The 72,089-nt window shown below is 28.7% G+C and overlaps 10 protein-coding genes and 1 pseudogene across 13 annotated transcripts; 4 read left to right on the plus strand and 7 right to left on the minus strand.

Annotated features, from left to right (window-relative positions):
* The first annotated feature begins 1,066 nt into the window (after positions 1-1,066).
* On the plus strand, positions 1,067-3,194 carry LOC112686494 (rRNA-processing protein UTP23 homolog). The gene is made up of 5 exons (XM_025558771.1): positions 1,067-1,336; positions 1,440-1,536; positions 1,596-1,722; positions 2,382-2,531; positions 2,841-3,194. Exons 1-5 carry the CDS (start codon positions 1,217-1,219, stop codon positions 3,118-3,120), a joined length of 774 nt encoding a protein of 257 aa, XP_025414556.1. The 5' UTR covers positions 1,067-1,216; the 3' UTR covers positions 3,121-3,194.
* Positions 3,195-4,731: 1,537 nt separating this feature from the next.
* LOC112686495 (60S ribosomal protein L11) lies at positions 4,732-7,233 on the plus strand. The gene is made up of 6 exons (XM_025558772.1): positions 4,732-4,839; positions 5,242-5,367; positions 5,436-5,585; positions 5,657-5,804; positions 6,973-7,067; positions 7,129-7,233. The coding sequence occupies exons 1-6, from the start codon at positions 4,819-4,821 to the stop codon at positions 7,162-7,164; spliced, it is 576 nt and encodes a 191-aa protein (XP_025414557.1). The 5' UTR covers positions 4,732-4,818; the 3' UTR covers positions 7,165-7,233.
* A 5,737-nt stretch (positions 7,234-12,970) lies between these two features.
* Positions 12,971-21,707, plus strand: LOC112686490 (glyoxylate reductase/hydroxypyruvate reductase-like). Its single transcript, XM_025558766.1, has 9 exons — positions 12,971-13,141; positions 13,365-13,422; positions 18,625-18,735; positions 18,799-18,926; positions 20,536-20,725; positions 20,781-20,947; positions 21,003-21,167; positions 21,247-21,372; positions 21,448-21,707. The coding sequence occupies exons 3-9, from the start codon at positions 18,665-18,667 to the stop codon at positions 21,567-21,569; spliced, it is 969 nt and encodes a 322-aa protein (XP_025414551.1). The 5' UTR covers positions 12,971-13,141; positions 13,365-13,422; positions 18,625-18,664; the 3' UTR covers positions 21,570-21,707.
* On the minus strand, positions 14,034-14,315 carry LOC112686491 (ATP-dependent DNA helicase pif1-like). Its single transcript, XM_025558767.1, has one exon. The coding sequence runs from the start codon at positions 14,305-14,307 to the stop codon at positions 14,056-14,058; it is 252 nt and encodes an 83-aa protein (XP_025414552.1). The 5' UTR covers positions 14,308-14,315; the 3' UTR covers positions 14,034-14,055.
* LOC112686493 lies at positions 14,392-16,357 on the minus strand. The gene is made up of 2 exons (XM_025558770.1): positions 15,544-16,357; positions 14,392-15,491 (listed from the first exon to the last, which is right to left on the minus strand). Exons 1-2 carry the CDS (start codon positions 16,355-16,357, stop codon positions 14,392-14,394), a joined length of 1,914 nt encoding a protein of 637 aa, XP_025414555.1.
* Positions 21,708-26,685: 4,978 nt separating the features above from the next.
* Positions 26,686-37,035, plus strand: LOC112686497 (glyoxylate reductase/hydroxypyruvate reductase-like). 3 transcript variants are annotated; one of them, XM_025558775.1, is made up of 9 exons: positions 27,326-27,497; positions 31,585-31,635; positions 31,995-32,104; positions 32,611-32,753; positions 33,034-33,223; positions 33,978-34,144; positions 34,454-34,618; positions 36,550-36,675; positions 36,765-37,035. In XM_025558775.1, exons 2-9 carry the CDS (start codon positions 31,630-31,632, stop codon positions 36,884-36,886), a joined length of 1,029 nt encoding a protein of 342 aa, XP_025414560.1. In that variant the 5' UTR covers positions 27,326-27,497; positions 31,585-31,629; the 3' UTR covers positions 36,887-37,035. The 3 variants fall into 3 exon arrangements, with proteins under 3 accessions (XP_025414562.1, XP_025414560.1, XP_025414561.1); XM_025558777.1 differs by lacking the exons at positions 27,326-27,497; positions 31,585-31,635 and adding an exon at positions 26,686-26,782; XM_025558776.1 differs by lacking the exon at positions 31,585-31,635.
* A 2,423-nt stretch (positions 37,036-39,458) lies between these two features.
* On the minus strand, positions 39,459-43,393 carry LOC112686484. Its single transcript, XM_025558761.1, has 4 exons — positions 43,212-43,393; positions 42,268-42,346; positions 40,761-42,198; positions 39,459-40,709 (listed from the first exon to the last, which is right to left on the minus strand). The coding sequence occupies exons 3-4, from the start codon at positions 42,147-42,149 to the stop codon at positions 39,510-39,512; spliced, it is 2,589 nt and encodes an 862-aa protein (XP_025414546.1). The 5' UTR covers positions 42,150-42,198; positions 42,268-42,346; positions 43,212-43,393; the 3' UTR covers positions 39,459-39,509.
* Positions 43,394-61,254: 17,861 nt separating this feature from the next.
* On the minus strand, positions 61,255-62,797 carry LOC112686485 (annotated as a pseudogene).
* A 3,215-nt stretch (positions 62,798-66,012) lies between these two features.
* On the minus strand, positions 66,013-66,383 carry LOC112686502 (methylcrotonoyl-CoA carboxylase beta chain, mitochondrial-like). The gene is made up of 2 exons (XM_025558786.1): positions 66,276-66,383; positions 66,013-66,205 (listed from the first exon to the last, which is right to left on the minus strand). Exons 1-2 carry the CDS (start codon positions 66,297-66,299, stop codon positions 66,023-66,025), a joined length of 207 nt encoding a protein of 68 aa, XP_025414571.1. The 5' UTR covers positions 66,300-66,383; the 3' UTR covers positions 66,013-66,022.
* Positions 66,384-68,354: 1,971 nt separating this feature from the next.
* LOC112686496 lies at positions 68,355-69,722 on the minus strand. Of its 2 annotated transcripts, XM_025558773.1 has the most exons (6): positions 69,668-69,722; positions 69,364-69,593; positions 69,062-69,288; positions 68,864-68,980; positions 68,714-68,794; positions 68,355-68,569 (listed from the first exon to the last, which is right to left on the minus strand). In XM_025558773.1, exons 1-6 carry the CDS (start codon positions 69,706-69,708, stop codon positions 68,414-68,416), a joined length of 852 nt encoding a protein of 283 aa, XP_025414558.1. In that variant the 5' UTR covers positions 69,709-69,722; the 3' UTR covers positions 68,355-68,413. The 2 variants fall into 2 exon arrangements, with proteins under 2 accessions (XP_025414558.1, XP_025414559.1); XM_025558774.1 differs by lacking the exon at positions 68,714-68,794.
* A 241-nt stretch (positions 69,723-69,963) lies between these two features.
* On the minus strand, positions 69,964-70,329 carry LOC112686486 (suppressor protein SRP40-like). The gene has a single exon (XM_025558762.1). It carries the CDS (start codon positions 70,327-70,329, stop codon positions 69,964-69,966), a length of 366 nt encoding a protein of 121 aa, XP_025414547.1.
* Between the last annotated feature and the right edge of the window lie 1,760 nt (positions 70,330-72,089).

Below are 72,089 nucleotides of genomic sequence, written 5' to 3' on the forward strand. Positions count from 1 at the left end.
TAATTTATTATCAATAAGCTCATTGTTTTAATCATGAAGACTAGGTAATATATATAGATAAATATCTAGTTTTCATGGTTTTATTATTAATCAATTATCAATCAAGTACTTTAATAATAAAGGATAAATTTCATCATCTAAATACTTTCTTTCATTTGTTTTATTATATTTTATAACATGAATACATATTATGTACAGTATTGTCAGTACTTATACGTACCTACATGTAGTGATACAGTACCCTTTTTGTGAAATTACTTATATCAACAAAAACATGACAAGTAGTTAGACTAATTTTAAATATGTCCTTCAATTTTGAATATTAAAAACAAAATGAAACAGAGAACATAAACGCGAATAAATAATTTTGACATGTCTGTCAAGCATCATTTGATGATTCAAAAGCAAATAAAATATCTATCCATGAACGATATGAACATAACGACCATGATGAAAAAATTTAACTGAATAAGGATGTTTTAAATTTTAATATACAGTCTGATGATTTGGATGACATTAATTTGAGTTCAAAATAGCATATGCACAGAGATAATTTAATAAATTTAATAATCAATAAATATGTTGATATTCGTATTTTTCACGAAATTAGAAAAATAAATGATAACAATATTAAGGAAAAACGTACCCGAGCTAAATTAACAAAGCTTATTCATTTTAGTCATGAGTAAATAATGTGTATTAAATATTGTCATTATACCGACTTATGGATCCAAATTGTGATTTATATATTTATTTAAGATTCGACATAGGTAATATCATTTTAATTATAAATTATAAGTAAATATAAGTATGATTTTGTTATTCAATATTAATATTAAAAATTAACATTAAATATAAAATATGATGAATAACGAAAAGAACTGAATATAAAAAACACCTATTATAGTTATTAATTATTTAAATTAACAATTTGACATTTTGATAATTGATAAGACCCCTTGTAACCTCAAAATAAATATTTATTCCCGTGTGATAAGTTGTAATGGCCTATCCATTCTTCTATTATCTATGGTTTAGACGCTCCTGCTATTATTTCACTGTTATCATAAATAATTGATAACAGTTTCGCACATGTGCATCCGAATTTGTCCTCCGAATAGTATTATTTTGCTAAAGTTCATACTATAATAATAATATTATGCTCTTTTGACGATTCGAAATTCATTACCTATTCGCTTCAAAATAATTCGATAACATGCGGCTCAAGCGCCACCAAAAAGCTGAACGTAACATTAATTTTTACTGTATCAACTTTGGTTTCCGAAAACCTTTTCAAGTACTTGTCGATGGCACATTTTGCATGGCTTCGGCACAAGTAACTATACAATCTCATATAGATTTAGTTTTAACAATATTCCCTGTAATCTTGCCAATTGTTAGCTCTAATTATTATTATTTTTTTTTACAATTATCCACAGAACAGAGTGCAATTACGTGATAACATTCCAAAATACTTGGGTGGTGAAGTGAAGTTTCTAACTACACAGTGTGTTGTACTTGAAACCGAAGCCCTAGGTTAGATGCATATTATGTTAATTTTTTTCTTATTAATTCAAGTTTAATTCTATTTTTAGGCGCTGCAGTTAGACCAGCCATGCATATTGTAAAGAATTTTGGCATACATAAATGTGGACACGAAAAGAAACCTATATCCGGTGCAAACTGCTTGATTTCTATGACAAAAGATAATATGAAAACAAGGTGAAAAATAAATATTAAATTTGATTGATATAGTATGGAAACTATTTAAGATAAAACTTGTAACTAATATTAAATGAAAATCTTATTTAGTCTAATTGCAAATTATAAATTAAATATTGATAAATACAAAACTTTTTTAGAGTAGAATAATTTAATGACCCATTGTAATTTTTTCATGGATAATTTGTACTGTTTCCAAAACTTGTACCTATCTAATATACATAACATTTTTTTTTAAGTATAGAATACATCTAATTTTAACTGTCATTTAAGAGTATATTAAAAATATATATCACAACATTAGAATCATAATTTATATTTATATTTATAGTCATTTAAAAATCTTCATTTTTTTCATAATCTATGTTTTATTAAAATTATTTATCAAAAAAAATATTCAGTTAAAAGTATTAAATTTTCTAACTTTTGTAAAGAAATCAATTTATGTATATCAAGTTAGGTATAAACAGTACATTTTTATGGAATTATAATAAATTAAAAAAAAAAAAAATAACTAAAAATTACTTCTTCTCATTAATTTGATTCCTGTTTACTATGAAAAACAATAAGTCACATTAAATATACAAATTATACATAGTTTATCTAAATCTGTTTTATAAAGTTATCTTATAATTAACAAACAAATTTCATTTTTACAGATACATTATTGCTTCTCAAGATAAGTCTCTCCAAAATATCTTATACAATATCCCAGCTATTCCAGTTATGTATTTTAATGGTTTAAATGTCCTACTAAAAGCACCTTCTCCAACTTCCATAGAACTTGCTCACAAAAAAAGACAATCTAGGTAGGTATAATATAATATTATGACAATTTATATATATATATGTGGGATGGTAACACTGGGGTTGGTCAGGCCAATCCAAGGCGGTGTGATAACCTGTCTGGAGAGGGCAATGATATTGTGACGCCCAATGAGTTATTATGAAGAGTGTTATAGTTGTTATATATTTTATTTGTTTTTAAGTGTTTTGTAATTTGTTGTTGCGTTGTAATATATTGAGCCTAAGGTTAACATTCATCTAACGTTATTCCTACTGATCCCACATATAAATATTCCTAATGTTATAACTTTTATGTATTCGTTTATTTTTAGATTTAGTTTAACAGAATATGAAACAAATACATTGACCAATCTAAAGAGTTCAATAACAACAGGACTAGTTAGCAGTGATGAATTTAAAGATTATCCTGGGATATTTAAAAGAGCTAAAGGTCCAAATCCACTCTCATGTAAACCAAAAAAAAAAAAGAACAATGAAGACAATGTACCAAAAGTAGAAAATAAAATAAAACGTAAAAGGAAAAGAATTAAAATACCAAAACATGTCAAAGAAGAATTAAAAATAATAAAAAAGCCAACCACAAGTTCATGAAATATTTAGATTTGAAAAATATGTTGTATAATTCTTTCTATTAACTGTAAATATATTTCATTTTTTGAATTAAATTATTATGTTCTTTTATTTCCTAAATAGTAATATTTATTTAACACTAATATAATATAATTTAATTTTAATTTTTATTGGTTTGAATTAATAATATACTGTTTATTAAATATTGATTTATTTGTAATATTTTTTCTCTGTTTTATAATTGTAAATTGTTTCACATTTTAATCTAATTATATTAAGTTTTATTTATTGGTTACACAGATAAGGAAATTTTCACTGTATTAAAATAAGGTTTTACAATTTAATGATTTCCCACATGATGTGAATACTTAGTTTGATTATTAAAATAATTTAAGAAGTATAATTAATGTTTATAAATATAAAAAAATTGTAACATTAAAACTATAGATCTATCTGACACTTCCTACTAAATAAATAAGATTGTAAGTTTTTAGTTAATTTTTTTAATGTTATTGCAATATTGATTTATTTTTAAAAATATTTAATAAAATAATAATATAACATTTCAAACATATTCTAGGCTTTAAATCAATTTTCATTTTACCTGCTAGAATATGATATACTAAATTGACCTTAAAATATAGAGAGACAGTATTATAGTTACTTTTAGCTAGTATTAGTAGCTCAGTATGTAAAGGATTAGTTTTAAAACTATGTTATATTGTAGATACAGTAACTTCACATTGTTATACAATTTTTAATAACAAAATAAAGTTTCTATAATAAATTAGCAATACAGCATTAGTAAATAAATGTATTCATAATATAACATAAGTTCTATGAGTATTGTATTTAATGAACAAAATTAGAAAAATGTAGGTCCGAGATAACTTGGTTTTTTATGCATTTTAGTAATTCAATAGTTGTTTATTTTTAAATACTTAAGACGAGATTATAGTTTTACGCATAGGTTGACATCGGGGGTAGGGGGAGCTTAGTCCTCCTAAAATCGAGACTGTTGGAAATGTTATTCATTGTTTTTATAATTATCTGTTCGTTTTTTTAAATTCGTAAGATAAGAAATAATAAAAAACTATTTACACTAGCATTAAAAACACCAATTAGTTCAGCTACTTGCGAAAGAAGTTTCAGTGCAATGATAAAAATAAAATAAAAACTTGGCTAAGGACATCGTTGGTTCAAGATAAGTTCAGTGATCTTTAAATACTATATATTAAAAAAGATATATCGAAAAATATAAAAAACGATGATACTTTAAATATATGTTATTTAGTGTTTTTTTAATACAATTTAAACGTACCAATATTTTTAATAGTAATAAGTTTTACTTGTGCATGGGAAGGGGGAATGGGGACGATGCACCTGCGGATTATTTTACTTAGAATTTTTATAGCCGACCCAAAAATTCAACCAAATGTCCGACTATGATTTTACGGAAAGGAAAATTCAAAAACTCTATGTATATCCACACTCCGTTTTCGAATCATCCCGCCTAAAGATATGAAAACGGACATGCTGCACTATCATATCAACATGTGCCGTAACAAGATAATTCGCGCTTTACGTTCCATGAAATGTTTGAGGTTACATTTACCAAAACAAGTCTCCACTACCCCGCCTCTACAACAGTGCTATTCCATTCTGTTCTTTCGTGTTGCGATTCCGTACCCGTTATAACAGTGCTCAAGGGAATCAATCATGGTCGTCGAAGACTCGAAGGTGAGTTTAAATCCGTGACGATCCGTCATCTGGTCGTTCCTTAACGTTCGGCTTTTGGTTTCCCGTCAACGTTCAAAGGCCCTCTGCCGGAATTTCATCTGAAAAGATCTTTTCGACTCGGCCGGGCACCTACCTATAGCCCAGCAGTCCCAGTGCACCGTATTTAATTCGTTGAGAGAGCTACTATACTGCTCTGAGCCTCGTAAATCGGTGCCAAATTATCAAGATTCTTATATTGCAATATACCCTCACGCTTTACTGAGGCGTAATACTCATTAAGAATACATAATTATACTATAAACAATTGTATCTTCTTCGTGCCTATAAATCACTTAGTAGGCCCTAGGAATTCGTTTTGTTTTGAATAACATTTAATAATGTCTATATTTTTCTCTGTTGCAGAAAGGCGGCGACAAAGCCAAATCTTCAGAAAAGGCAAAAAATCGCATGCGTGAATTGAGAATTCGTAAATTATGTTTGAATATTTGTGTTGGTGAATCTGGTGACAAGCTTACCCGTGCTGCCAAGGTATGTTTTTTATGGTTTTTTTTATTTTTTCCGTGAAAACAATTATTATAAATATCATTATTTTTCAGGTATTGGAACAGTTGACTGGTCAACAGCCAGTGTTCTCCAAGGCTCGTTATACTGTCAGATCTTTCAGTATTAGAAGAAATGAAAAAATTGCTGTCCACTGCACAGTCCGTGGTGCTAAGGCTGAAGAAATCTTAGAACGTGGATTAAAGGTTCATTTTGTTTATAATACATATATATTTATTTATCAATTATATTGTATCAAATGTTTATTCTCATCCAGGTACGTGAATATGAATTAAGACGAGAAAACTTCTCAGACACTGGAAATTTCGGTTTTGGTATCCAAGAACATATTGATTTGGGTATTAAATACGATCCCAGTATTGGTATTTATGGTTTGGACTTCTTCGTCGTTTTAGGACGTCAAGGTAAACATTTTTAAATAAAATATAATAGTAGGTTTATGTTTTAATTTTTGTTATTCTGTATATTCATAATCATATTTTATTTCTATGAATTAAGTTGGTTAAATTCAATGCCAATTATATTTTTCTGGCATTTATGTACTGTATATTATTAGCTGTTTTCCGTTTAAATATTCACTATTTATTTTATAATGATCATAATAGATGATGATTTGAGAAAATGATTATATTAACGTTCAGCAAATTCCATTGTTGCATCTGCTTATAATTATTAACTGGAGTAATACTTCTTCATCCATTATATAATTTATTTTTGTAGTGTATGTTTATTTTATTTTGATTTTAGTAATTAAAAAAATAGTTGAATATGCTAAGATCTATGAATATATTTGTACCTAAATATAATTTAAAGCTTTTATTTACTACCTTAACCTCCCGTGCACTTCGTAGCCCGTTTAAAATCCTACCTCATATATGTCTCAAACTGTGTGTTAAATTCATTATTTGTGATTATGCTAGTAATATATTTTTATACATATAGATCAACAACAGTTTAAATATACTATGTAATAATCTTACAACAATATTAAATTTAATAACTTAATTCGTTTTATCAAGTAAGGTCCGATAATTCATGTATTCAATTGAATGATATTTATTGATGTGCAATATCATATATGTGATACACAATATTCTTTGTTCTTCTGGTATGTTGACAAATAAATCAAAAAGTTTTCCGACATGTAAGCATGCCACATACAGCTGTTCATGTGAGAAGCATATATTTTCATAATTCAATCCACACGCTTGTAGTGATTGTCCTTGTGTTTGTTGATGATCATTGTAAAGGCAAATAGCATCATACACTGCAAACATTTGAGTTTAAAAGGCATATCTGTTTGAATTATTGGGATGCATGGCAACTGTACATCTTCGCCTTTAAAATTGTAGTTTTGATAAAACTTTAAATTCAGAATATTGTTTTTTATTTTAGTAACGTTGTTTCTAATATTTAATTTTCTTTGATTGGGTTATAAATTATTCTTTATTGTTCATTTTTTTGTTATATTTGTTAGATCAATGACTAATTGTATCTTAAATTATTGTATATTATTATATGTTCGGAATAAATACAGAATTGTGCAATTATCATACCTAATTTATTTTATAGGTTTCAATGTAGCTCACAGGCGAAGGAAACAAGGCAAAGTTGGTTACCAACATAGACTTAACAAGGAAGACGCTATGAAGTGGTTCCAAACTAAAGTATATATCTCCTTTGCAATAATTAGTTCAGCAAAATTAATTTTTCTTTTTTTTTTTATAGTATGATGGTATCATTTTAGCTGGAAAGAAGAACTAATATTAATTGCCTTGGTAATCAATGCAAAAAAAACTCCAAAATATACCTAAGTGTTGTTTTTCAAACAAACAGTCTTTTTTTATTTCAACCTTATTTTCTTCCTTCGATATTATAATTTTAATATTAATTTGTCTTGCATTATGATTAAGGTAATTCTTTTAAAAATTATATTGTAAAAAATTCTATGAGTATATAATAATTTAGATCTGTGATTGCCAAATATCAGAACATGTTACCTTTTAAGGATATAAAGTATTTTTTATGAAATCCCTGTTTTTAAATTAATTTATTGTAACTTATATATAAAATGATAATAACTCGTATATTGAACATTTTTATGTTTTGTTTCAATATTTAAATGTGACATCTAATGCTGATAATAATTTTGTTATAATGTAATTATAAATAACTTTCCATTATTAAATGTTAATTTTTCATTGAAATCTGGTTTCTTATATAATTTTTTTCTTTTTATAGCACATTTATTCTGTACAAACTACTTGGATAGCCCAAAAAAACCTAAAAATGTATATTCATTAACTCTAATATAGCTGAGTTTAGCAAAAATAAGTGATGGAAAATGTTTTTAAACGAAAAAAAATATAATAACAAAATCAACTAATAAAACGAAAATAAATTATTTTATTATACTATTATTATTTATTATTATGAAAATAAATATATTAATAGCATAGGGCAATAATTAATTACATAAATACTCCACATGGCACATACATATTGTAGTGGTGACGGTAAAATTATACTATCTTTCATGATGACGGTCATGGATCATAATGTAATCTACAACATGGTTACCGCTTCAATTATTATAATATGATTATATTATCTATTAATTTTAGAAATTGATTTGGTTTTATAAATTATTACACCTACTCATTCTATTGACTATTATAGTTAATTGTAACAATAACATGACTATCGATAATTTATTAAAATATTAAATAATTAATACATAATAAAAATATAAAATAATAAATCCTGTTATGTATTATAAAACCCTTAAGGTTTAAAGGTAATATATTATCTAATATATAAATTTATCTACCAAATAAAGATACTAATTTTAAAATAATATTAGATTTTTATTTCAGGATAAAACATTGTTTCAAACAATATATGTTTATGGTAACTAAAAACAAAAAATAATAGAAATAATTGTTATTCATATAATAATATAACTTATATATGTTGTATTACTAATCAGTCTGCAAAAATCAAAAAAAAAAAAAATACATCTTTGTAAAATCAATATCACTTCGTTCAGAATCTAAAATATATACATAATTATCATAGTTAAAATATTTATCCTGTAGTACCTTTAAAAAATGTTGTACTACTGTTCGGTCTGTAAAATTCAAAAAAATAAAATTATAAAATATAAATTAAAATTTTTTACTACTGTTAAATGTGTAAAATTTAAAAAAAAATAAAATTAATATTAGTTAAAATATTTATCCTTTGAGTAACTGAAAAAAAAATATTATAAAATATGAATTAAAAATTCAAGTCTTCTGTCTATAAAAAAATATACATACGAGTATATTAAAAGTGTAAAATGTATAAATATTCAATATTAAAACTTTAAAAAGGTCCATGGCTTTAAGCATTTGTTTGGTTAAGTTTATGTTCAATCCTAGGTTTCTTTTTTTTTTCACTGTAGTCTTTTCTCCTAATGGAGGTCGACCGGCTAATAATCATTTACTTCCTTTAGCAACTTTTGCAGACCTCGCAATTGACGTTGGTTGAACTTTGATCATAGCATTAAATGAGTAGTCAGCTGAGTTCTTGCTGAAATGTACATTATAATTTATAAGTGCTACAATAAACACTACAAACATATAAATTGTTGTTTTGGTCACCTTCCCAATTGACAATTCAAGACTATCTAAAGTCAATGTCTGTCAAATTAATTTACATATCTGCATAAAAACATAAGTATATATATATATATTGCTTATACTACCTTTATAAATGGATCTTTTTTTTAGTTGCAGTAGTATTAAGTTTTATTGTTATATCAATTTTAGGTAGAAAATTCGCATTTTTGGATAATCTTTTGTTATTTGTATTAGGTTATTTAAAATTACTATGTTGACATACAAATTTTTTACTAAATAAATATATTAATTCATTTTAATAAGTACTTATGATAATATTTGTTATTTATAATAACTGTAAAATAACTTACGAGCAAACAATTCGTTGGCCATTCGGAATACTGGAGCGATAGTTCCAATTACTTAAATTCAACTCCCCAAATTCTGAAACCCAATTATTGATATCTTCCATACAAGATATATTTGATCTTATGTTGACGGTATTCCCAATTTCCCAACAATTTAATTTTCATATTTTTTTGGAAATATCATTTTGTCAAACTTCAAATTTATAAGTAAGTATTAAAAGATTTTTAAAATTATTTTACATTTTTTTTATAATTATAAAGTAAACAACGATATCAATTTTTTTAAGTATTTGAAAGTGTTTATGAATACTTTTTTGAAGTATCTGGATTTGTACTTGAATGCTTTTTTTATCAAGTATTCAAATACTTTTGAAAACAGGTATCTATATTTTTATTTGAATACCTATAAAGTATCTTTTACAATACTGTTGATCTGTATTAATAATACTGTTGTATAATATCCAGTTATAAAAAATATTGCTATTATACCAAGAAATGTAATTACATATACCATATTTTCCACTTATATAGGTTATTCGTAAAAAGTTTAATAAGATTCATCTGATAAATATTCGGTGAATCTTATAAGACTTACTAAGCACGATTTTTTTTTAAGTATTTTTTTTCATTTAGAATAGGGTAATCATTAATGACTAATGTGATAGATACTGTTGATTCCTTTAACTAAAGGCTAAATTGCCATAAATAATAAATTATAAATTCTCCGAAATTATACATAAAGTCTCAATAAGAATTACAATATAATTTTATTACACCTGTATCTATCAGATAAGTTATTATGATATATAATTAACACGCACATTGCACATATATAATAATAAATATTGTATACAGTACATAGGCGTGCGTAGAGAGTATGAAGGGTATGCTACTGCATACTCTAAACATAGAGCCTTCTTTCTAAAATTACAAAAAATAAATAAAAATTATGACATATTTGGTCTTCCGTATATATTATGTGATTTTGTATTACATTATGATTTTTATTATATTTTTATATTCAGTCCTAGACAGTTTAATTTATTTTTGAAACACAAATCATATGCTATAATAATGATTTAATGTGTTAATGAAATTAAGAAGTACAATAATTCAAGCGAGATTAAATAGCTATCAACTACAGAACAAGAAATGGCTATAAATTAAAATCGTGAAAACATTATTGGTGTTATTAAGAATTTAACTGTACGCAGAATCGTTTTATGATTTATTTTGATTATTTATCAAATTTATGTTGTTTTTCATTTAAGTATATAATTACGTTTTTATTTATTTACGTATTTAAGCGTATTACTTAAACCATTTCAAGTGTTATGTATTTAATTTTTTTTTTCGTAATTTATTTTAAATTTTAATTATTAAGACAGTTATAACGATTAAGAAATGACTATTCAGTCACTTTTTTTAAGAAAAAAAATTTAAATTTTAAATTAAATATTTATTAAGACCAGAATTTCGAACGCTTAAATTAACTTTCAGTTTAGAGGGGGGGAAGACAGTGGCAGCCTTTTGCATACCCTGAAAAAGAGGTTTGCGCACGCCTATGATACGGTATGAACTATATGGACTTTGAGACAGAAGAATAAGTCAACAAATATATATTAAACAGCCATCATACATCACCACTTGCGTAATAATACGTATAAACGATATTTTTCAGTTGTGGCAAATATTTAACTGTCTTTTATACAATATTTGCTAACATCTATATTTCTCTGCCCCACATTACACATTTTATAAATATAATACATCAGTTACATCTAGTTATAATCACCTTTGATCTCATAACATTCATAACTCATGATGCAGTTACTTTTCCGTATAATAATATCGACTACACGGGAAAAAAATGTACCAACTTATCCATACTTACGCATTTTTATTTTTAAATAAATACGCATACATTTAAATGTTTTAAAATTCACTTTTTAAAATTTGCCATTGTTATTATGCAAGGTTATTAAAGTATTATTTTTGTGTTCCGCACCAATGTACAATTATAGTTGAGTAAACTAATTCAGGTATTACACCACTCAATCACTGACTACTATGTATATATTACGCATATAATAATGTTATAAAGTATACAAATTATACACACTCGGTAGTCTATATGCTCAAATACTCCGTAGTTAATGGTAATATCTAATAGCTGCATTTTAGTTATTCTACTTCTTCTGAATTCTACGTTGTAATAATATTACTAATATTTATTAATACGAGCGTACTCGAGTTGAATTTATTTAAATTAAGACATTTACTTATGGAAAATGCGTTTTAGTTTTTAACTTGTCAGCTTTCACCTTCGATTTCAGTAATAGGCATTATACGAATACTCTGAAAAATCGAAAGAATGATCAATTATTAGTTATTTAGAAAAAAAAATGTTTTATATGAATCATATACCACTCTTGTTTCTTGTTGATCAGTAATAATAAAATATAAACTTGTACATATATAAAGAGAGAGAGAGAGAGAGAGAAAGAGACAGCAATTCCATTTATTGATACAAACAGATGAAGTCTGAATGAAATATAATAATAAAATAGGTAAGTTAAATAGTTCAAATAATCCTTTAACTTAAGTTTCTTTAGCACGAAAAGAGGTACTTGGGGCTTGAAAATCAATTTTTCTTAGAACTGCTTGAATCGTTTTACAACTTGATTACTACGTAAAATAACTTTTTATATATTTAAATCATCATTGCCTTGACGATTTTCATATTTATGTACTATAAATATCATAGAAAACTCAGTCTCTTTCCACCCTCTTCCACTCCAACAAACAAATAATTAAAGCTATTCGTAGTCATTTAAGACTCTTGTACGAACCAATTACGTATTTGAAGGATGGCGATGGAGGCAATTGCCCCCCCTCCAAGAATTTTTAAACCAAGACAATTTTTATATAAGTAATGGGTATTTTATTAAGAAACAAAAATTATGATTTATTTTATAGTACTACATTTGAAAACGTTTCAAATTTTACAATAATTTAAATAACGCAGAACGCTACATTTTTCATAACGTTTTAATTGTCAATAACGGTAAACGAGAATTTTTTTTAACGTTTATATTATTTATAGCGTTAAACGCTCAATTGCTTATAACGTTTATATGTCCCATAACCATAAATAATACATATTATTTTGATTGAAGACCAGTCCATACTAAGTGAAAAATTAGATAAAACAAAAGCAAAACTTTTAAAACATAGATAGGTATTAAAAAAGAACATTCTAAGTGGATCTGGCATTAGATTAAAAAAAAAAAAAAAACCACAAATATTAAGGATTCACCTGATATAAATATTACCAAAAATTGTACTTGTAAATTTTGAGCCTGAATTAAAGAAAAAAAATTTGAGTCACCCCCCCCCCCCAGAAGTAAGTCCAAATACGCCCCTGGTACGAACCTCGAATTCCCCGCGATCAAAATTCGATTAAGAAAAAAAGCTTTTGTGCAGTGTGATCGTCACACTATGTTCTCTTCACTTCGTCCGATGTGGTCATGCTGCCATGTTATTATCTACTGCTTCGTGAACGGGGACCATATCTTAAATCATGACAGAAACTAATAAAAATATTATTGTCTGTGATTACTCTATATTTTTATAGTAATTACTTTGAGCGTAAGCAAAACAACCGGTTGATCAGTTAGAGTATAAATCATCCTCGCCGTCTGCGTTGACCCTGAACCGAACGAATATCTTGTTTTCGTGATCCGTCTACCGACCAATAAATATTTCACTGTTAGTATATCAGGTGCAATTGAAGTTTTTCTATGCGAACTAAAAACGTTGAAACTCCGACCACATATAACGATAAATTACTCTATTCGGCACGCGAACAGTTATATTTTATTTATTTTAGTTAACTTTTTAGTTATTTTGGATTTCCCCTCTGACTATGCACTGAACATAATATTATATATTAAATACAGTACTGACTGTTTTCTATATTATATTTTTAAAGATCTACGTTAATTGTAAGGACGGAACCTGGCAAATCTATAAGAAGTGCAAGTGTACAAGTAAGTACTGACCATCTAGAACTTGCAATTTTGACATTTGGTAAATAAACATTATTTTACATTGTACTTTTTGAGATAGTTTTATTTGGAATTTTGAACTCCCCTTGCGTTATGTGTTGATAACATTTAAACCTTTCAATTGTTCTATTCAAATCCGATGCACAATCTTAAAAAAATTATATGAGTATTCCATATTACATTCTATAATTTTTATGTTATATAGTATAACTAGCTGAATAACCCGGCTTCGCCCGTGTACAGTTTTTTTGGGTAACCTACTATAACTTTTATTTTATCAGTTTTTATATTTATTTCAGGCTGCTTTTAGATAAGTTTATCCTAGGTTGCCCATGTATTGTAACAATCAGAAGTCAGCAAAAAATTACTTTATTTTAATATTTTGAAGAAAAATTGTAAGATACAATTCTAATCGATGAAATGTTGAAATAAAATATACCCAAAAAATTATAACTTTTTGTAATTGAAAAAAATTTTTTACGTATTATTATAATTATTATTACTATTATTAGTATTATTCATATTATTACTATTTTTACTTCTTATTATTATTGTAACATTATATGCATTATGGTGTTATAGAAACCCACCAATATTTATATTGACATATTTTGTTCATTTCAATACCTCTTTATAAACAGTATTTTTGGTACTGCCTTTTGGGGCTAAAATAACCAAACTACTGGCAGAGCTAACTCTAGAACATGCGACATATAACTGTCCATGTGAAAAACATAATTCTCTCAAATCAATCCCTGCCATGCTCAATGATTGTCTTTGAGACTTATTAATAGTCATAGCGAAGCAAACTTTGAGTGGGAATTGTATTCTTTTAAACTCAAAGGGATAATCAGTTGAAATTAACATTAGTCTCGGGATTAAAACTATATTTCCCCTAGCACACCCAGTGATAACTATAGCTTCTATTACATTTTTATGCAGAGCTTTAACTTACAATCTAGTTCCATTACACAATTTAGGTGGGTTAAGATTTCTTAGTAACATTACAGGTGCTCCAATTTTAAGGACAAGTTTATGTGATAGAAGACCAGAAGGATACAGAGTATTAAGAAATTCTAAAGGGTAATGGACAGCATCATCCGATTGGATCACCAAATCAAAAGATTTATATTCAACAGCTTTTTCATTAAATAACTTTAGTAGAATTTCATTGATTTCGGCTGCCTTGTCGTTCTTTGGAGTTAAGATGGCTTGCATGCACAACCATTCGGTGGGTTTCATCTTGATATTTATTATATCCGGGTAAATTCTGGAAGTTAGTTCTGATAAAGAGCTAACAACTATACACAAATTTGAGGGAATAGTGATCTCACCTTCCAATGAAGGGAAATTTCCGTCTCCTATTTTAAGTAACATTTCAGTGAAAATACCAGCAGATGTGTCTCCTTTCACATGAACCCTCATATTTTTATGAAGTGCAACTTTCTGGATATGTGGCCACAAATACGAAGCTTTTAGACATAACTTTACTTCATCAGCCCTTGTACCCCTAGGTATAACGAGTAATGTTTGCCGAAAATCTCCTGCTAGTAGCACAGTGACTCCACCCATCAAACTATTATATCTTCTTATATCTTTTAATGTTCTATTAAGAGCTTCAAAGTCACATTTATGGACCATTGTGCATTTATCCCAAACTATTAACTTACAGTCTTTTAGAACTTGTGCTATATTACTCTGTTTGGAAATATTGCACATTCTCGTTAGGTTTAATGGTAATTTAAATACAGAATGAGCTGTTTTACCTCCTTCTAGTAATGTAGCAGCGATGCCTGAAGAAGCTATAGCCAAAGCTATTCCATGATCTTTTCGTACTCTGGCTAATAAAATATTTATGACAAATGTTTTACCAGTGCCTCCAGGTGCATCTAAGAATAATGTTTGGCCAGTGATCTTTTCAATGTCCTCTAATATTTTGTCATATACATAGGACTGTTCATTATTTAGTAAATGTTCATTAAAATTTATATACTGTGCCAAAATATTTGAATCATAATTGATCTCTCGAAGGTAATCTTTATTTTGTAAGACTGCTTCACATCTTGATGGCTGAGGTAAACCATAATGTTTACAAAAATTTACCTCCCAGAGATAGAACTGTATCTTCAAGAGTAACTAAGCATTTATTGTATACTTCATTAATAACTGAATTCACATTCTCGTGTTGTATATCCAACTCCACTCGATGCCATATATCTTCTGAAAGACTGTCCTTGTATTTTTCCCAAAAACTTAAAGCATCTGACAATTGACAAAATATCAACATAAATGCAAAAAGTTCCCGTAATTTAAATGGAGAACCACAAAGCATAGCTTCTTCCATAGTTGTATCCCAGTACCTTTCGTCTTCCAGTAAGCCTAGAGCCTTACACGCTGCCTGATAAGTAGGTTGAATTGTGCCGTTAACAGTTTTCAATTTCAAAAAAGATGTAGGACCTCGGATTTCATGAAGTAAAAGGCGAAGATAGTAACACTCGGTATTATTAGGGTGAATGGTATATACTCTACCCAAAGCTTGATCTCTTTTTATTCCCGGCCAAGTCAGACAAGCTTGCAAACTACCAATTAAATGATACACCTGACCTTTCACTTTGAATGTGAGCATAAATCCATCTTCGATAATTTGTTTCGCTCCAAAATATGTCATTTGGAAGCAGTTATTGTATTTTCTAATACGGTCAATGAAATTTTTGTGATCAGGATGGAACCCCATAATCAAACTGTAAAGAGGTTCAGGAAGAGGTAAAAAATATGGAAGTTGTACTTTACCAGCACTACAACACATTCCAGGCGCCTCTCTGCATTTAAGAGCATTGCAGTATACGCATTTATGACTCATAGTACCCAAAGATACAGTTTTATCCGTTTCATAAGCTATTTCCGATTCATATGTCATGCCGGAAAAAGCTTTTATTTTCTATGGAAGGCTTCGCCTTTCTGATCGGCCTCCTGGATTATTTTGTTCATATCTATGAACTTGTGCTCTATTTACTTCTGGATTTTTTTTTTTTTTTTTTTTTATATTTGGCTGCTGCTACTTTATGAACTTCTTTATTTTTTAGTTATTTTTTATTTAGTAGCAGATTGTATAAGCTGTTTTTTTCTGATATTATTTGTAAATCTCTTTAAAGCTCGTAAAGCTTTTGTGAGTTGGGTATGTTATCAAACTAGTCACATACAGATATAGTCAATTCATCTTCATATGGTAAATAAACATCAAAATGCCTATTCGATAGGTTTTGCACAGAACTAAAACGAAATCTCTTTACGGGGTTCCTTTCTGAACCAAATTTTTCATACAATTCACCATTGAGGTACACCTCAATAAATACCGAAAATAATTGTCCGGCTGCCACCAGCTCACATAAATCTCTATAAGTATTAAATTTTAACATATCAGTAAAGTAGTTAGCAGAACTACGATAATTATTTCCATCACTATCATGTGACATTATTGAATAATCTTCCCAGTGATTTATCACATAGGTTACTTTTTTTTTACGCACTTTTTGGGCCTTATCTTAAATGTCATATAACACAAAAGATATTGCCCTAAACAGGCAAGCTCCGTCACTAATAATTGGAATGATAGTGTGGGGCATCAGTGTGCCATTTATGTTCAATTATTCGACAACCATATTAATTATTTTTTTATTAATTTGTAAGAATGTAAAAAATTTTATTTTAATACACTTAAATGTCTAGAAAGAACCGTACATAAACTGGGGTACGTATACGATGACGCATTAATATTCGAAAATAATAAGTAAAACACTTTAAATAAACTTTGTATGTGTACGTATACGAAGACGCTTATTATTAAAAATTAATAAGTAAAACACCTTGTGTATGCGTAAACGCTAAAGACTTATCACAACTTCACAGCATGTGCCGAATACTACAATAATAAGTAAAACACTTGACTAATAAGTGTACGTGTTTATTTACTATAGTATACATTTGGAAGTACACGTACAATAGTTCGCAAGCCGTAAGTGTCGTCATACAAATGAAATTGTCGCGTCCTGCGTAGTCACATAATATATAGGTTTATAAATAATATGGTTGCGGAACGAACCGTGAAAATATGGAACTTAAACGTATATTGGCTTTCACACCAGCACACAGCGCGCTCTAGGTGATAAATTGTATGACTACATTTATAAATATATTATTCTGTATTTCTGTCATACCTACCTATTTATTGTTTTTCAATAATTATACAGAAGTAAAATATAGTAATAAAAAATAATATTTATGTTCCTATATACGAATAATCCGCATACTTCTCGAAACACAATTCAAATGATTTTATAATTAAGTAAACGTGATGATTAGGGTGTGTTAAATAACCTCTTGTTTTTACATTTACGAAATCTGTAGCTGGATGTGAAACCTGTCCATATTCTGTGTGTTGTTTTTGAAACTTCATGTGGATATTTCACGCAACAATTAGTCATATTGATATATACCAATTTGGTCTTTAGCCCGTAAGCCTCCCCTTCGTACACCACTGGATTATATACTTAAATTATAATATAGTATAATTTATATGTCTGTATTATATATAGTCGTGGTTAACTTATATTATATACTCTGCATTATAATATGTATAGCCATGGCCAGTGTTTATTACCATAGATGGTGCCTTAGGCTCGTCATTTTAGTCACGTGACTTTTCAATAACATTCCGGGTCGACGTATTGTGTTGTTTAGTATAGGCCGTTCCGCAACCATATTATCTATATCCGTGATCATAACATAGACTTCTATGCTAGTATGGAACTTAGTAATAACTAACTTATATAACTTAGTATAGAAGTCTGTGGATCATAACTGTTCAGTTATCAATATTCTAATTGTTTCCTGAATGGAATCGTAGATAAGAAGGAAATAGGTATGGTCATAGATTAAATATACATGTATATTTATAATCTATGGTATGGTGTAAAATAACTGTTAAGACTAAATTCTGCGAAGGCTGTTACCAGTTATGCAACCTGTATTACAACCTTCATATCTTTTACTGATATCTTCAAAGTTCAGATGTCATTGTTGTTTTATATTTTAGTGTTATTGCTACATAATAATAAAATATAACTTACACAGTTTCAATTTCCTTTACATTTTTCCTTTAACGTTAAGAATATTAATCTTGTGCAGCTCAAGTTTGAATCAACCGTAAAGAATTTTAATTACCGTCATGTCGAAACCGAAGGTATTCATTGCAATGAAAGGCGTCCCAGAAGTCGCAATTAATTTACTTCGTAAACGGTAAGCTTTCAAAACGTACATTCTTGAATTTTACTACTTTTTATTTTTCATGGTTTTTATTAGGTTTGAAGTTGAAATATGCGAGTCTATTCAATCAACAAAAGAAGAGATGTTAAAAAAAATACCGGGATTCTTTGGGATATTCTGTTGTCCATCAATCATGATTAATGAAGAAGTTATGAAAGCTGCAGGTAAATAATGTATCAACATTAAACAAAGTGATTTTATTGGAAAAATTAATTTCCAAATTGTAATGCATGTATTTAATATCCCTTTCATTTGAATAAAAAATATGTATATTCTATCAAAAAATTGATCATTTACATTAAAATAATAAGTAGATTTAGTAATTAGTCCAATGCAGCAATTTTATTTTCTAATTATCAGTTATGTAATATCTGTTAACATGTTTAGACATTGTATTACTTTATTAAAATAAATTTCGGAAAATTTCTGCTTTACGGGGCATCCTAAATTTTGGAATTTTTTTTTTACCCGACTTTGTTTTATATACCCATGTACATAACACATAAAAACGCGACGTGATTACTCGCTCGCTGCGCTCCCTCGGACAGTTAAAAACGAAAATATCCCTCGATTTGCTAGGCAACACCACATCAAGTAGATCGCAAAAAAAAGGATTTTGAGTGCATCTCGAGACCGGGCGGTTACTCGCTCGCTCGGAGAGTTAAAAACAGGACTTGAAACCCGTTAAAACAGTTTTTATTATTAACCGGTTTTATTGAAAAATGTATACAAACGAAAACAAAAACGGAACTAAAACTAGTTATTTTATAGAACGTAATCGAAATAGTTAACCAGAAATATTTTTAGTTCTCGAAAGGAAATAAATAAATTTTATATAATACATTTAATTTGTGATTTATACTTACTAGTTACTAGTGGCGGACTGAACTTAAATTTTAAATGACGCAATTTCATATTTAAATATATACCACCACCCCCTTATTAAGGCAGTACCCAGAACAAATTTTCAGGGAATGGGAGGAAGATACTTTAAAAACCTAAAATATTAAATTAAAAAAAAACTGATGTTAAATTTTTAAGTTTGTGTTGAATGCTAGATAATTTCGGGTGGGGAGAAGGTTGAACCCCCACAGGTACGGCCTTGAATCTAATGTCAAACCTCACAAAACCATGGGGCTATCCTCCACCTCTCGGTTTCCAAATTTACTCGTATTATGATACAAATAATATTATACTTTCTACAATTATGTATTAGGTCCTGTTTAGATGTAGATACTGTTTAGGTTATAATAATACATTACAATTTACAATACGTATCGTCAATACCAAATTAGTTGAATATGCTGTAAAATTCTAGTATATATTATATACTTATAAAAAGTTAGCATGTAACTCTACGCCATCGCCACTAGCACGGGGTGCCGGGTGGTACCATCCCCAATAAAAAGTTGACGCAGCTGCGTTAAACTTGACCCCTTCAGTCCGCCACTGCTAGTTACTGCGGGCCACTGGTAGGGCACAACTGCGGTAGAGGCATGTTACCCATTGTTCCTTGGTATAATTTTGAAAGATTATCGAACATAAGCTATTCAAACAACAGTATCAACTTTAAATGACTATAACCACAAAACTAACAATCAGCTCCAATTTTTTTTTGCGCCATCATATTCATTATTGAAAAATACAAAAGACAAAAATAAAAATTTCAAAATGTAGGGTGCCTAATAAAGTAAAAGTAATTCTTAAATTTTTTGTAAGAGAATATAATCCGGTGAATAAAAAAATAATAATGTATATTTATTAACGCTGTAGGACCAAGTTTAAAAGTTATTGGAACCATGTCTGTTGGATACGATCATGTAAATTTACCTGTAATGAAAACTAATGGTATTCGCTTGGGATATACACCAGATGTTTTAACTGAAACAGTAGCAGAAACAACTGTTGGATTGTTAATATCAACAACAAGAAGATTTTTTGAAGCAAACCATGCTGTGAAAACGTAACTTGAAGAATAAAGTTAGGGTTTACAAAATTATTTTTGAATTTCTTTTTAGAGGTGGATGGAAAAATTGGACCCCTACCTGGATGTGTGGTAAAGGTATTAAAAATTCTGTTGTTGGCATTATTGGCTGTGGAAATATTGGAACTTCAATTGCAAAAAAGTTAGTTACATTTGAAATATCACAATTGCTGTACACTAGTAGAAGTGAAAAACCTGCAGGTAAAATGTTATTGTTAAATACTGTTAATGTTATACTGTAAAATTATTTTCATAGTTAAAGCACTTGGAGGGAAATTAGTTACAGTCGACGAACTTGTTGAAAAAAGTGATTTCATAATATTAGCCATTGCTTTAAATGAAGACACAAAATTTATAATAAATGGAGAACGCCTTGCTAAAATGAAATCTCATGCCATATTGGTGAACATTGGTCGTGGAGGTCAGTTAAAAATGTTTTAAATGCATTAACATTAGGTTTTACTATAAATTAATTGCAAATCATTGTTATGGCTTACCAGGGCTTATCGACCAAGATGAATTGATAAAAGCATTACAAGAAAAAAGGATTGGAGGAGCAGGTCTTGATGTAATGACACCTGAGCCATTACCACTTGATAATCCTTTGATGAAAATGGACAATGTTGGTGAGTATAATATATAACATTTAAAGTATAACATGTAAGTAAAACATATATATATAATATGTTTAATGTTTATAGTGCTATTACCTCACATTGGAAGTGCTTCCATTGAAACTCGGATAGAAATGGCTTTAATCACCGCTAATAATATCATTGCTGTATTGGACAATAAACCTATGCCAAATGAAGTACACTGTTAGTTTATAAGTTATTTAATCATTAAAAATATTTTTAAAACTGTACATGGATGGCTCATACCTATATACATACTTGATTTATTGCAAAATATTTACATATCTTAAAAAAATAGCTTGAGTTATATTTACATTTTTATTTTATTAAATTATCGAATTGTGTTTTGTATAATTTTATTTGTTATTTTATTATTAAAAAAAATAATATACTGTCCGTTAATACATGACTTGTTTATGAATATTATCATTCTAAACTAATTTTAATTGTATTCTGAGGTCCATAATTTTTTTCTGGAATAATGGCGTCTTCACTTAATTACGTTTATTTACTTATATGTCAAATTACTAATGAGGATGATTCATATTTCGTCAAGCTATAGGTCTATTATTTTAATTAAACTTACAGTTTTTGATTGATAACAGTATTATTTTCATTTTATTATCAATTTATTATTTGAAAAAAATCCAAATTACTAGAAATTAAAGTATAAATTGATGTTAATTCAATATTTTGCTGTTACAATATAAAGTTAAATAATTAAAAATATGATACGTTTATAATGTTAACATGATTATTTTAATGAGACTTGAAACCTGAGTATACAACTTATTATAAACAATTTTCATATTTTTTTTTTTATTTCTGATATTCTTTTAATATAGGTAATGTGAAAATAATTTTTATTCAATCATTATTTTATTAGAAAACATAACTAAACAGATAATTTTTTCCTATACTTCTATTTGATATAAGTTTGTACGCAAAGCTTATAATATTCAATCTTACTTTGTCTTATATTTTTAATATAATTTGAAACTGCTAATTTATTACAAAATTATTTATAGTATACAGTTTTATTGCTCTAAAAAGTGTTTACAGAAACATAATATATATAAGGAGTTTTCTACGACTGTGCTTACCGAGAAAACTACTGAACCAAATTTTTTATTGTTATACCTGACAGTTTGCTGAAGGTTTTCTTGGCTAATCACAAGAGAACACACCAGAATGTTCTTAAAGACTTGTACAACAGCAACGTAACGCTTTGAGTCTGAAACCAGTGTTTAATTACCGATCAGATATAGATTATTCCAGATATAGATATTCCAGCGCTTCCAATAGGACCAATGACTTCATAATTCTCAAAGTTAGTGGCGAAGCTTGGTTTCTGGATAAGGGGAGACAAAACTTAAAATAATTAATTAATGTATAAATAAACAATATTTTGATTAATTTGTTTATTATAATAATTTCAAACTTATTTAGCTGTATCACTTTATAAGTTAAGTAGATTTTTCTATTTTTTCGTTTATTTACAACATATTGACACAGTTTCCTCGTTTTCCATCAGGAGCATACCCAGAAATTTTTTATGGGGGAGGGGTCCAAAATTTTTATTTTATCTGATAATGGGAAATTAAAATACACTATATACTATTTACTATTAAATCGTTGAGTACATAGAAATTCATAAAAAAGTACATAAAAATGGGGGGGGGTCCGAACCCGAAAACTCTTCCCTTAGGTACGCCCTTGATTCTCATTACACTCAATTGATTGGAAAATATTTTTATTTCACTTATACAAAATTGTACATCTGCAATATTTTGTCTGAAGTATTATAAGTACATGGTCTGAGTACAAAAACAATCTCTTGAACAAACATATTAAATAGACAAATTAGACAAATTTATAATTGATAACTTTTGTAATAATCCAAATGCTGTACTTGTAGTTTTTGGTTACCAATCGTCTTTAACGCGATTGAAAAAAAAAATTACACATGGGTGAAACGTGTACAGTAGTAAGGAAATCATAAATTATTCACGTGATGGCACGAAGGTGATAAAGAAAATCGAAAAAACTAACATACGTATCGAGCAATAAGCATTTATACAGTAGTTATGTTTGAGTGTATATATATATATATATATATATATATGGGTATAATGTACAACGTGTCCTAATAATATTATCAACATGGGCAATTGTTTATAAATTAAATATGTATATTTAATTTATGGTATCAGGGAGTAAACATAATTAAGAGAGTGTTATGGGATATAGCTTTTCTTAATTTTTATTTGTTTAAATATGATTTAAAGTCAATAACATTTAGTGTATTATATTATTAATTGTTATTATAAATTTTATTTTTATTAATCCATACGAGCATTTATACGAGCATACATAATAAAATATTTTAGAATTGTAACTGAAATGCATTCTAAGTTTTGTTCAAATAAATAAATAAAAATATCTTGTAAAAATAGAATTAATATTTTTTTATTGTATAGGAACGCTTTTTGACCGTATCGCAGTGGTGTATTCATAATTTTTTTCTAGGGTATACGCTCAGCACATAAGCGTTTATTGGTGGTAGGGGAGGGGGTTAAACCCCTTAAAAAAATGTTCTACCTACCTAAGCTCAAAATTACATAATATGATGGAGACGTAGGATATACCTCTGCCAGACTTTTTTCCTAAGATGGGGGGTATACATTTCAACAAAAGTATTTTTGGGGATTTGAAGTGGGCGCGCGCCCCCTTAGTCCCCTTGGATTCACACCTGCTATGAAATTCTAAATTTTAAACTTATCTTTAATTAACTCATAGATATTTATCATATATGAAACATAATATTTATGTTAATATTTATTTTCATGAAACCTAATGTTTTATTATGTGTAATAATATTTTAGTATTAATTAAAAAATAATTTACAAAAACATGTGACGAATAAATACTGACTAAGTGACAAACTGACAACAATATAATAATTAATAATCACAATCTATCCAAAACATCGTAGACAGATCTGTTAATATTATGATAAATTTATAAACAGAACTTTTTGACTGTTGATGTATTTTAAAATTTTTAATATCCGATCGACAATACAATATCGAACGCGTCCACCGGTATTGTTTAAATTCTGATATTACAGTATGTAAACGCTCGGCAGTTTCCGACCGTCTCCGCAAATACCTGAAGTCGGGGGAAATTTAATCGAAGTTATGCGGGCACGAAGCTATTTTTGGATAGTGGCTATAGTATATAATAACAATAAATTCTATACTATTGTTGTATAATGCAGGCGCGTAGACAGGGGGGGGGCTTAGGGGTTCAAACCCCTCCCGAAATTCAGGAAAATGATGTTAAATTTGTTTTTATATACATAGTAAAATTGATATATAGATTATATTATTATAAAAATGTACAACGTAAAACCCCTCCCAAAACATTTCTTTGTGTATGCACCTGGTATAATGTATGCCTTATGGTGATGAAAAATTAGAAGCTTACGTATATATATTATGTACGAATGATTAGTTAGCGTATATCCATGATAGACGAATTTTCTTAAAGGTATACGCATAAATTCAAAAATAGGGATCCGGGTATATGGCGTATACCCGCGTAAACCCTCCAATACACCACTGCCGGTATCGTGAGTGGAATATGTTCAAATGCACAGTCGGCAGAGTTGGTTCGAACCCGGTTACTGACCAGGGGCGTACGTCACTGTTACTGATAAATTGGCTTTCTGGGTGGGACGATTGCTCCGAATGAAGAAACCGTCAATATGATTTTCTAATACATTATTATATTTTTTTGAAAAGTTACTGTTGAAGTACCAACCATTGTTGGTGACACTATTAACATTAAAAATAAGTGAATTTTCAAAAGGAAAATAAAACTAAATTAATAATTAGCGTACAAAACAATTATATTTTACCATCGATAATAATTCACGGTCGGATTTAAATGTAAATTCGTATTTTTTTTTAGATCTTTACCTATTTTAATAAGTGTTATTGTTATTAAATTGGTTTTAATTTTAATTTAAAAAAGAGGGAAACTTCTGGGTCGAGTGAAATATCGAGATAAATGTATGCTATCTATTATTGTAATGATATTTTAAACATGAAACCAATATGCTATTGCTATTGAAAAAACAATTCTGAGTGAAAACAGTGGATTGGTTTATATTTTTAAATATGGTTGATATAGTAGTAGAAACAAAGTTTTTTATGAGGTAGGTTGAACTGATAATATTTTAAATTTTGCAAAACAAAAATAGTGCATGACAAAATAATTGGCGAAGAGAGATTAAGTATCGAACTCAATTTTTTTTGCAATTTTTCTTTGTTTTTCTCAATTTTTTGATGTATTCATTGGTAAATGTAAAAAATGTAAAAAATTACCCACTTATAAGCGTTAGCAAATTTTTGATTTTTTTCTTGCATTAATTGAATACAAATATTAACGATGAAGTATTCTTTACCTATGTAGAATCTTACCATCCACACATAGGCATGTTTAGATAAAAATGTTCTATTATGACTTTTAATGACTGAAAATCGAAATTATTATAATATTATTAATTGATGAGAGCCTATAACGTATACGCGTGAACTTATCAGTCTTCTGTATCTAAATAGTGTTTTTTTAACTGTACAGCAATTATTATAATCGCACGTATAACACCGCCTCATTATATTATTGTGATATATTGATTCATTATTATATTACACAGATTAAAGTTACTACAAAAAGTAGTACTACCATGGGCGTAGCAAGGGTGGGGCAGGGGGTGACTTGCCCCTCCAGCGCCTCAAACTGAATTCTATTTGTTTATACCAAACGTGTAAGTCTTACATAAAAATCAAAAATTAAATAAAACATGTCTAAAAATAGTTAAGTGGGACCGAGTGTTATCTACAAGTGTAATCGTTTTGTCGTTTTATGTGTTATCCAATAGTCTATCTGTAGATCTGTGGTTCTCAACGGGAACGATATCGCCCTTCAGTGGGCGGTGAAGTATCACTTGTGGGCATTGAACTACTTTTGGGCGGTAGGGGGTAGTGAACTAGTTTTGGGTGGTTAGCACGCAAAAACTTTGTACATGGTGTGACCTAAAAATAATTCATACTAGATAATCCATATAATAACTATTAGTTACTAATAGGTATTATATGTTGAGCAATGCACAATAACGTATCTTTCATGGTTGATAAATTTATTATTTTTATTATTTTAGAGATTGTGCATGGACATTGTATTTTATTATAGGTAGGTACCTATATTAACCAACCTTTTAGTAAACCGTTTGATTTGACCCGTGCATGTTGTATTAGTTTTCGTTTTATACTCGTAATATTCAGTCTATTAAAAACGTGTTTTTAAAAAAAAAAATTACTACAAAAATACATGGGTAAATATCTACAAAAACAAAAGCAATATTTTTTACTTATTTGATTTTAAAATCTTTTTTAAAAGTAATATTTTTTCTAAATAAAATAAAAAATGTATTTATTACTATAAAATAAAATTGATAAATTATTACATTTTTTTCAAGTGTTTAATTTAATTAATTTACTAATACTATAATTAAAAAAATATGAAAAATAAAACATAAATGAAAACATTAGTTATGAGATAATTATTCAAATTTTTTTTCATATTTTCCAAATCATTAAGTTATTTCCTATCCCTCAGCCCTTACCATTAATTATAGAATTTTCACATAGGGGGGCGTTGAAGAATTGATTCCTACTCAAGGGGGTGTTAACATAAAAAAGGTTAAGAAACACTGCTGTAAGTTATTTGAATTACGAGTTTAACACTAATCGCTTTATGTTATTGCCTCCCCCCCTGATTAAAATCTTAGCTACGCCCATGAGTACTACTAAAAGACGTGTGGACGACCCGACGCGTACACTTGAACACGCATACATTTGTATAAATTATTTTACAGCGTCGAGGTCTTGACAGTCGTGGCGGGCACCTAAGACCGATAAGTCGCATGTTGTTAAATTCGTTTTATGTGTCGTACGACTTTAATTATATTTCTTACCGAGCAACCTAAACGATTACTTTAACACCGCGAATCACGGAATATCGACACGAGTCGTCCGCACACAACATAGGTAGGTATAATGTACAATTTATTTTATCTATATATTGCGATAATATTTTAATCGACTCCGACTGACCGATGGACACAGTAATTGATTATATCAGTTTTCGTTTCAACGTAAATACTTCAATTTTAAACGTATCGATCGGCGCACCATAAGTAACCATCAGGATTTGTTTACCTAATTGATAATTTTTTTTGGTTTTATGTTATATGTAATGTAACAATATGATCAGTTTTTAAGTATATTCAATTTGGTACAGTGTTATTACTTCGACGACGAGTTAGCACGGTTTCTTGTTAAGTATATCTGCTCAGTCTTATGGATTAAAAACTTCTCAAACCGTAGAAGTTTCCAAACAGTACAAAAGTATCTTGTATTTTAGTGTTATAAATGAAACTAAATAAATTATAAACGCAATGCCGAGAACTGATACTACGTCGGAGAAACTTTGTTTAATACACCAATAGTATATCTGTGCGAAATAAAAATACTTGACGAAAAAACTCTTTAAAGCTTTTCTTTTTTTTTCAATAACAATTTGAGAACTATTAGATTCCATTAAAAAAAAAATTGTATTTATTCAATTGTCAATATTGTGAACATTTAATCTTATCTATCATAAATATTCTTATCAGTCTAAACTTGTTTAGTTCTGGTTTCTGATAATCGGTTATAACGATTTTTTATAGACAAAGAATATTATGACACAAGCGCAACTAGAACCCAAATATTGGGCGTACTGAAATTGCTGAAAATAAAACTAAATGGCATTTAATTGTGATTACTATAGATGGATCTGAAAAAAATTACAGGAGTGCTACATTTGAACTCAGGGGTGCTAAACACCCTGTTGCGCCCCCCTATTTGCGTCTATGATTATATTCTATGCTACAGACATAAAAACATTTATTATAACATTATAATAGTATTATCATAAATAATCATTAGTACTAGTGATGGGAATAATCGAATGGTTAGTAATCGAAAAAAATGATAATCTATGATTAATAGTCGAAAACAAAATAATCGATTGATTACAATAATCGAATGAATTTTTCACTCTAACGATAAAATAATCGAATGGTTTTTTACTCGAATGATAAAATAATAGAATGGTTTTTTCACTCGAATCATAATATAATCCAATGTTTATTTTTAACTCACTACTTGTATACTATTGATTACTTTATAGTCATTGGTATTACGAGTGGTCATTGGTACAGTGTGTAATATATACGAATAATATAATACAATTAGGTAACTCAGTTGAAGTAATATCAACTAATTTTTTATAATCTTTCAAATAGATCATCAGTGAATTAACTATTTCATGTAGAAAATAAAAAATATAAAATAGAATAATTTGTTTTCATAAATATTTAACTATAAAATTTTAAATAAATACTATAAATATAAAATATTTCAAACTAACACAATATTAAAAACTGAATAATGTATAAAATATTAATAATAATTTTGGCATAATTCTAGTTTAGCAACCTATCGATTTTTTAATTTTTTTTTCCAAATGTGTGTTTTAGGGTGTTTTATAAGTATGCTAAAAATAATTAGTCCGGACAAACTTTGTTTTGAAGTTATTGATGAAAAATTTCAAAAACTTCATCTCTTTCATAACGCACATTTTTAAAAAAAAAAAAAAAAATACTTAGAATTTAATATTTAATTTTAATTTTCACATATTTACATTTTTATTGTCCCTGTTACCTACTTGAGGTAGTTTTGCATAGCAAGTCGAGGAATATTTATGATTTGCGGAGCGAAGCGACGGCGACGAGTGCCGAAACACTCATATAATAGTTTCATTGGCCATTGTCGATACCATACTCATCGTTTGCAAAAAAATGTTATTTAATTTTCACACTATAAAACAATTTTTAGTTCGTATGTAGGTGGACCGGGGTCAATTGTTGAAATTGATGAATCAAAATTCGGAAGGGGAAAATATCACAAAGGACATCACTTCAAGTTTTTGAAGTTTTTCATCAATAACTTCAAAACGAAGTTTTTCCGTGGTTCTTTTTTTTTTACATACTTATAAAACACCCTAAAACATACATTTTGGAAAAAAAAATTAAAAAAATCGATAGATTGCTAAACTAGAATCGTTCCATAATTTTAAAACTGTGTCTTGCATTGCGAAAATTGTTAGTTTATTAAATTACATTTAAATTACTGTTTAAAAATACAATATAATCAACATTTTTAGGATGAAGTCAGATGATCGTTCTTTGTCCTTAGTGCCGAAATTACACTAATTTGGGCTCGTGTACAGTAGCGTAGCAAGGGTATGGCGAACTCTGCTTACGCCAGGGTCACAAATTGCAAAGGGGCGCAAAATTGTGCAAAAGTTGTATTTTTATCCTACAGTCAAATCGAAATTTTTCTATTATAATTTTTGAAATACGTAGATGTAGTCTATTTGTACAGACTAAATTTGAATTTAATGATGAAATTATGAAAATAGCACAAGGACATTTAAATAAAAAATTTCATATGAATTTGCTACGCATAAAACGAGAAAAGTAAATTTTCAAAGTTTAAACACTGTATTAATGACTTATAAATAAAAATTGTATCCTTACAAAAAAATATCGTAACATCAAATTTTAATTTATTAAAAAGCGTTTTTTTTCTAAGTTTGCCAGGGGCGTTAGAGAGTCTTCCTACACTACTGCCCGTGTGTAAGTAAAATTAATTCCCTCCCCCGCACCCGGACTCTGCAGGGAAACCGTACCGTATTTGTAACTAAACTATTTTGAATTTCGATTATTCAGGCTGTAAAAGAAACGTTGAAGTACGATAATATGTACAAAACAAAATCAATCAATTATTTTTCAAACTCCATAAGTAACTATTATTACAAAATGGTTTTATTTTCTTGCTTTTTACATATTTTTGAAATATTACCATTGGGTAATGAGCCCGTGCGTTTGACACACGCAACACACCCGGATATTGCGGCACTGTTTATCTCGTTTTTAAAAACACGCCTTTTGATGGAACACATAAATATTTTAATTGTAGCGTATACAGTTTAGGAAATGTATTTTTCTGTTATTATATATATTTGTGGGTTTTTACTAGTCATTTTTATCATATGAATGTTTTATTTGATTAATTCCATTATTTTATTATTCGAATGATTTTTTAAATAATCGAATTGATTCGATTATTCCCATCACTAGTTAGTACATCTATTATCCACGACAATTTATATTAAATTTGTTGGTTTCTTTAATTATGAAGGACTTAGCATTGGTGGAAGGGAAAGGCAGAAGGAACAACTGCCTAAGGCCCCGTCATTTTAGGGGCTCCGCGCTAAAGTCTGCGCCTTACATGGGATTATATAATTTGCAAGCCTGTAATTTTGTTTTTAAAATTAAATAACAAAGTCCCCCCGTTATATGAAATAAAATTTGTTTTACATATTTACCTAATTAATATACATTTTATAGTAGGTAATTAAATAATAATTCAATTAGTGCGGTGTATTATTTTAATTATTTAGAGTGACAATTTTCCACGCAGGAAACATAAATACACTTCTGATTGTTGACGCTTTAATGATATTATGTCCATATTGAGGAAAAATGTTTTTAGATAAGTTATGTTAAATAGAAAAATATGTTATTTTAGTACTAAAGCGTTCTAGAAAAGTTTGTTTGCCTTAAAGAAGAGTATTATAGGGTTCCGCAAAACCTCTAGCCAGCGCCAATTATATAAATATTACTTATATCAATTAAATCTCTATTTGGTTAAAAAAAACCCTAAATATAAATCTAGTACCTAGTAGTTATTAGAAATATGTTTACATATAATAACATTTTTATTACATTTTACAAAAACTATCTATGATTTAATAAATATATATACTTTTGATTATACAAGTATATTCTAGTTAACCAACCTAATATATATATATATATATATATATATATATATATATATATCATTGAACATTCTGAGATTTGCTAATTTTTGTAGTAGAAGGTTTTTATTAAGTAAAAATAATTTTGCCTAATCTACATATCTACTCAGTACTCACATGATAAAGTTGTTTTTATCTTTTCAGAGCCATTAAAAGAAAACTCCGAAGAAAACTGAAACATTTAACTATATGAACGTATTGATACTAATTTTTATTTACATATTTATATTGTTATTATGTATTAAATTACAGTTAAAATAATAAATAAAATTATTTCCTTATATAATTGAGTGCATATAACATTTTTGCATATATTTGTGCATTTTTAATATTTGAATGCATTTTTGCATCCATATTTTCATGATTATCAATGCAATAAGTCTTGAGCCCTAGTAAAAACTTTTTACTAATACCATATATATTGTTATAGACTTGTTACTTGTTTTATATATTCATAAATTATATAGTGTATGGAATTTATGAATGTATTTTACTAGCTAGATTTATTTAGAATAAATAAAGTAATGCTTCATTATAAATATTTAATTTTACAGTGGAAAGTTTTCTTTCGTGTAAAACCAGTCTGCAATATGTCATCAAGACTTAAAGTGCTGTTAGTACGGAATAATTTCCCAAAAAAAGCCATTGATTTGTTGAGTACAAGGTATTTAAATTGTATTTATTCAATTTTCATTAAATTGTAACCATGAAATGGGCCTTGTGCCATACAGCCTATACATATAACCTAAATTTACAGGTGAATTATACCTATATAATATAGGTATAATGCACCTGTAAATGACTGTTTGGTTAGATATAATGTTAGATAGTTGGATCCTACTCGATCCTGGAGTATGAATTATTAGAATTATTTTATGTAACATAAATTACCATAAAAAAAATTCTATAATCTTAATAGTTTAAATAAAAATGAAGTAATATGTTGTAGTTCAAAACTATTTAAACAGAAATAATAAGTTTTTACTCATTTTCCTTGAGTTAAAATGTGTAAATACGTATATTTGGCACTAATGTTTGTGGTTTTAAAAGCAATTTTTAGGAGAAGGAGAAGCTTATAAACTATATAGCTTATTTAAAATAATTATAGAAATCTGATCTGATTTAGATAAGTATTATTAATATATTTTAATGTTCAGTAAACAATTTCAGATTCGACTTGGAAGTATGTAAAATGAGTAATATAAATGGTAAGTCAGTGACCACGCAAGACATTATCGATTGCATTCCTGGGAAATTTGCATTATTCTGTTTTAGTGAAATTGATGTAAATGAAGCAGTTCTGAAAGCAGCAGGTTAATATCAAAATGTTTCACTATTACTATTAATATTAGCTAATTGGCAAATTGACGTTGGATGGTCATGAAATTACTTTTTTTTTTTCATCGAGTACAATTCATGAACTGAATAAAGTTAACTTTTAATCTTTGTTTATTTTATGGACGGTAAAAATGTTTGAATACGTCCTATTTATAATTATTAAATTATTATTATAGTTCTACTTATTATGATGTATTCTAGAGATTCGTGACAGTTAATCTTTTTATTAAAAATGTATTTTCATTGTTTCTTTAGGACCCAATTTCAAAGTGGTTGGTACAATGTCGGTAGGATACAACCATGTGGATTTAACGGCTATGAAAAAATATGGAGTCCGTCTCGGATACACACCTGGGGTTTTGACAGAAACAGTGGCTGAACTCGCTGTGGGTCTCGTCATAGCCACTTCCCGGAGGTTTTTTGAAGCGAACCGTGAACTGAAAACGTTAGTGTCGTGTTAACTAAGGCATGCAATCGCGTATAAATTTAAGTTAAACCAACAATAATTTCACTACATTGATGATGCTGATTTGTTCTGAAATTCAGGCTTGGATAATAATCTTTTTATTACATTATTTCCTCTACCGAAATACTACCCAGAATGACAGGGAATGTAATCGCGAACATTTACTAATCAATAGGTCGCCAGTTTTTACTATAAAAACGTTGCGTGAGCTAAAAAAAATTATTTTAACTTTACTAATTAACTTTTTTTTAAAATTTAAGTCTTCAATTTATAAAATGTATAAAAGGTACAGGTGACAAATTATAAATATCCAAAAAAAAATTCATCAAGATTATTGTGTAGGCCTGTGTACAACATATGGTGAACCATATAAAAAACATATTAAATGTCATGTAAATGCATGTTACCAACCTGGAGGCTGGAATTCATTTTTAGCATCCTCCTAAAATATTTCAAAGGTCAAACAATTTACTATTTCCTTTAAAAGTTCTTTACGTCAAGATAACAATAAAAGAACGAAGAAAGAACTTGCTAGATTTAACAAAAATTTGAAACAGCATCACTCTGTTTTTTATTCATTGATCCCTGGATTTTCTTACATAAATTATTTTGGTAGTACAATAATGTTGGGAAAAAATATATAAATATTTCTTTTAATGATAGACAAATCGAATGATATTACTTTAATTTTACCAGTATCGAATAATATTGTTGGATTTTTTTCTTTTTATAGAGGTGGATGGAAGGAATGGAATCCCACGTGGATGTGTGGTAGAGGGATTTCAAATTCTGTTGTAGGTATCATCGGTTGCGGTAACATCGGAACATCGATTGCTGAAAAATTGAGTAAATTCAAAATTTCTCAACTATTGTATACGAGTAGATGTGAAAAGCCTGATGGTGGGTATAAACTCAATGGTATAAATCCGCCTTGCCACATTGTATAGCACTTGAACGTTTAATAATATTTGTTAGAGTTCGGGACTTTGGGTCAAATTATCATAACTATACTATGAATTATTATAATACACTATGATTGCGTACATTTATTTAATTTTAGAAGTATATTAATGTTAAATGTTTAGTGCGATTCAACTTATTCAGTTTTAAATACAGCTTTGACTCATGTCTGATTTAATTTTTGCTCTAATTATTATTATATATATCTAATCTCGTTTGACAACTACACATGTATGTCGCGTTTTGCAGTCAAAGCCCTTGGCGGACGGTTGGTCTCAGTGGATGTGTTGGTTAAGAGTAGCGATTTTATTGTGGTCGCTATGGCTCTGAACGAGGATACGAAATTTATCGTGAACAGAGATCGTATCGCCTCCATGAAACCCAATGCCATACTGGTGAACGTCGGCCGTGGAGGTTTGTATGGTTTTTAATTATATTCTTAGAGATATTAATTATTTGTGTAATTTAATTAATTAAATGTGCTTATGAACTATTTGCTTTTATATGGACTAAAAATACAGTCAATTAAACGTTCTACTGTGCGATTGATTACATTAATATTTATTAAAAAAAAAAAAATACGTACCTATGATTAAACAACGGAAACTTACACTTTTTTTTTATAAAAATATCATATTTAAAATATTCTAAAATACAAAAAATGTTTGTCATATAAATATATTTCACTCTAAAATTGTCATAGTATGTGTATATGTTACTGGAAATTTTGACAATTTAGGAAATTACGACAATTCCTAATAGCGGAAGGAAACCATATCATTGCCTAGGAGTTTTCATCCGAAGTTTATTAGGCAATGTTACCATGCATCGCTCTCTTACACGAAAGCATTGGTGATTATGATGTTGCAGATCATATAGGACCAGCTAAACTTTGTAACTATTAGAACAAACTAACTCGCAACGGCAACATGCTAAAAAACCATAATTGTCAACCACCAACTGCAGTGCATTTTATAAGGAATTTTCTCTGGGTGACAAAAAATGTTTTTCTCAACATAGTCAATGTAATACCATAGTACGATTATAGTATTACACGTTTGTTTCGCATTATTTCGCCCAATTTTTCAAAATATTATCGACAAAATATAATCACTGGGCGACATTTGTGTCACCTAGTTAACTAGTTAAAAAATGCACTGACCAACTGTCAATATTGTCCGTGTTCTAAAAATATCAGGTGGGGAAATTACTGATATCTATAATAGGAGAGAGTTTGTTAATAGAATAATTAATAAATTACATACTATGTGGGGTGACGTTAAATTAGTTTACGGAAAACCAAGACATGGTCACTCAGGTATAGAACGTGCGAACCGAGACGTGGAAGATATGTTGGTTGATAACATGAATGGCGAAAACCAAATAAACATATTGACTATCTGGATTAATAATATTCTTATTTAGTTGATTAACAAAAACAAAATATAGGTACTTAATGCGTGTCAATCATATGGTATGCTCACAATGTAGAAAAACAGGCTCAAAAAATGATTAAAACATCAAATAGAAAATATAATGAATATAGTGTTGGAACCACAGTACGTCTGAGCATTCCTGATGCAGATCGCGATTGTGAATCACCGAGAAATTACACTAATATTAGCACCTTAATCATCTTCGTATTTAAACGCTTAGGTAATAAAAATACATTTTTTTTAAATCGTAGACACCGAAAGTGGATTTTTAAAACATATGTACACGAGATTGGAAATAAATCCTTGCAAAGCAAATTTATTGGATTCAACTATTGTTTTAGAATCGACAGGTTATGTGGAAAAACTAATATCACTTCGACGGGAGACAGCTACTCTTTACAACACTTGATTGTTTATTGATTATTTAATAGGGTTATTTATTTATTTAAGGTGGATAATTAATAATTGTGTTTGATAAAAGTATTATTTAAATTAGATATATTAAATTTAATTATATAAAAAAAATATGGCATCTTTGCCTGATATCCGTAGGAAATGACAACATATACTACTAGTCTATGATATAATTTCTTTCCGCTATTAGGAATTGTCATAATTTCTTAGGAACGGTCATCATTTATTAAATGTTAATATTTCCTGTAGCATATACAATACACGAGTAATAATAAAACGAGTATGAACGATGAACAGCTATATCAATGGTAAATTCGAAAATATTGACGGTTAATGGTATGGTAATTAATAATAGGTTCCATTATTTGCTATGGGTAAAATCGCAATTTCCGAATAAACCCTTTTTAAATACGGACCCGCAATTATTGATATTCTGATATAATATTTTTCAATGAATCTGTATGTAACGGTTTTTATTTAAAACTTATTTCGTAGAACTGATTGATCAAGACGCTTTGGTCGAAGCGCTACAAGAAAAGAGGATCAGAGGCGCTGGATTGGACGTAATGACGCCCGAACCGTTACCGCTTGACCATCCTCTGATGACTATGGACAATGTTTGTATGTATAATGTTGTTTCCATTATAACTATACGACATTCGTATATCTAATGTTCGATAGGTAATTTCCATTAATTTTGTCGTTTGCAGTACTGTTGCCGCATATAGGATCCTCGACATTGGAAACAGAGGATGAAATGGCCATGTTGACCGCGCAAAATATATTGGCCGTTTTGGATGGCAAACCTATGCCTTGTGAAGTGATTTTATAGACTCTAGTGTAGGGTTGCCATACGTCCTGGAAAACTGGGATTGTCACCAGTTTTGGATTTCGCGTCCCGGCGTCCCGAAAAATGTTTTCGGAACGTCCATATGTCCCGGCTTAGACGTTTAGAGGAAATGTAGTATTGTTTAATTTTTAATTTCGATCATTTTATCTCAAAGTACATTTTTAATCGTAATCGATCAACAATATATAATAAAAACATAATTTGTAATATACACATATAATATATACCTAATATATTTTATTTTATAAAAAATTTTTTAAATATTATATTACCGGCCATTAATGGTTCTCTTCAGTGGCGTATTATATATACTTTTGTATGGGGTAGATCAGGGGGATCATTTGTAAACAAATCATTATTTTTTTTTTATTTACGTTTCTAAAGCTCTCACACTAAGAACATTATTTTGTAACATTTAAAAAAAGGCCTAGGGGGAATCTGACCTCCACCCCCCCCCCTTGTATACGCCACTGGTCCTCTCAATATATTAAAAGTTATATAAAAAGTATATTACTCAATCTCAATACTGTGTTTGTGTTGTCCCGGTTTCACCTTATAAATTTATGGCATCCCTACTCTAGTGGTATCCGGTTGTTAGCTAATGTCACGAATGCTTATATTTAATATATGTAATATGAAAAAGGTATACGAGTTGTAATTAAAGATCTAACAGTTTTAATAATTTTACTCTTTTAATTTAATAATCACGATTTTTTTTTCATATATACATAAATACATGTGTAAAGTTCGTGTACTAAAATTATAGTTTTTTTAAATTTTATTTTATTTTTCTTACGAAAATAACTGTAACATTTTATTTAAATTGAATACACCATACGAATACTAAGTGTTATTTAATTTTTTTTTTAATTAAGATAATACATAATGTATTTAATCGTTTTGATATTAAAAATTGATTTAACTCATTATGCAGTAAGATATCACGTTTTCACAGGCAGCGTAATATTATTTGCACTTATTAACATCGATTGTCCCCTGAAAATATTCTTATTATTTAAATTAGGTTACAAACGGTAGGTAGATAATATAGGTTTACGCGTTACAAATACATTTTTGCTCATACTTGGAATTGGAATTGATTAATCTTTTGGTTTAACCTGATGTGCAAGTAAAACATGGGTTTGTTCTGAAGGAATCGAATACTGAAGTTCAGCATACAGTCGACAGATTTGTTAGTGTCATTTTGGTGAAACGTAATTTACATATTAGCTGTGATTCGAATATGTTTGAGTCATGCAACACATAACTAAAATACAGTTTAACCTCTATATTTAATTTGTCCCTATTAAAAACGTGAAATAGCAACAATGAAACGCGACGTAACTATAAATAATAACATACAGCGCTCAAATTGGGGGTCGCGCAGGGGAACGGAGTTCCTTTTTTTTTTTTTATGCGCATCTCAACTATATTTTTCCACTGGAACGGGGAGACACCCTTTCCTAACACCCTAACCTAACTATTGTCAAAATAATTTTTATTAAAGTATGGATTTCAATTTACGTCAATTTTATAAATATTATGATTTATAATATCAAAACTATTTTTGATATTTGTTTAGTAACACGTTGAGATCCACTAGTAGTACACTTATCAGTAACCAGTCTATGTTAGCCGAAATTACGGCGTCGTCGTTTCAGGAAAAATATAAATAGTAATGTCTGGTATATACAAATATAATTTACTATATACTTTATTCATTGTATGGTTTGTTATTAATATTATAGAAATTACTTGGAATTTAAATATTTGTGTTAATTTTTAACCGTACCATTTTTACAAAAGAATCATTAGCACAATTTTTCTGATGCTTTGCAATCAACTAGGAATTAGGTATTAATTGTCTTAACAGATAAACAATTATATCATTTGATAAAAAAGCAACAATATTTACACGGTTTAAATGAGCAACTCCTTCAAGATAATATACATAGTTGTGCCGCCGCTTTACCTACCTTGCGCCACGACTGTGGCGCTGGATAATCTAAAATCAAAAACTCATAATTACGAATATTGATTTTTGAATCATATCTATTTTTTAAAGCCATATGTATTCAACATTTATATAAAAAAAATAATAAATTCAAAATTACCAAATATTCATTTAAGTATAAAAGTAGCTTAGTGGATTAAATTTGGAAGAACAATAATACAGAATGAATTAGTTGTAATATCAAGGGAGTTATAAGAGTATTCACAATGTTATTTAATTTTTTTATTTGTATTAGTTTAAAAACCAATTTATGCTGTCATTTTTACAGTTTAAAATACAATTTAATGGGAACAATTTTATGGACTATAATTAACTTAAAAATAATTAATAAAATAATTAACAATCTTTGATGCAAATTAAATTAAATTAATTTATAAATTATAAATTGAACTTCTAAAATGTAAATTATAATACCACATACAACATATATCACAAGAAATTAAAAAAATTCTTTTACAACTAAAAGTAAGTAGGTAATACATATTTTTACAAATTTGATCATGAAATTCAACCATCGTTTAAAACAAAATAAAAAAATGAATTATTATACTTAAGTATATTTAAATAAATATATTTACATATAGATATACATCATATAGAATTCAACTCTTTGATAAGATTAACAATTTCGGTTGCTGTCGTATAATGTTTACAGTAGGTATGTTCTAAACATTGATTAATGTAAACAGAAGCTCTAAAGTTTTTATCCAGAACAATACATTTGTTTGCTATAGGAATACCATATATATCTATTATCATATGAGAGATAACATACCGCAGTGGATTAGTAACAATACTTAAGCTCCACGAAGGCATTGTTTTTGAAAGTTCAGACATCAATTCTTTCAAGTTATTCTTTTCATAAGCTGCACCTTCTCTAATAGGTTCTACTTTATAATCAACATCTAAATTTTCACAAAAGTAATTTGCATTGAATCTTGATTTAGTTTCAACATCTTTTACAATAGGCGTTATTGTTACCATAGAGGGAGGGACTGATTCAGAGTAATTTTTATGGAATACAGAAAGAGGTTCATCTAGAACTGTCTTTTTAAGAGTATCAATTGATATATTAAAACGTTTTGAAAGGAGAAAAATTTCACGTTCTACACGCGATTCTAATTTAGCTTCAACAGATTGTTCATATAATTCTGAAGAATGTTTGATCACCTTTTTTGACATACATTTTTGAAATATTTGAGGTGATATCTTAGCACTAGGTACTAATGATCTTGAAATATCATTGGTTTTCTTTAGAGGAGATTCCATTTCGTTTAAATCTGGTTCAGGTGATTTTCTTTTAATGCCACTGTTGGTTGATTCTCTACATTGACGACTAATGGCTTCAGACAGTATGGCCATTCCATAATTTATTTCAGAGCTAATCATAGGATTTGATATATAATTTGAATCATCAACATTTAAATGGGAATGTTGATCATTATCATTGGACAATACACTATTGGATACTGTAGGTATAGTAATTTCAGAAGAACTCTCAGTTTCTGCAGTATATGGCATATTATTTTTGGATTTAACACCTACAGTTTCTGAGATATTATCATTCCTCAAACCTATGGGTTTTGTGGAAGTAATATTATTTGTAATTGATATGTTTTCATGGTGTTCTGTCTCAGGAATATTTGTTATTGAATTATTTAGATCAATATCTGTATTTAAACTACCAATCAAATCTGGATTCTTAATGTTTATATTTAATTTTTTTTTTCGCTTTACTTTAACATTTTTACGAATTATATTTTTCTGAGTTTTCAAAACATTATCAGACAATGTAGCACTATTATTAAAATTTTGTTTTGAATCATCCATTGAAACATTATTATTGGATTTTAACATGTTATGTGATAATAATTTGTTTCCACTCCATTCATCACACCACTTATTTTTAATTTTTGGTGGTTTATTATCATTTCCAGACATTACAGTATCATCAGATTTTTCAGAAAAATCAGGCTTTGGACATTGTGGAATATTTTCATGAACTACAGACAGTTTTCTGGATTGATTCAACTGATTATTATTTTTCAGCATCATGGTATCATCTCCAGATTTTTCGGACGAAACTATGTTTGGAAAATATTTTATATTTTCCAAAACTACAGACAGTTTTTTAGATCGATTTAAATAACAATCACCTTTTAAAAGATCGATATCAGATTCTGAAATTTTTCTTTTAAAAGGACGTCCAAAATGACGAGAAATTATTAAATCATTATTTCCTTCAAGCTTGTAAGGTGGATTATTTTTATTTATTATAGGTTTTTTCTTCATGTCAACTATGGGCTTTGTAGAACTTTTAATTTTAGAAGTTTTTTGTGGTACAATTTTATTGCTAAATTCAAGTACATTAGATTCATTATTTTTATTATGATTAAAATTTTTTACTTTAGATATATTTTTAGTAGATTTAGGCGCTTCACTTTGATAGGCTTGTGATACTACAAAATTTATAGTATTTTCAATTTTATCAGATACAGAATTTTTATTTATATTATCTATAGCCAATTTTTTTTCATTACAAATAACAGGTCTAGAGGTTTTAGTTTTAGAAACTTTTGATGATATAGATTTATCACTGCTTACATGTTCATTAGAAGTTTTATTTTTATTTGTATTGTTTAACATGGAGCTTTTTTTTTTGAAAGAGACAGATTTTGCAGCTTGTTTTTTAGACATCTTATCTGATACAATGTTATTGCTTTTTTCAAGTTTATCAGTTGAATTATCTTTATTTAAATTAGTCATAGCAAAATCTTCTAAAATAGTATCAGTTTTACTAGTTTTTAATGAATTTGGTTTAGAAATATTTACTTTATTTTTTACAAAAAGGTTTTGAGAACAATTGGATAACTCACTGGGTTCACTATATGTTGAATTGGTTTCTGCAGACTTTGTAGAAGCAGAAATTTCATTTTTTTTTCTTTTAGTTTCTTTTTTTTGAGGAGTTATAGATTTTTCCGGTTCGATTTTGCTAAATTTCTGTTTTTTGCAAGTAATTTTTTGTTTTTTATTAGTTCCTAATTGTCCACCATTTTTAATATACATGTTGTTTTGATGTGAATATTTTTTAGAAATCCTAATAGATCGTTTTGTTTGTATAGATTTTTTACTTACATTAGTTTTTTTTGAAGTCATAGTATTAATACTTTCAGTATTGAATGTCGGTGTTTCATCAAAGCGTAGTAATTTAACAGCACAGTCAAAGTTCATTTCAGCAATTTGTTTAATAATCACTTGCGATTGAATACATCCAAGACATCTAAATTCAAAGTTTAATAATTAATGAAATTATTTTAATTTATAAGCTTATAATTTAGTTATGGTATACCAATTTGAAATATCCAGGGTAAGATTCAAAACTAAAAGTTTACTTTTGGTGACACTACGATTATCTACTTAACTCATACCTAAAAAAATAAAATTAAAATAATAATAAATATCAATGCATAAAATGGTAAATGCCACACGGGAAATTGTTTTTACTTCCTGAAAATTATATTATATATTATTATATCATTACTTCATATACTTCAAAGAATTTAAAGATATTTATAATTTTGTGGAGAGTAAATATAAATTTAAATTTTTTATTATGTTATATAAATTCAAAATGAGTATTATTCGTTAACATGTACTTGAAATTGTATACATTTAAAAACTAGTATAAAGCTATTAATAAATAAAAAAAGTAAACAATTAAAAATATACAGTGGGTTCCGCTTAATATGGGAAAAATGATCTGGTCTCAAATCCAATGTATACTAACAAGGTCAAAAAATTCCATATAATATGAGCACTCGGTTCAATCTAGAAACAAAATAAGCTTGGTATATTAACAATATACAGATTGTTAAGCGACCAACTGACAATATCGTAACATCAAAATTAAGATATTTTTCAAATTTAAGTAAATTTTGATTGACAAAACCAAATACTAAACAATCTTGTTGAAAATCTAAAACAATGTAATTATTAAAACTGTAAGTCAATGATGTCAATGAATGTATTTCAACAAGAGGTTGTAGAATTTGATAAATATTAATGCAGCACAAAACAATAAATATTTTACTCAGAACCAAATGGATACTAATAAAAATTAGTAAAGGAATTATGACTGGAAGTTGAATACAAAATTGCTAATGAAAATGATAGAATCATAGTTAATGCTTAATAATTGTAACTAAAGATTGCATGTTATAAATATTGTTAAAATTATACTAATAAAAAACGGTATTATGGTGGTACCAATTTATTACTATAATGTATACAAACCTCTCTAGAGCGAACACATGCTCATGGTAAACATGAAATCCATTGCACAAACTTCATAATAGCCGTTAGAAACATAGCAAAGAAGTCATGAAGACTGATTAAGGAAATCGGAAATTAAATATATATGACGAATATCGAGGAAATAACAAAAGTAAAAAGTGAATATGAACGTGAAAAATTCATAAATGGTTTAAAAATATTTGAATACTAAACTATATATATAGTACAAAAAATAACAATATTTGTGTTATCACTACTAGTGCATTGTACTGTTATCACATTTGATAATGGTATTTTTTCCATAGAGGAATACTTTATGATTTTTTCATAGCTACTGATCATAATAAATAGTTGTAACACTGGTGCAATAAGAAAACAAACATGTACACCATGTATGCGGTAACATGGGATGAACAAGTGATTACAAACTACTAAAAGCCACAATCCACAAATGTTGTAATTTATAACTAGTAATAAATATTAAAACAAGACAATAATTTTATAATATTCTTTGTTTTTAAAGTTTGTACGAGAAAGTTTTTTTCATACATTATTTTTAATTTAAAAAATATATTTTCATATACATTTAACAATTGAGTGGTATGGTCATTATCATTTGTAGGTAAACTTGCAAATTAAGATATAATTCTTCCCGGAAAATATTAACAATTTCTCTAGTTGGAAAACCCATGTAAATACGAACAATTAAAAGTTACATTAAATAATATATTACCTCTACTCAGATAATAAGAATTATATAACACAGAATTAACTAAAAAAATCATCATAAAACATGTAATTTTAAAAAATTGATTTTTCTATTAATTACATTAATTGTTATTATAAGCATCACAAAATATTTTTTACCTTAGGGTTTTTGGATAGGTAACACCACAAATATTGACAATTTCTTGATTAAAACAGAAAATTCCATAGCATAGTTCATTCCATCATTCTATAGCAATGTCAATGTACAAACTGAGGATGGATAATGAACTATTTATTAAAGCACACAATCATTTTTTGATCAGCGTTAATGACACAAATTTCGTCAATTATCGCCACAAACATAACCCACGTATTAATGTATTTTCTTTCAGTTTTACATATATTTAATGCACCGTGTAAGCGGTGTAGACATTTTTTAGATAGTTTAAAACTGAAATATAATAATAATGTGGGTTCTCGAGTTACGGAAAACTTGGAAAATTAAAACAATATTTTCCTGAAAATAGTGTTATCTTTTAGAAAATAACATTATAATCAAGCACCAACTCTGTTAACATCAGTGTTCAATTGATAATGAAATCTGTCGGTCGAATGTTGGTTTGGTATTATTGATGAACAAAAATAATTGTACATAAACAATGATACTAACATACGTACCTACAGCAGCATATCCAAACTATTTACGAATTATCATCATCTAATCATTACTATTTTTGGGAATGTACTACTCACGTAGTTCATAAATTTACGTAGTTCCGATTTTACGTGAATAATTTTTAAAATAAATTAATCCAGCCGCTCTAGTGACGATGACGTAAAAATCGCACGTGTGAATTGTTCTGCACTGTAGCGGCGACAACGGCGACTGCGACGATTGTCACGTTTCAACGCATGGTGCCCTGTTACCGCGGTATCAAACTTAACCCTCGGCATTCGGTTTAATCCGAGTTTAAACTTTTCCTGTGGCCAACTTTACTATTACGGACTAATCTCGGTCCGAATTCTGCGCGGTTGTGGGTCGAGATTATCTGCGACCAGCACCGCGGGCCACGTGGGGACGTGTGAAACCATAATGGACAGGTTAGCAGCCGCTCGACGTTGACGTACCAGGGTACCAAGAGTTTGGTAACTGACTACGATCGACAGACCGGACGAGTGCTTAGTAGAAGCGTACGTTCTCGCCGCGTACGTTTACGTTTACGTCAGTCCTTCGCTCTCGTTTATTCTAGAAGTGAGAATTTCGACTCAATTTAATAATTTAATTCACTTGAGTCATTTCGTTCCAATTATTTGATTCAGTGAGTCAACTCCTTCAATAAATTCTTATCAACTATATCGTCGGTTCCCAACCATTTTTGATTTTCGAAATCAATTTTGATATTGTCTTACCGTTTGCATGGAACACGTTATCAAATCATTATCGTCGTGTTTATTTAATCACAAATTGGGTACTTAAAGATTAAATAACATGTTTGTATAATCTGTATAATCTGTACTTAGGAGTACAGTGTTACGATATCGTAATACAGAGTGCGGCTAATGGACTCCCACATTTCTTAAAATAAAAATTATTTATTAAAAGTGTATAAGGTATTTTTTTAAAGTTATTTTTTAAAAATTATATCGTTTAAATTATGGAATTGACGAGTGATCCAAAAGCAAATTATTGTTTTCGAAAAGAATGCAATGGAAACTGCGACAATACTTTCAGGTGCTCCACAGACTTTGGACGTACAGTTGAATTCTAAGGCATTGCAAATCTTGTTGTTCTTAAATTGTTTGAGCAATTTAAACTCGTTTTTAGATCAGAAATCCCATTAATTGGGATTTAAATTGAAACGAGAGCAAAATGCTCTCTACGTTGCAGTCATACACTCAGAGTATTTGAAAAATGGTTCGATAACGAAACTACAATTTACACAGGATCACGAAATGGCGAAGACTAAAAACTTTATGAATTTCATCATCTAAGACCTGGTACAAACCGAATCATTTAAGTGTAATGTAACAGAATTCATGTTCACTTGAATGTTGTAACTAGGAATGGGCACTTTCCCGGGAAAGTAAAATCATGAACATGTCCGATAAAAGTTTCTGGGAGTATTCCCCATGTCAGAAAAGTTTAGGAAAAGTTTGTTTTAATAAAATTATCTTTCATATTGACTAATTATGGCGTTTTAAAATAGTAGAGACATTCAATAAACAACTGACAAGTTATACCAAGCACATTATGATATTTTATATTATGTACACATATTTACATACCACATACGCTGGTTGTTGACGTCGTTGTACGCGATAAGGTTATATTTTCTCAGTTATTATTATTTAAAACAAAAAAAAAACTATGAGATAAAATAAGAAGTATTCGTTGAATATACAATCAGGAAATCAATAAAATTATAAAATCAATAACTACAGGTTTTGATACACCAAATTGATCTTTTCTTTGAATTAATTTTCTGACTCATTCTCTCCTATTTTTCACTATACACTTTTTTTGTTTTAAAACTATTATTTTACCAATAACTCTAATCATAGTATAAATTAATTCTTAAGACATGATTTTAAGATTTGGAAAATTAAAATTGTAATATAAATTTACACAAAAAAAAAAGTACTAGATCAGATAGAATTTAACATAAAATATTTATAGAAAATATTAGCATAAAACAATAGCTGGTGTTGCATGTAGGAACTGTCATAAAATCAGATAATAGTACTATCGCCATAGGCTTGCGCAGTGTTTCAATTCGAGGGCAGCGAATATTTTTACCGTCCCATACATGAGTATTAAGTTAACATTTTTAAGCTCAAATTTAAGCTTCAAAGCCTATTTAAAGTTTAAACATAGAAAAGATTAGCTTGGTAGCAATACACTTTTTGGATAACCAACTTATTTTGTATTAAGCATTACCGGTGTGACGGCCCAGCTTGACCAGTTCGGCCCTTACAAATATATTCAACCTGTCCAGAGACAGTAAGAGCACACCTTGCTGCCCCTGTGCGCATGCCTATGACTGCCGCCGTGTAAACCCACCTTAAAACTAATAATTTTTATATAAGGGAAAGTTGGAAAAGTAGTCTGAAAGAAAATTCCCGGGAAAATAATTTTTCCCAGGAACTTTTACCGGAAACATTTCCAATGGGGCATCACTAGTTGTAACACATTATCGTGTGGAACAACGGCGTCGAACAATACGGTGATACACGACTGCGGATGGTTCTTATCGGGGCAACCTTTTTAATCGAAATTATAGTTTATCAACTGACTCCCGAATATTACACTATTGCGGACACATGTTGTCAATTTTAAAAATATAACTTGGATAATGTGGGAATGTGGAAATTCTGAGCGTATTAAGTTTAGTATGCGTTACAAGTCATTTTTGTTAAATACTACAGTTAAAAGAAATTAAATTAAAAAAGTTTAAAAGAAACTCAAAGCGAAACTGAGACAATTATTTCATCCATAAACAAAGGTCAAGAAAAATGGGTGGTTAAAAAAGATTTAGACAGAATCAACCTAACTGTTCAGAGCTAAAATGATTATAAAAATCCCCAAAACGTGATACAATATTTAAAAAAAATTAGTTGTCATTACAGGGGAAAAAAAATATAAATTTTTAACTTTAAATGTTTATATTGTATATTATTATATTAATAAACTGCGTCGCACAACTTGGCAACGTTTCATTAAATTTCGACCGCATTCGTGTCATTTTTTGAGTGTAAAATAATACCTTTTGTAATATAATGATCGTTCGCAATCGGGTTGCAATAAAGGTAAAGCGTCCGCAGTCTACCGTTGTACACATTAACATTTGTTAGTATTTTTCCGTATCATCGGAACGAATTTTAGCCGTTAAATCTTGTATTTCAACCAACACAGTTAGACCGAAAACATTACAATCAAAAATATACGAGCTGAATACCGGATAATCATTTGAATATAATATAATCATTTAATTAAGATATAATATAATACGTATGTGTTCGGCTCTCGTTGATATCGGGAAGAGAAAGTGGTGGCGGTAGCCAAACGCGTAGCGCCCCACGGCTGGGGCCCTGATACGGTCCATTGCATTTAGTACACGGCATTGATTATAGAAGTGTCTAGAATAGAATATACAACAGTAATTGTATGAAGTGGTATGCGGTTACACGGTACCCGGTCACCGGCGGTTTCGCCGACGCGGCTGCGGTTACCTGGTGCGCTGGCCCGTCGGATGCGGAACCCGACCACGGCCACTGGTCCAGTCTTCACGCGCCCAGGACGCGTACCTTTAAGAGAGGTTCCGCAGTACAAGGATCGCATGCGGATCACCGCCGTCGTCGATTCCGAAAAACCAAACCAAACTGTACACGTGCAGGCGGCCAAGCGTGCATAAGACCCTGGTCGCTCGGCTTGTCACTTTTTCACCATCGACATTCATTCCGCCGTAACGCCGTAATCGTATCCGCCCATATTGTTGCCGCCGTCGTCGTCGTGTTCTGCGCGCGTTTTTATGGTAATATTACTTCATATTACTCTTACATAGGCTCCGTTAAAAACATTTTAGGGTGGGCGGGTCAAGTGCTCAGTAGTTTTGAACAAAGAGATTCACGAGAATCAGTATATGTAATAATATAATACAATATAATATAATATAATATAATATAATAAATATATAAATATAAATATAATATAATATAATAATATAATGGCGAATACAAGTGTTTAGAAACGTACTTTATGTCTTTATAAACTGTTTTAAACCATCAATGTAATAATTACTATATAAGTATATAAGTATATATAAGTACTATAAGATATCATGGTTTAAAGTTCTATTAAATAGCAAGATTATATTATATAACTGAATAAAAAGACAAAGTATAAGTATCGGTTTACCTAAGCACAGAATAATTTATATTACAAGGCCTGTAATTACAAAAAATGGCTAAATTAACTAAACTTAAGCGGTGTCTTCAAAAAATTAATTTTGTTAAGAGTAGGTACATTATTTCATTCTAAAAAGCGGTTAACGTTTTTGGAAAAGTTCATTAAATATAAAATACTATCATGAAAAATCATTTAAATGTGAAAAAATATCTAAAGTAAGACACTTACAACCACTAAAAACATAATCTTATAAATTGCATAGGTTATTGCATATCTCATGAAGAACTCAAGAACTATCTCAACTAAGAATAAATTTGTTATTTATACTCAAGCTCATTATTACAATTTGTTTATACAAAAATAAATAAATAATATTGAAAATCACAACGATACACGCGTTCCACACAAATAAATAATCAATTGTTTGTAGTTACTACGAATATTGACAACAGTCGGACACTGTAAAATCTAAATATTATAGAATAATTAGACTTAAGTAATATATATTACTTACACTTTTAAGTCTATGCTTCGTTTGACTATAGATCTTAGTTTAACTTTTATCTATGATTTAACACATTGTCGTTAAATGGTGCGAAGAAATCAAGAAATTTTGTTCTGAAAACTATTGTTGAGTTTGGGGTGATTACCCAATGTCTGTCCAGTTCCTTATAAAAAGGAATTCGTTCCGTTCCTCGTTCTTTTTTTAAAAAAAAGAATTAGTTCCTTTCCTTGTTCCTTAAAAAAAAATAATTTGTTCCTTTGTTATTCCTTTGAAAAACGAACAAGTTCCTTTTTAGCTAAAAATAAAATAAAATTTTTTATTTAAACATCAATATTTTTTATTCGTATATTATAGTTAACTTTTTAATTATATGTTTATGTACAAGTACTTACTCGTATTATAAATAGTTGAATATTAGTTAGGTACTACTTAGTCCCAACCAGCATCATAAATGATTTTATTGTTCAATGTTCGCAGAACATGTTATTTTCAGTCGCGATAAGAACGATTTATATTTGTTTATATATATTAGGCGGCGTATCCAGGAACTTTTTATGGGGGGGGAGGGGGAGTGTTCAGCAAATTTAAACTTACTATTTGTAAAAATATAGCATACGTTAAAACAATAAAGTTAATCAATTTACTGTGTTTAAACAAATGCAAAATATTAAATATTATTAATAAAATACATAATATATATTATATTCGAATTTCCAGGGTTAAAATAGTTATCACCTAATTACAATACTATACTAATTTTTCTTTTTCTTTTTGCCAATTTATCCAACAATTCTTCTGGATTAACTTCAATTGTTCTGTCAATATTTAGCTGTTTCATATTATTATTATTTATTAACTCCCATTCGGGCTAAGAGTATACATAAATGATACGGGCGCATGTAAACTCCGTCACAGGTATCTATTTTTACTGTAAGCTTCGCCAGAAAAAAACAGGTATAATTGGGTTCATGTAAACTCCGTCAGTAAAGAAAATAAGTAGTAGTATAAAATTAATATGATATATTATTAAAAAAAAATTATAATATAATATCATATCATATTGTTCACATTAAATGTTTAAATCATACTAAAAAAATCATAATAAATAATCGCTATATCTTATATTCCAAAAATATATAGTTATGCCATGTATGTAAATTTAAATAATGTGATACAATTTGTAAATATTCTACTCCACTAGTGTACCTATTTGTAGCAACCTGTAACACTGTCTTTTTTTTTTATTTCGAATTTTTTACCTTATTTACTTGAGATATTTAGTTATTTAGACATTTAATTTTATATAAGTATGGGTTTGAAATTCGGTATGAATTTTACTAAAAATATGAATTTTATAAAATTAATTTCTTAGATGAATATGAAAGGATTGACAGCTAAAACAAAAAAAAAAAAAACTGACGGAGTTTACATTAGACCTTTTATTACCTTTTTAATTTAACCGATATTCTGACGGAGCTTACAATCACCCAATGATACTATACAAGTTAATTTACTATCTAAGGTTTATGGGGGGTTCTGACCCTCAACCTCCCCATGGATACGCCACTGATAAATATTGATATACAATGGTGGGCAGTAACTTGTTAAAAAGTTAAAGTTAAGTTAATAAGTTAAATTTTTTAAACTTTTTAACTTAACTAGTTAGTTATTTTTGTTTTTAACTTATTAACTTATTCAGTTAATTTTTTTATTGTTTTTACTTATCTTTTTATAGTTAATTAACGATATTGTACAGTTAAGTTAATTTTAATTTTTTTTTTTTTATCACGTGGAACCATTAGACAAAACTTATTCTTTCGATTTTGGGTTTGACTCTATAGTTAGTTCTAAAAACAGGATTAAAAATAAATAGCATAGTCTTTTAAAAGTGTAAAGTTAAAATTGGATATTAATAACACAGGTACCTGCTGGTAAATACAACATGGGGAAATACTAACTCGAGAGGACTCCGAGGCTACCGCCCCGGCTAGACTCCCTCTTAATCCAGCCTTGCTACTACTTAATTTTTACTAAAAACTAATAACCTAACCTTTTGAATTATAAAAATAAGATATAAAATATAAAGTATAAAAAACATCGTAGTAAAAAAATGCTTAAATAGTTAATATTCAAAATTAAATAGTTAGGGCCTCGTACCCATCGGCTTTAATAAAATGAAACATTTTATAATTAGCTGCATTTATTTTAGTTTTAGTTACATATAATAAAAATGCAAAATTAAATACTATTTTCCGCCATTCAAAAATTACCGCCCTAAGCACTGGTTTATAATGTTTACTGGAAAATACGGCACTGGCCTCACTAATTTCCTAATTAAATTTCTTAAGACTACAACAATATTGATTATTAGAACATGGAATTCTTATTGTTCGAATATTAATTTTATCAGATCATAAATAGTACTAAATATTTAATGAAATACAGATATTTTCAAAACTTCCGCTAAGTTAAACAAATATTTAAATAATGCTTTTGTATTTGCGTACTTATTTAAGATTTTTTATACCATTTTATTTATTTGAAATTTTATGTGATTTCCGTTACTTGTAGTTACAAGGCGCTCTAAAAATAACATTTGTAATGATAAAATTGTGAAAATTAACATAAAATTAAAATATCTAAATAAATAAGAATTATATAAATTGCAATACATTACTGCTTTATAGAAACAAAGTTATGGATATTATTTCAAAAATATTTTTATTTTAGGTAAACTACGATTTTACATAAATTTAAAGAAAATTATGAATATTCCTTACAAAAAAATAATTATATAAAAAATTATTATTAAACTTTGGTAAACACTTGGACAACAAATATCTATCGAAGTATTGAAGCTCTGATCTAAAGCTAATTTAGTTCCAAATAATTTATTATGTCTAAACAAGTTTTCAATTTCTTCAGTGTGTTTTCATGTGTGGAATTTGAAAATATATTTACAAAAACAATTATTATATGATGCATAACAATTGCATAAAAAGATGCATAAAAAATTAATAAAATTAAAAGAATCATTATTTTAAATTCTATTGAATTGAATTCGTCTTTCTTGATTTCAAAAATCTGAAAAATTAATAAAAGCTATCATTAAAGTTTTATTGATAAAAATTAATAAACATAATTCATTAGTTTTACTTTTCGATTAAGTAGCATATAGAAATTATTTTCTTATAAACTATTCATTTCCAACCAATTATAAACAATATTTAAAATTAAAAAAAACTAATATTGTTTATTTTTAGCCAATGTTCTAACGATTTTTTTCGCTAAAAACTTCAGAAATCAATAATTTACGGATATATGATCATTTGTTCGAAATTGTCATCATTTTAAATGTTACAGGCAAATCTGTTTGGTTTAAATCATTTGTCGGAAAATGCTGCTGCATAATGAATGTATTGGGTGTTGGCTGAATTGGATTGGGTAAAACTTCAGGTGTACAAATCTTAAGTTCTTGCCGTAGCCATGGTTTTCTTGGATCCCGATGGCTCATATGATGTGGTACTTCTGGTGTTACTGCTGAATCGACAACAACTGCGTGAATAGGGGTAGGATCATTTGTTGCTGATATTATACTACGTACAAAACGTGGATCATTAATTCCCATCTATTTAAAAAATACGAATTTAGACTACTAGTTCGAGTTGAATTTGATAAACATGTTTACTGTTGGTGGGATTCTAGTGTACTCGGGTATTGTTACGGCAACCAATATTAACTGATATTTCATTATTTAGTGATAAACGATAAGAAAAACTTCTACTTGAACGTCCCTTAGTGATCAGATTGATTGTTGTATAAGGGTTTAATTCGAGTTTCTTGATACCGTGATATCACCACGGTAATTTGACTCTAATATGAATAGCTGAGCAATTCTTCAATATTACTTTCTATACGATATAAACCTGTTATTTTAACCGTCTGAAAAATAAATAAATATTTGTTATAAATAAAGAATAATATACATTATACCAGGGACTGGGACCTTTTGATTTTTACTGTTTCGGTTCTCAATAATTTCATTAAAAGGTTCTGGTTTCGGTTCCAGGTTTTTGAAAAATGTAAAATAAGGGTTAAGGTTAGGGTTCCAATATTATAGGGTTCTAAATGTAATTTTTTTTACATTCGTTTGGATTTATTTGGTAGTATTTTTTGATACACTTTTAACTAATTATATATATATATACATCCGTCATAATGCACATTACAAATATACTAAACATTATGCAATATGGCAAAATATATAAAAATATATTAATATTGTAAATATTAATTGTAATAAATTAGTTTATTTTAAATTAAATATTTTTACTAGTAACATAATATATATTATATAAATTATGTATGTTATACCAGAAGTCAACACAAATAAATAATAATTATTTTTAAATTTCATACAATTTGTAACAACAACTGTATACTTCAAAATAATAATAAAAATAAAATTATTAGGATTTGTAATATCTGATATTTTTCATTTTATAATAAAAGTTTTGGTTCGGTTCCGATTTCCAATATTTTAATGGTTTTTGGGTTCCAGAACAGGTTCTTTTCGGTTAGGTTCCAGTTCCTGCAGTATACTATGTGTATAAAATTATTTATTATAAATAAATATACATTATTTAGTTTAAGTTTATTTAAAATTTAATTGTGATAATTTTATATAGGTATTAAAAAAATGTATGAAAATTAAAATCAGTCCGTCTGGCCGATTTCCTTCATTTTTTTTTCAATGAAAGATATTTAGACACAGATATGTCATCAATCATTGAAATTTATTCAACTCCCATCAACGAGATTCTTCCCAGTACATTTTTTATGGGACATATTCACTCAAGAAATCCGAATCCTCATAGCTCCTCTTTTAATGAATAGATCTTGATCGTTTCACTATCAGAACAATCAGTGGATCAAGCTATTTCTTTTGAACTATTAACTGCATAAATTCATTGAGTTTGAGGAAAGTTATATGCGCACAATCAACTTTACTTTTAATTTTTTCCAAATACTGCATTCTCATGGGCTCTTATTCAGTGATATAACAACAAACAACTAACAAAAAATACTAATATTATTACTTATATTAGCTAATATTATCTGGAAGTAAGCACTGTAAAATGATTTTATTTAATAATTTCACCTTCTTATACATATTCTATACTAATGCAGTGGAACATATATTTTAATAAACACTCTCTGTCATTTCGTTGTCTTTCAATTTTCGTTATACTCATTTATTGATTTGTTAAAATGTATTGATTCGATTATACTCATACTTTTTATTATATAAATAAATGATCTATTATAATCCATAAAATAATTTAGAAAAGCCTACTCTGCGAGTGTGTCAAAGTCCCGGCTTCTAAACGTATTTTATACAATGAATTGAAATTCCATAGGCCTATGCATAATAATCATAATTCGCACGTTTTGTGCACAATTTATCTCGCAAACGATTAAATCATTACATTAGATTTTAGGCATTAATGATTATTATCTGCACATCCACTAATGTTAATGCTAACGTTTATATTGAAATACGAATTGTTCTCAAAATAGTTGTAATATATATGAAATATTACAATATATACAGTTACATAAAAATTGAAACCTCTAAATACCGAATGATATCGATCGCCATAATTTTGTCCGTTATTGAGAGGCATCCGCTATTCAGAAGGGGGAGTTATCCAAAATAACTCGAAGAAATGAATAACTATAGTTCTTATTATTATATATATTATATAATACAGGTATATATATGAACAACTTTTATTATTTATACCATATTTATAATAATGATATTTCTATATTATAATATTATAATAGTAATATTATTATTTTCAAGTTGTTCAGTTGCATGTCATAATAAATTTTTAAAATTATTACAGAATTATTCTAAATGCCATTGTTATTATTTTTTATTTAAGTACATTGCAGCAAAGATTCGATAATCCTACTACATTACTTTTAAGCTTACTCACTAGGCGAACTATTCGTGCGCGGACGCGATTAAAAATCGCCTATCGTCTATAATTGCACACTAGTCGGTTTGTTCGTTCATAAACGTGATTTTAAATCACCTGTGTCAAAAAAAAAAAAAAAAACTGCGCCAACATATAAAATAAAATAGCTAACCATTACCTCGTGGTTACTCGTGGTGAAAAGCCATTCTTTGTGCTATTTCTTGTATTTTTTAAATATCTTTGAATAGCACTATTGTGTATAACATTCAATTCAACTATTAAATTTAATTATAATTTTTTTAATGGAATTATCTAAATTAGATAATGTTCAGACTATTTGTCTTGCATATATATTATTGAAAATAAAAAACAGAAGCAAAATAAAAAGCAATGGCGTTATTGGGTTCATCCATTGACACCAAAATTAATTAAAAATTACTAATTATTTAATACTTAATTGTATTCCAAATACTATTCTCCCCAGATATTTCAATAATAAAATGTTCAAGATCAAACATATTTAAGTTTTTCTGTACAGTTCACCACCAACAATAAAGCGGAAATGATAAAGATCGCTCGATATGACGAATAAAACGCTTAGTGTGAATAGTTCTATTGAAAACAATGTGTTTAATTTCATTGGCGTAGCCAGGATTTTTAAATGGGGGGGGGGGGCTAACTACTTTTTTGGATAAGTAAGGTAAGAGAGGATATGAGAATTCAGCCTTAACCCCCCCTCACTATCTACCACCAAATTTCTAAACGTAATTCAAGCATTTTAGTATAGTTTTAAAAATATTTATTAGTATATAATTTATAATAATTATAATAATAATAATTTTGGTTTCAGTGTTCAGTCACTTGTTCCACTCTGACAGCTGCATCCTCTTAGGCGAATTTCTGGCAAATTCAGTTATTATTTCACTTTCATCGAATTGCTCTTTTTTATTTATATTAACCATAGCTAACCCATTCAGTCTGTTTTCCGACATGGTGCTTCTTAAAAAAAATTTTAAGCGATTAAGTGCTGAAAACGTTCTTTCCGGAGTGAAAGAAGTAACTGGTAACGTGGCGAATAATTGTAAAAGTATTTTAATGTTAGGTCGAAGATTGGTGTGATGAGATAGTGAATCAAGAGCAGAATTCGGTTTTGGAATAGTATTTTGACTCCATTGTTGCCTCCGTATGAACAGGTTAGCTCTGATTGTAGATGAGGTATCATCATGGAGATCTTGGACATATATTTTAGCAGTTTTAATATTTTTATCGTCATACATATTTAAATTGGCCGGAATAAGTCCTTCAAGTGGCATAACATCAATAAGCCTTTGATTAAAACGAGCATCCATTGATTCTATTAAATAGTCAAGATACATTATACATATAAACACGGCCCATGGGGAGGGCTATAGCCCCCTTAGACCCCCCCCTTGGCTACGCCACTGTTTAATTTTAGCGATTAAAGGCGAACGCTCGCGGACGTCCGAGGTTTGACAGAGATGTGAATATTATAATATAGTTAGTGATAGACCGCTTCGCAAATAAAACGAAGCGGCGTTTAGAATTTGATGTCTAAACTTTAAACTTTGAATTATTTTATAAATATTGGTTTTTGCTAAGTGGTGTTTTTAAAAATTTAAACCGGGTCTTATATATATGTATAGATATATGAATTTAATTTATAGTAAAAAAAAACTTTTAGTAACAAATAATTGTGCCTATAATATTTTATTAAATATTTTTAAGACTTACATATTTGTATCAAAATGTATCAAAATTGGTCTAATATACACTTAAAAATAAAAAAAAGTAAAATATGCAACTAAAAATTGTAAATAATCTTGTATGACTATGAAACAAATGTCTATATGACTTAGCTATGTTTTGAATGATTATTGAAAAACATAAAAACTCCAAGAAGTTACTAGCCTTAGACTAATATTGAACTAAACTAATGCTGTAAATTTTTTTCCACTTTTGCCCCCCCCCCCCAAAAAAAAAATTAAGCACTGGATCCGCCACTGAATAGAGTAGTATTCTAATTCTATGGATTACTGTGATATTCTGATAATGTAAAGTAAACATGTGAAGCATCATAGGTTAGGCAAAATAGAAAGTAGCAGTTAGAGTAACAATCACTGTTATTTTCACTGTGATTTTTTTTATGATAAATAAACAGTATGATAAATATTTTTCACAGTTTAACTAGGGATCCCAAATTTATTTTTTAAAAATATGGGATATTTTAAATCATACCAATTTTTGAAATTCTCATTGGTGTAATTGGAGGAGGGGGGAGGGGACTTATGTTAACAATTTTCTTTGCAGTTACTAAATATAGTATAAAATAAAGTTGAACACAAAATTTGATACTTCAAACAAATATAAATTATAATTAAAATTAAAAAACAAATAATTAGGTGACTTAGATACTATTTTTTTTAGATTTTTTTTGTAATCAAATATTATAAGTTATCATTAGATTTAGATATTATAGTTTATCAATAGTATAAAATTTAAAAAGCTCACCGATATTAAAAATTTAATTTTTAAAATAAGGTATATACGAAATAGACTATGCAAAATACGGGACAATCCCGTAAAATACGGGACGTATGGGATCCCTAAGTTTAACATCACTAGTACTGTATATATTCGTAAATATAGCATAATATACTTTATTCAATTTATAATTTATTTATTTAAATATATAAATTATGCATAATAAATAAATAAAAATAATAATATAATATATTATAATATATGTATCAAAAATAAATAAAGTATAAATATTATACTTATATTTAATCATAATAGTAGTATCATCATATATGATATATTGTTTGTAGATGTCATCGACGATATGCTATTATTTGGGGAAAAAAACTAATCGAAAACAAGACCAATATTATTGATGTAACTGGGGGGGGGTGCTTGGGGGTGCTATAGCACCCCCAGACTCTAATTTAGTACCTACAGTTAAAAAATTAATAATTGAAAAATTGTGTGAAAAAATAGTTTTTCTTATTTCATATAGTTATTTTTATTTGATGCTTTTATCAGAAAGATGAATTGTTCATGACTATTTGTTAATAACATCGTCAGAATTAAGTTCCTTCTTGAAAAATATTCTACTAGTCATCACAAGATAATATAGATAGTATAAATATTATATGTTGTATATTGTACAATATTTTTTTTAATTTGTATATTTCTTAGTGATGTATAACCTAAATAAAATAATATAATGAAACAAATAGACGGGAGAGGGGGACGGAGCTCCTCTACTTTTTTTTTTTTTTTTGCGTACCCCAACTATATTTTTTCACCGGAACGGGGGGGACGCCACGTTCATCCTAATTGATGACCAAAATAATTTTTATGTGAATTTCAATTTACGTCAATTTGACGTAAAACAATGAAAAATGTATTAATTTTAAGGTTTAACTTAATAATATTATACTTGCGTTGAATTACTTGTATAATTTCTTTTCTTTTAATACTTACTTTAAGTTAAAATTTGATCATATTATCAGCCAACACTATACCTACTGTGGAATATTCATATACGTAAGAATTATTTTTAGGTTTTGTCAAAAAGTTGTATGCAACTTAATGATATATATTGTTGTTTAAAAATTCACAATATTATATTACATATAATGTTCGATGAACGGTTCATAAATACAAAAAACTGAATAAGACACATAGATGCTCCAATGTGTTTAATACATATATATTATAATTGAAGTTATCACCGGAAATTTTAAATATTTATAGTTTAATACATGGACCTATAAACAGTGATGTAGTCCTAAAAAAGCTAATGGGTACACGTCTGAATCATTGTAAAAATATAGTGCAATATAGTGAACGTTACCAAATGGCTTAAAAATAGATTTGTGTACAAACCATAGAGTAATATTAACGGTTTCTGTACAAGTCACGATTAAAGATAATACTATCTATAGCTGTGGTATAAGTAAACCACGGATTTTTAAGAATTATGTATAAATATTTTAATTTAAATATTTTTAATCAAATTTTTTATTAATTGGATATTAACATTAAATAAATATTGCACAATAAAAATATTTTTTTACTGGGTGACTTTAATATATCTTGTCCACGGTCCATGTAACGGCGTCAGAGCCGGGTCAAGTAAAAATAGTACACTAGGCAAAATCAAATTTTGCCGCCTCTAAAAAAAAAAAATTGAGCTCTTATTTTAACTCAGCCCCTCCCTCTATTTTTTATGTGACATATCTTTTCTTTTTTTTTTTTTTTTATTGAGCAAAACGTAATATTTACAATCTGTATTTACAAGTTATACAATAAGTAAATGTGATGGGGATTGATTTACAGGAGGGGAGAAGTTGCCCATTGGCGATACCCCGTAGGAAGCTATTTAAGGAGAGAGTAGGTCCCTACACCAGTTCCTTTTCAGACGCCTGGGTGGATTACCTGGAATTTGATTGGATGATAGTTGAGTGATTATAGGATTTGAGTGAGTACTGAATGTTTTGTGTGTTTTTTTGTAGGTGATTTTAGCAAGGCTGTTTAAGGTTGGAATGCTGATGTCTTTATGAAGTGATTCATTGGTAATATACCAAGGGGCACCTGAGAAATTAGACGTAGACAAATAGACTGAAATGCCTGAATTGTTCTAGTATTTGAGGGTTTGGCTGAACCCCATAGTTGTATGCCATAGTACCACATGGGTCTTAGAAGAGCCATGTATATTGTTCTTTTTGTTTTTAATGAAAGCTTTGAGCGGAGTAAGGGAGTGAGAAGGTGGAGTCTTGAATTGAGAGCTTTACGCTTGTTTTTTAAGTGTGGACCCCATGTAAGGCGTTTGTCAAGAATTAAACCCAAATAGTTAGTTTGTGTGGAAGATGGAATTTGAGCATTGCCGATAAAGGTTGCGGGACATTCTAAGGATCGAAGTGTGAAAGTAATTTGAGAGGATTTTGATGGGTTAACTTGGATTTTCCAGTCGTGAAACCAGGCGTTTAGCACAGTTAGGTGGTTTTGGATTTTTTGGGAAGCTTGGATGGGATCATTGTCAGTAACAAGAATAGCAGTGTCATCCACGAACGTACAATATATACTTCTTAGCGTAATAAGTATAAGTGAAAAGAGACAGAAAACATAGTATGCGTAATTATTAAGTCACCCACTTGTGACTCTTTGCGTGATAGGAGATTTGGTAATAAAAGGTAATATATACTTTTATTTTTTTATTTTTATTTATTTAATTTTTTTTTTTTCTGAGAGAGGAAGAGTATGAGTGACTTATTGTAAAAGATCTCTAAACCATCTCCTTTTCAGTCAACGGCGAGGATTATCAGGAAGAGTTAAGCTATCTAAGTCACTGATTAGTGGGTTATTATGGTTTGCCAAACATGAGAAAAATCGCTTGTAAAATAATGCAGATTCTTCTTCGATCGTTTTAACATGTAAATCGTTGTGGAGTGTTAGATTTGGAATGTATGGCGAAGGATTAGTGAGTTTATGTAGAGTGATATTCTGATAAGTTTGGATTTTGTTTAGATTCGATTTCTTGGCTGTACCCCAAAGTTGAAGACTGTAAGTCCAGATTGGTTTTAAAATTGTTTTGTAAATTAGCAATTTATTTTTTGATAACATGGTTTTGAGCATACGAGAACGAGAGTTTAAAATTAGTCTTTTGAATTTTATGTATGGATTCATAGTTAATCTTTTGTCTATGGTAAGGCCTAAATATTTTACTGTATCGGATGCGAGTATAGGTATGTTATCCAATGAAACTGGAGGACAGAGTCCATGTTTCAAGGTGAAGGTGGTATGAAGTAACTTAGTGTGATTCAGTTTTATTCTCCATTTGGTGCACCATGTTGAAATAAGATTAAGATGCATTTGTAGATTACCAGAGGCTATTAAGGGATTTTCATGAATTTAAATCAAAGCTTTGTCATCAGCATAATCAGCAACAAGGGTGTTTTCAGTGACGGGTTGATTAGAGGCATAGATGTTAAACAATAAAGGAGATAGAATACTACCTTGGGGTACACCTGCATTGATTATAGCCATTTGTGAGGTACAGGTTCCAATGTGGATTTGAAAATAGCGATCAGTTAGGTAGGATTTAGTTATGAGAAACAAGGAAGGGGGAAGGAAATTGCGAAGTTTAAAAAGTAGGCCATTGTGCCATACTCGATCAAATGCCTGTGAAATATCTAAAAAAAAACACAGGATAAATATTGTTGACGTTCCAGCGAAGTTGATATACAATCAGCGGTGTACTCGATGAATTGTGCTGTGTTTAGCGCGAAATCCGAATTGAGATGAAGGAATATTATTTGAGATAACATGTGGAGATAGTCATTAAAGAATAAGTCTTTCAACAATTTTTGAGAAAAATGGTAAGAGACTTATAGGTCTATATTAGACTGGAGAGTCTGGGGGTTTGCTTGGCTTTACGAACATAAAATGTGTGATAATTTCCACATTAAAGAGAAATATGATGAATGAAATATTGCATTAAATATATAAGTCAAAAGGATTATTGCTCTTTTAGGTAGACATTTTGCAACCTTAACTGTTATTAGGTCAAAACCGGGAGATTTTTTATTCGAATGTTTTTGAATTATATTTTTGTCCTTGTTTGGTGTGGTGTATTTCACGGGAGGTCCATTAGATAATAGAGAGTCTAAATATATTCTAACACTATCCATGTGTTGAGACTCTAGAATATCAGCATGAGGTTGAAAAATATTTGATAAATATGTTTGAAATACTTCTGTTTTTTCTACGTCACTGATAGCTTATGTATTGTCCGATACAAATACAAACGAATGATTGCCTAATAAATGTTGTTGAAGATTTGTTTCATAAGTTATATAATTTCTATTTTTTTTTTACCCAGCAAATATGCATGCGATCATATCATACTATACTTTATGTTAGTTCAACATATTATTTTGAGACTATTCAAACATAGTTTAATATTTTTAAAAGGCTCTAGACAAACCAGAATTGATACCGCAATACGCTCACAAAGGAGAAGTAATCACAATTGCTGTATTAATGTATACATACTAAAGTGAGTAAATCCTATATGTGATATAGAAGCTTCTTCTCAAACATAAACTTGCTCGATTTTGAACTGGCCAAGAATATCATGTCCAATTGGTAAACAATTGTAATGGCTTACGAATTCTCTGCAGCCCTTACAACACACTTTGGCACCATTTTTCATTAGCCATTCAGCGCATGCTAAATTAGGACCAATTTCTTTAACACGTTCTTCGTCAAATCTTCGTTTGAAAAAAATAACACATAAATCACATCAACTATGAAATAAATAATTTTCTTTGAATCGTTTGATTTTGGATGAAAACACTTACTGGTTAAATGAGTCTTCGACCCATTTCCATAAGTTACGTTTGTTTCCAATCGTATTTTTCACCAATTTCAATAGAGAACTTTTCGAAAACATCTTGAACGTAAATGTAATTTATGTGATAAATGTATACAATTGTAATGTAATAAATGTATTATTTATAGAATAATATTCACACACAAGTCAACGAATCGGTAACTATTAGAAATCATAACAATATTTTTGTAGCCAACGACGGGATTTTTCAAATAACTAGTATTCGAAAACGCTCCTTTGTTTACCAAATCTTAATAAAAGTATATATATTCTTGAAAATGTCTTTGTTCTTAATCTGGAATGTTTGATTTTAAAAATCAAATACTTTAAATGCTTTCCCAGCAAATCATCAATTACATTACATTATTAGGGGTACATGCGATTTGGCAGATTTTCGAAGAATCCGAATTTCATTCACATTACTATCGCATTCACTGTACATCAGATGCCATATTAGATTTTATAGGTTAGGAGTCTACCTTTGGGTATTGGGTTCTGGCATGGATACAGAATGTATAATAAGAATTTTAACTACAAAGATAAATATTTAAATATATACGGTAATAAGTAGCCTTTTGATGTACAATGTCCTAGTATTTTTCAAACACTTCGGCGCCACTGCTATATTATGATAAAAAATTCAATAAAATTGTTTATTTAATTTAGGAAATTGGATCTTTCAATTTCATTCTAAAGAACGCAGTCACTTTTTATGTGATCTATATACTAATTAAAAAAAGTAGATTAACTTTTTGTAAACTGAGTTAATGTAATATATTTTTTCTTATTAACTTATAACTTATCGAGTTAAATTTATGAATTATTAACTGTTAACTTTTAACTTATAGATTTTGTGTTTTCTTAGCTTAACTTAACTCAATTTTTATTAACTAATATTAAATTATTTTTATTTTCATTAACTTGCCGACCTTCGATTATGTACTATATTGTAAGCAACACACAAGTTACGACAACAACGTTTGGATACAAAGTGATCTTTATTATAAATTTTTAATGTTATGTAAGAAAATAATAACACATACATTACAATTCTCTCACACTTAATACTGAAAACAATGAAGATAACTAATTATTAAATATACACTAATATTTTAACAATGCAATATAATTATTAAACATGATACATTTTTTTTTCTTTTAATATTTATTTATTACAATATTTCATAAAGATAAACATGAATACAAAAAAATAAAACAACTGAAGTTAATATAATAAAACTGATGTAGTGACTTAAAATTACAAATCTAAACGTTTAGGTGGTTTGATTATTCTCTCACTCTTCCTAATGAAAGTGCCTGTTGACACAAAACTAAAAGTAACATTGTTACTAGACACTACCTCCTGATTTAGTTTAATTTGTTTATTATCGACTGTACTCTCATTCACGCCCATGTTCAACATTACATCCTCACAACTTTTACTTATCATTCTATTAATAATATGATTAACATGCCTCTTCCAAACTCTAACATTAATATTTTCAGTAATTAAATTTATAGAATAATTATCTAACTCTGAATTTTTGATATTATGTGGAAATTCCAACGAAAGTCTGGACAATGCATCTGCATTTCTATTATCTGTGCCCTTAATAAACTGTATTTCATAATTATACACTGATAAAAAAATAGCATAACGCTGTAAACGATTGGCTGCCAAAACTCTGGAATGCCTTTCTTTGGACCAAAAATCATAACCAATGGCTTATGTTCTGTTCTAAGAATAAATTCACGACCATACAGGAATTGATGAAAATATTTTATTGCCTAAACAATCGCAGTCGCTTCCTTGCCAATCTGAGCATATCCGCGTTCAGAACTACTCAGTGTTCTAGATATAAATAAGATCGGTTTCTCTGACCCGTTTGGTAATTTATGGGACAATACCGCTCCAATCCCAGTTGGACTCGCATCACATTATAATATAATAGGCCATTTCGGATTGTAGTGAATTCATACTTCTTTAAATAATAATGCTTTTTTAATACCGTTGAAAGCTTTATTTTGATCACTCCTCCACTCAAATGCATAATTATTTTTTAATAATTTGTATAATGGATTCGCTATTGTCGACATGTTCTTAACAAACTTACCATAGTAAGTAATTAGGCCTAAGAATGCCTTTAATTGAGAAACATTACAAGGAATAGGTGCAGCTGTTATAGCCTTAACTCTTGTTTCTGGAACACTTAGTCCATCCTTATCAATCTTATACCCTAAGAAAGTTATACTATCTTTAAACAACTTATACTTCTCTTTTTTAACAGTAAATCCAACTAAACTTAATTTGCTCAAATCTTCTTTAAGTCTGCTACAAACTTCCTTTTCTGATTTACCAGATATAATAATGTCATCATAAAAAGCCACTGTGCCATCAATATTTCTTAATACATTTTCCATCTTACGTTGTAAAATACCAGTAGCAGATGCTATACCATACGGTATGCGTTTAAAAATAAATAGCCCCTTATGTGTAGATAAGGTAGTTAACTTTTGGAATTCCTCATCTAATAATTGCTGATAAGCTTTTCATAGATCTAAAATACAAAATTTTGATGCGCCCTGCAATACAGCCATTAAGTCCCTCACTCTCGGAATTGAATATCTATCTACTTTAAGAAATTTGTTCAGTCACCTTATAGTTCCCGCATAAACGAATAGTGCCATCCCCTTTAACTACTGGAACTACTGGAGTGGCCCAATCTGATGTCTCAACCAGATTTATCAATTTCTCATTAATAAGTCTGTCAATTTCATTACTCACTTTATCTTTTAAAGTAAAAGGTAAAACCCTTGGTTTACAAAATACTGGCTTAACATCATCATTTAAGTATAATTTAAAAGTTTTTGGTTTATAACATCCTAAAACTGTACTAAATACTGAAGAAAATTCTTCAAAAATACCATCCAACTTGTCGACCTTGATTATGTACTATATTGTAAGTAACACACAAGTTACGACAACAACGTCTGGGGGCCTATTCTCAAACGCATCGAAAGTGATGATCGAATAGAATAGTTCGATTGGCACTATTCGATCATAAAAGTTCATTCGACACAGAATATTCAATCTATCGTATTCTCAAACGACTATCGAATGTTGATCATCGAATAAAGTAATATTCAATACACTATTCGATTGACGAAAAAAATCATTGCTTTTTCCATGATATTATCTGTTGTAAACTATTAAGTTAGTAAGACACGCATATATAACGCTTCATCATTTAAAATGATATTGTATTCAACATAAAAATATAAGTCTTACGAGCAATAAAGTTTCGCACCACATAAATCCTCGGCAGACATGACTTCTCCTGCCGCAGCCTTTATTAACGGAAGACCAGCAAGAAAAATTGTTCCGATATTTCTCACAATTACATTCTCATCAGCCATAGTAGGCAAGTAAGCAGCGCCTGCCGTACAGCTCTCCATCACTACGGCTACCTGAAACATTGATATCATTTAAACTCTTTTAAGTAAAACTTTATAAATTGGATAATTTTAACATTCTTACTTGAGTAATATTTTTTGAAGACATAATAGCTTCATTGAAAAATATTCTCCCAAAATGTTCTCTGTCAGGAAAAATGTCTGCCTGTTTTTTCAAATAACCACCACCAGTGTCGACCAAATAAACGCAAGGTTACCGTATTACATTATTAAAATGTTAAAATTATTATTCAATTAGAATTTTTTTTTGTGTAAAAAGTTATTATTAAATTGATTTTAGATCAAATTTTAATTTATTTTTATTTTTATCACTAATAGTTTATTTATAATTATATAGTTTAAATTACGGAGAAATTTAAAAAGCACATTTTTCACTGGGAAAACTTGAGTTGGGTAATTATGATAAAAACAAGATAAAATCAACCGTGGACCAGGCACGTTTTCGGGGGGGGGGGTGACCCCCGTTGGCCATATCAAATTGTGATAATTTAATTTGATGTACTATTAAATTGCATTATCTTACGTAATAACATTATAATGTATTGTTATTATTACAAATTTTCGTCTTTTATTTTTATAACATAAATTAAAGAATTGTCGATAAAAACAATATTATTGTGATCGTATGATCGACGACAACCGTCAGCCGGCTAGCCCCAGCCGACTCATAGAGTATACTTATTTATAATCCGCCCCTCCCGTTATGGTAGGCTGGATCCGCGCCTACCGTGGACCCAATTCACGTAGTATCAAATGTGACCATGGACCCAATTTGAGTATTATTAAAGAACCGCGGACCCAAATCGTGCTTTTTTAAGCAATCAAATATCTCGGGACCCAACTAAAAAGTTTCCTTTACATCAATGTATATCTATATAATTTAAATCACTAAAATGTTATTATAAGTAGGGTGCAGATTTTTATATAATAAAAAAGTCAAAATATGTAAATATTTATGTTCTTATTTTTGCTAAAATATTTATTAAAAAACGTAAGATATTTAACAAAAAAAAAAATTGGTATAATATACCTATTTTTTTTTCCCAAATTTATTCTTCTGATAACGTATATTGCTTATCAAAGTTATCATTTTTTAAAAATTGTCTTGTCAGTTTAATTCTAAAATGTTTAACCTTTCAATTTTCGTATAATGTTCATAACTAAAATTTCAGTTGATACAATCCCGAACTGTAACCCATTATGTTACCTCCCAGTACTTTACTTCTGCGTCATGTGCATAAACCTATTGCAAATGTTGTCATAGAACGTGCGAAACAGTCTCCTGTATTTCGATCATTTGCATATATGCCACCTGCTTAATTTTACAATTGGTGCGAAGTTAAAATGAAAATGTATTTCACGAATCTTAGTACTGATGGCAAGGTCAAGCCCTTGAGTGAAACCATGGCCAGTGAACTTGGGTCGAATCTACTGTGGTGAATGTGCATAGTATGCATGAGGCTCATAAAATTGTTTTTGAAAATAATTTCAATTTTTTTTTTTCATTAAGTAGTGATAAATATATTTGAAAAAATGTTTGTTAAATTCTCAAGATAATTTTTTAAACCAAAACGATTTACGATTATTATTTTTCGAGTTACGAAGAAAAATAATATACGTACCTATATTTTATTTTGTCAAATATACCGTACATAAATGTTGCCTTTTTTTATAACTTATCGTCAGTATTTCTCAATTATTAAAAACTGTTGAGAAATTATGTAATCAACCTCTTCAACATACCAACTAGACAACATTTTCTATATAAAATCTTTAATAATTGTGATTATCATTTTGGTTGAAATTGTGTATACAAACACAAAATAAAACACATCATATTTAAGCCAATACATTCCACATTTCACTCAGAATTTAAAATACAACGATGTAGTAATGGAGAATAGCAGTTACATGATTTAATAATAATGTACTATGTATTATTATTATAACAGGTACATTACAATATTAATAATAACAGCTAACAGAAATCGTGTAAAATAAATAATGATTTTTCCAAATATAATTAAATATAATTTTTGATATAATTTCTTAACAGAATACAATATAACGTACTAAATTATAAATTAATCAGTTATTAATATAATATTTTATATTATAACTATTGTGATAAATAGGTGGACTGTACTTGGACTCTAAATTGTTTTCAGATGGTGGAGGTGTAGATGAAGGTGATGACAATATTTATGGCGAATTATTATACTTCTCTTCCACATCACTCATTATCTCTAACAACATCGCTGCAGCAGCCTGACCTTCTTCTGCCATAAGTATTTCATCAGCCGTTAAACTGATAGGTTCAACTTCAATTTGCCTCTCTTGTACTATTTCTTCTTCCGTCTAAACAATATCAGTTATAATTAATTTTGGTTCTAATTTTATGGCATCTAAATTGGTTTTAATTGATTCTTCTTGAATCAAATCAAGTATAGGTGTTGAAGGTGGTGGTGATGTTGGTGTAGTTGGAGATGGCTCATGAAATACCTCTTTTTTAATCAATGGAATACTAATTGGTTCTGATTCAACTGATTCTTGTTTCACTGTAATATTATCAAATCCATCCAACTGCACAGGAAATTTTACATCTAATTGTGAAGATGAAGATGAAGATGATTGTGCTGATTGTTTACTAACCTTTGTTCGTTTCACTCGAGACCGATCGCTAGTTGCTGACCTCTTTTTCTCATTTCCCAATGAAACAGCTGGTTTTATCTGTTCTTTTATTAGGTCAAGTCTTATTTGTTCTTTTTCCTTAAAAAAAAAAAAAAAATAAGTAAAAATATTATACCTATTATACCTGTCATAAATATTAAATTGTTTTAAAAAATATACTTGTTCAATTTTCTTCTGTTTTCTCTTATGAGATAACAACATTTCTCTATACATATCTTCAGTTGGATCAAAATGATTACTCATAGGCAAAGCAATTTTAGACAAATCTATTCCTTCAGAAAATGTTGCTAAAGTAGAAGTGATAGTTTCTACTTCCGGTGAAAGAGAATTTTGTAAAACAGCTAAATTACGCCGTTGTTTTTTAGACAGACGAGCAGGTGGTCCTTCTAAATAAAAGAAAAAATATAAAATTTAATAAAAAATACAACATTTTAAAACCAAACATCTAAAAACATACAAACCTTGATAATTGCTATCTGAACTATTATCAGAATCATCTCCTACTAGATGTTTAATATCAGAAAGCTCACGAAAACATATTCTTCTTATTTGCTGATGCATAGTATAACTATTACTACCCCCAGTATTTATCGTGGATGTAGTTGAAACCCCATTAAGAACATTAATAATCTTTGTACGTCCAGAGAGTAATTTTTTTAATGTATTAAAACGGTTAATACGTTGATTTTTTCTGGAACATCAATTAATAACACTAATTAAGTACATTAACAGAAATTAAAAAATATTTCTTTAAATAATCCATACCTATATTTTTGTTTGAGAGTACGTCTTAACAAAGATTTCATTTTAACAATATCAGGACGATAATATCCATTTTTTGATTTGTCATGAAAATCATCAATTGGATTAACTCTAAATCGAAAACTTTGACCACCAAAAAGCATTCTTAAAGTGATTTTTTTTTCCATTAAATCATTTTCAGGAAAAGTTGGAAGAAAATTCTACAAAAAAAAAAAAAAAAAAAAAATGTTATTATGTTTTACACTTAATTTCATTTTTTATAAGTTTTATTTGTATAAAGGTGAGTTTCTGTTACACAATTATACCTTTGAATGTTGCTTTTGTTGGTCACTTAAGCATACCCAAGAATTAACAGAAAAAAGTTGCTTGAAAACTTCTTCATCTTCGCACATTCCAACAGGTAAACTAAGCTCAGTTTTATTAGCCACTACAGTTTCAGTTTTGAGTGATATAGTTTCGTCTTCATCTGCAGTACTAGTACTTTCAGAATCAGAGCCTGACTGACTACTACTACTACTGGATGCAGATGAATTCGTGCTAGATGTTGATGTTTCAGAATCGTCGTCACTATCATCCTGTTCAATTTCAGAAGACGACAATTCTTCTTCATCTGTATTTGAAGTTGATTCTTGCGGCCAATTATCATAATTATTATACCCCGACATTATTGAGTCAAAATATAATTACTGAAATTAGTATAAAAAATATTAAACCAATTACTAGTTTCAAAGTTAATACTAACATAACATTTTCATAAACAATTTATATTTTTAAATTACCTAGGTAATATTCAATTTTTTTAAAAATGTTATAAATAAAATATTGGCTATAAAAAAAAAAAAGTAGTTCAGAAGACACTTTGAAATTTTTTGTTTAAGTATTAAAATCTGTTTTCAATAAATCACAAACAAAATTCAAGGTCATGGATCCATAAAATAATATTTCTATATAAATTACTTTACATAATTACTTTCCATCGAACATGTTAATTGATTAAAAAACTACCAATAGTAAATTATTTAGAAAAATAATGCGGATAAAAGATATAACTAAAATATTAAATAAATTGATTAATAAATAAATGATTGCTAGTTATTAATATTTACTTGGTATCTAATTTATATTATTAAGTAAAATATCATTACACTTTTATGTTCCTATCATTTTAACTACCCTCAATAAAATAGTAGTTTTTCTATTCATTATTATTTATCTTAATATTTTGGTATGACCCTTAGTTTAATATATTTTTATATGTATACATTTATAAAGTGTGTCACCAATTAGGTATTATCTGTATTATACTATCACATTACATTGTTTAAGGTTTTCACCCATTTATTGTTAAAAAAAATAAATAAACAAATAAAAAAATGTACCTTATTATGTGGGGGCTGTATCCCTCATAGAAATTTCTGTAAGCCCCTCATTTTATCAAAAATTAATAAATTCTAGTTTTAAATGTTTTTATAATTTTTTTAAAATTCATCAAGCTTTAAATATTAGCAGTCTTTTGTGTATTAACAATTATTGCACTAACATGATGTATGTATGATGATGTACATTGCGGATTTATTTTTGATTTTTCAAGTAAGAATTAATTATTTAACTATGTATACGCATTATATAATTATGGTAGAATTGAATAGTCCTCGAAGTAAAATGTACCGTTGACGGTAGTCAAATATCTACTATTGTTTAATATTAGGCAACATTCAGACGAGTAATGTCGTATCGACTGTCAAACGTGTCATGGGATAAATGCGAGTGTACAATGTTCATCAATATGGTTATACAATAGTACAAGTATTGTTCTTAAAAGTTTCTATCGTGATTACCACGTAAAGCTTACGAAGGATGCGATATAATTAATATAACATAATGTAATTCTTCGTAAAAATCATTATACTTATAAATCAAAAATATCGCTATCAAAATTATTTGTTTTTATATTTATTCGGATTATGCCGACGATGATTGGATATAATCCAGTGACATTGAAATGTACTGCGGGTACGCGTATCAGGTAAAAACAAGTCAGAAAATGAAGTTGAAACGTATTACGGATTACGATCGACCGCCCATCGGAGAATTCGATCGTAGTGCGCGTTGAGGACTATGTTTTTAAAGCGCGCGCACTCTGTACACGAGTTATTTCATAATAACGCATACATATCGGTGACGTTTACAGAGAGATTTAGGGGGTGGAGAACAGCAGCTGTTCCGTATACTTCGAGCAATACATAAAAAAGCCTTTATACGTGAATTAAAAAAAAAAAAAAAAAATGTAATGCATAGATTTATTGGATAAATGTTTTATTATAATAGAAAATCATGTACGGTATGAATATTTGTATTTGTATGCTGGCCACATCGATCGATCCCCGCTTCTGGGGGCTCTTTTCTTTTTTTTTTTTTATTTCTG

This window comes from Sipha flava, unplaced genomic scaffold (assembly GCF_003268045.1).
Source record: "Sipha flava isolate LNK unplaced genomic scaffold, YSA_version1 311_pilon_pilon, whole genome shotgun sequence".
In the NCBI taxonomy this organism is placed as follows: Eukaryota; Metazoa; Arthropoda; class Insecta; order Hemiptera; family Aphididae; genus Sipha; species Sipha flava.

Bases quoted from the DNA above. Each gene is read 5' to 3' on its own strand.
- LOC112686494 (XM_025558771.1), top strand. From the start codon at position 1,217: ATGCGGCTCAAGCGCCACCAAAAAGCTGAACGTAACATTAATTTTTAC. The intron at 1,723-2,381 runs GTGAAAAATAAA...TCATTTTTACAG, and splicing joins AAAGATAATATGAAAACAAG to ATACATTATTGCTTCTCAAG. The intron at 2,532-2,840 runs GTAGGTATAATA...GTTTATTTTTAG, and splicing joins CACAAAAAAAGACAATCTAG to ATTTAGTTTAACAGAATATG.
- LOC112686495 (XM_025558772.1), top strand. From the start codon at position 4,819: ATGGTCGTCGAAGACTCGAAG. The intron at 5,586-5,656 runs GTTCATTTTGTT...ATTCTCATCCAG, and splicing joins TCTTAGAACGTGGATTAAAG to GTACGTGAATATGAATTAAG. The intron at 7,068-7,128 runs GTATATATCTCC...TTTTTTTTATAG, and splicing joins TGAAGTGGTTCCAAACTAAA to TATGATGGTATCATTTTAGC.
- LOC112686491 (XM_025558767.1), bottom strand. From the start codon at position 14,307: ATGTTAATTTCAACTGATTATCCCTTTGAGTTTAAAAGAATACAATTC.
- LOC112686493 (XM_025558770.1), bottom strand. From the start codon at position 16,357: ATGACATATGAATCGGAAATAGCTTATGAAACGGATAAAACTGTATCT. The intron at 15,492-15,543 runs GTAAATTTTTGT...GATGTGAAGCAG, and splicing joins TACAGTTCTATCTCTGGGAG to TCTTACAAAATAAAGATTAC.
- LOC112686490 (XM_025558766.1), top strand. From the start codon at position 18,665: ATGTCGAAACCGAAGGTATTCATTGCAATGAAAGGCGTCCCAGAAGTC. The intron at 18,927-20,535 runs GTAAATAATGTA...TTAACGCTGTAG, and splicing joins AGAAGTTATGAAAGCTGCAG to GACCAAGTTTAAAAGTTATT. The intron at 20,726-20,780 runs GTAACTTGAAGA...ATTTCTTTTTAG, and splicing joins GCAAACCATGCTGTGAAAAC to AGGTGGATGGAAAAATTGGA.
- LOC112686497 (XM_025558775.1), top strand. The intron at 33,224-33,977 runs GTTAGTGTCGTG...TTCTTTTTATAG, and splicing joins GCGAACCGTGAACTGAAAAC to AGGTGGATGGAAGGAATGGA. The intron at 34,145-34,453 runs GTGGGTATAAAC...CGCGTTTTGCAG, and splicing joins TAGATGTGAAAAGCCTGATG to TCAAAGCCCTTGGCGGACGG.
- LOC112686484 (XM_025558761.1), bottom strand. From the start codon at position 42,149: ATGAACTTTGACTGTGCTGTTAAATTACTACGCTTTGATGAAACACCG. The intron at 40,710-40,760 runs AATAATGTTTCA...AATAGTGCTACA, and splicing joins ATAACATGTTAAAATCCAAT to TTGTCTGATAATGTTTTGAA.
- LOC112686502 (XM_025558786.1), bottom strand. From the start codon at position 66,299: ATGTCTTCAAAAAATATTACTCAA. The intron at 66,206-66,275 runs GTAAGAATGTTA...TCAATGTTTCAG, and splicing joins CTTCAAAAAATATTACTCAA to GTAGCCGTAGTGATGGAGAG.
- LOC112686496 (XM_025558773.1), bottom strand. From the start codon at position 69,708: ATGAAATCTTTGTTAAGACGTACTCTCAAACAAAAATATAG. The intron at 69,594-69,667 runs GTATGGATTATT...TTGATGTTCCAG, and splicing joins ACTCTCAAACAAAAATATAG to AAAAAATCAACGTATTAACC. The intron at 68,570-68,713 runs GTATTTCATGAG...GATATTGTTTAG, and splicing joins TTCCATTGATTAAAAAAGAG to ACGGAAGAAGAAATAGTACA.
- LOC112686486 (XM_025558762.1), bottom strand. From the start codon at position 70,329: ATGTCGGGGTATAATAATTATGATAATTGGCCGCAAGAATCAACTTCA.